This window comes from Aethalodelphis obliquidens, unplaced genomic scaffold, assembly GCF_003676395.1.
Source record: "Aethalodelphis obliquidens isolate GAN/ISIS:26980383/991018 unplaced genomic scaffold, ASM367639v1 scaffold8, whole genome shotgun sequence".
Taxonomy (NCBI): Eukaryota; Metazoa; Chordata; class Mammalia; order Artiodactyla; family Delphinidae; genus Aethalodelphis; species Aethalodelphis obliquidens.
Genome location: NW_020837952.1, coordinates 39610445 through 39682533, shown reverse-complemented (window position 1 = coordinate 39682533; position 72089 = coordinate 39610445). Strand labels below are relative to the sequence as shown.

At 37.6% G+C, this 72089-nt stretch overlaps 2 protein-coding genes across 3 annotated transcripts; one reads left to right on the top strand and one right to left on the bottom strand.

Annotated features, from left to right (window-relative positions):
• The first annotated feature begins 19710 nt into the window (after window positions 1–19710).
• On the top strand, window positions 19711–32963 carry USP44 (ubiquitin specific peptidase 44). Its single transcript, XM_027107235.1, has 5 exons — window positions 19711–21197; window positions 24397–24592; window positions 27046–27154; window positions 31269–31474; window positions 32315–32963. Exons 1-5 carry the CDS (start codon window positions 19776–19778, stop codon window positions 32512–32514), a joined length of 2133 nt encoding a protein of 710 aa, XP_026963036.1. The 5' UTR covers window positions 19711–19775; the 3' UTR covers window positions 32515–32963.
• Window positions 32964–35958: 2995 nt separating this feature from the next.
• Window positions 35959–64170, bottom strand: METAP2 (methionyl aminopeptidase 2). 2 transcript variants are annotated; one of them, XM_027107236.1, is made up of 11 exons: window positions 63892–64170; window positions 62020–62127; window positions 58122–58187; window positions 54261–54363; window positions 44510–44671; window positions 43571–43752; window positions 42392–42486; window positions 42055–42151; window positions 40648–40751; window positions 40028–40143; window positions 35959–36639 (listed from the first exon to the last, which is right to left on the bottom strand). In XM_027107236.1, exons 1-11 carry the CDS (start codon window positions 64040–64042, stop codon window positions 36387–36389), a joined length of 1437 nt encoding a protein of 478 aa, XP_026963037.1. In that variant the 5' UTR covers window positions 64043–64170; the 3' UTR covers window positions 35959–36386. The 2 variants fall into 2 exon arrangements, with proteins under 2 accessions (XP_026963037.1, XP_026963038.1); XM_027107237.1 differs by having other exon boundaries at window positions 62020–62124; window positions 63892–64123.
• Window positions 64171–72089: the final 7919 nt, after the last annotated feature.

The window sequence follows — 72089 nt, the reverse complement described above, 5'->3', positions numbered from 1 at the left end:
AACTAGATTATCTCTATGCCATTGAGATCTACTGATACAAGCTTCTCATTGATGACATAAAGAAGAAGAGAAATAAAGTGGTTGAGACAAGAAGTAATACGTCAAGCAATTACTTCCAAGTTGTAGAAAACTGCATGTTTTAAAGCAGATGGTAAGGGGCCAGCAAAAGGGAAGAGAACGAAGATACAGAACAAGGGGAAAAGCTTAGCAACAAAGTGCCTCACATATTAGGATAAGATTCAGTAATATTTGCACCTAGCATTTGTTGGGAACTATTATCATTTAAAAACTTTGTTAGATCTCTGGGGTTTTTTTGTTTGTTTGTTTGTTTTTTGCTGCACTGCGCAGCATGTGGGATCTTAGTTCCCCCCCCAACATGGATCAAACCTATGGAGTCTTAAGCACTGGACCACCAGGGAAGTCCCAGATCTCTGTCTTATACATAATAACAGCTAACAGTTATACTACAATTTAAATCTGATTTTTATTGGTGTCAATATAAATTACAAATTAGGTAGAAACATCATTTATCCACCTTTTAGACTTAAAATTTACCTTGAATTAATGTAGCTTCATAGTTTACAAAAGCTTTCATATAATCCTCACAAAAACAAAGTGAATCTGCAGTCAGTTTTGTAATTCTCATTTTCAGATAGAGTAATTGAAGGCATGAAGGTTAAATGACTTGCAAACAAGGTTTTTTAAAATTTTCTTAAGTACAGAGTTGATTATGAAGAGTTATTCTTCTCAGATTTTGGTAGATATTTAAAGTGTTGGACTTACTGACTAGCACTTGGTCTTCCATAAAATGTTTTGCATGCATTCAGATTCCTCTTTCTGTTTCCCCAAAGACCTGTGTCCTGATGCTGCTCCACTCTTGATCAAGCCTCCCAGAGGCAACATAATATCCATGCACAATTCTCATTTTCCCTCCTTATTCCCTAAATTTAACAACTTCTTTCCCATTATTTTCAGAGCACTGTTAACTTACCTAATTCATTAACTTGCACTAAGATATAAGAACTAATAACAGTTTAACAAATTACCTCCTCCCAGATTTGAATTTTAACCTGGACCTCTTAAACTTTTTAATAATATGGGCATTTCTGACCCTCAGAACGGGGTCAAAGAAGCTTTGTCTCTCCTGGCATCCCATCACACCACCACAGCAAAAGCATACTTTATAGGCCTTTTTGTAGGAATAACCCTAATATTCATTACATGATCATATTAAACAAAATAGTAAGGGGGAAAATATTCACAATAAGACTAGTTAAAATTATAATTCTTTTGTACAGTTTAATTTTGTGATTGGCTAATGATAATGGTAAAACCAGATTTAATCTTAATTCAATAAAATGTTATGGGCATAAGCAAGTAAATTAAATGTTTAAGCCATCCTTTAATACTATCATTGATTTTTATGAAGAGATAATTTCATAAGTGTTTAATGGTGAATTTATACAAATTTCCTATGATCATTCCTGAGGCATTTTAGAGTTTTCATACAAACAGACAAAAGAAAGAAAACTTTATACTTGTTTAAAAAAACCTCCTTCATGTCACATTTTTTTTTCTGACTCATCCTTCATTATTTTTCTAAAGATCAGGAGCCATATATTTAGTTTTGAAAATTAAGAAATCTATGTCAAGTGTCTTTTCTGCTTAGTTCTGTAAGTACTAGTTCCAGGATCATAGATAAAACGAAATAGATGGAGCTATCTCCTTTGCATACAATCGCTTTGCCCCTTAAGAATCTCCTGTGGAAATGTGGTTTTCTAGGACCTCATTAATCTCTGGTTAGCTGAGGAAAGGGAGGCTTACAGACACTACTTAACAGACGGCTGAACCAATGATTATTATCGAGAGGGCCTTTGACCTTAAAGGAAGCAATCTTAAGATGGCAGAGAAAAGCAGGGTGATCATCCTAGTTCTTGCACATGAAGAATTGTTAGTTCTTTTTATCACATGCATACATCCTGCATCTACAGTACATGGTTTCCTTTATATGATGCGGTACCTACTGCATTGACTGCTGTTCTCTATTCAGCTTTCTTTCTAACAACCCAGGAGCAACACTGCAGGATTTTAATTTCCAAACGGCTTGGGAAGATGTAAATAATTATACAAACAACTACGGTTAACCACCTATGCTTTTCTTATTCGACTTTTTTTTTTTTTTTTAAGAAGTGGGCTTGCGGCTTCCCTGAAGACACAGTGGTTAAGAATCCACCTGGGCTTCCCTGGTGGCGCAGTGGTTGAGAGTCCGCCTGCCGATGCAAGGTACACGGGTTCGTACCCGGGTCTGGGAAGATCCCACATGCCGCGGAGTGGCTAGGCCCATGAGCCATGGCCGCTGAGCCTGCGCGTCCAGAGCCTGTGCTCCGCAACGGGAGAGGCCACAACAATGAGAGGCCCGCGTACAGCAAAAAAAAAAAAAAAAATCCACCTGCCAATGCAGGGGACACGGGTTCGATCTCTGGTCCAGGAAGATCCCACATGCCGCGGAGCAGCTAAGCCCGTGCGCCACAACTACTGAGCCTGCGCTCTACAGCCCGCGAGCCACAGCTACTGAGCCCACATGCCACAACTCCTGAAGCCTGCATGCCTAGAGCCCGTGCTCTGCAACAAGAGAAGCCACCGCAATGAGAAGCCCGTGCACCGCAGAGAAGAGTATCCCCCACTGGCCACAACTAGAGAAAGCCCGTGCGCAGCAACGAAGACCCAACGCAGCCAAAAATAAATTAATTAATTAAATAATTAAAAAAAAAAGAAGTGGGCTTAAAGAAATGTACAGGATATAAAACAAAATTTAGGTACCTCAATTATCTTCCCTCATGAACGATTACTAGTATCTTTGGGGCATGGTTTATTAAAACTTTAAAAGTTAAAATTTCCTCCCCTAATGTTTTTCCTTTCCCTTCTCTCTCTCTGCTTTTCCAGATCCTTTTCCCCCTGCTGTAAGAAAGGGAGACTAAAACTTTGTTCTGCATGTTTCTCAGAGTACTGTAATTAATCTGAAACTTAACAGCATTTATCCTCCAACTATTACTTTAGTACAGAAGTAAAACTCAATTCAAAGGATTATAAACATGAACAAAACTCAGTTCTTGACCTCAAAGAACTTTACAGAGTGGTAATAATCCTAAGAGAAATAATAATGATAAATACATTTACTTTACTCTTTACACAGAAGGAAGGGTTTACACATGCAAAACTTCATTTGATATTTAATACATCCTTGTAAGAAAGACAGGACAGATACTATTTTCCCAACATTACAGAGGAGATAGAGATAAAACATGCAACATATGTAAAGAAGTAAAAATAACTAAATTCATACACTGTGATTATAAATAAATATGTTATATCGTTATCTACGTAAATATATGTGTTGACTTTTAACAACACGAGTTTGACTTACACAGGTCCACCTACACATGGATTTTTTTCAATAAGTAAGTACTACTGTACTACAGGGCCCATGGTCGGTTGCATCTGTGGATGTGGAGAAACTGTAGGATATGGAGCACTGACTGTAAAGTTACACTTGGATTTTTGACTGCAGGGAGGGGTAGCCGCTCCTAACCCTCACCGTTTTCAAGGGTCAACTGTACACACACGTACACACACACACACACACACACACACACACACACACATCATAGCTTATCCTTGGAAAGGTGTCTTGGCTTAAGAAAATATTTATCCCATTAATCTGCTACAATGCTTAAAATTTCATTTTAGAAACTCCATATTCTGGTATCTATAAGAAGTCCATTAGAACACAGACTTAAATAGAGAGAAATGCAAAAACATTGCTAGATGCTAATAATTTACAAGTGAGTCAATTTACTACATGATAATTGGGCTCCTTAGAAAAATGGAAGGTTGCGATAACAGTCCTAGAACAAAATGGGGACAGTTTTGATGGGAGGAAAGAGAGAAAGGCCTTGATAGATTGAGGTAAAGCCCTGGGCACAAGCAGCCTGACGATCCCTGAAAAACTGAGTATGGTGGAGGTGGTGAGGATGGTAAAAGGACAGAGACATTCACTAGCTTCACAATTTTTCTTCCATTAATGCCAAAACCCTGGGCTGTTTCAGTTTCCAGTAGGCCTACATTGGTAATTCACCTCCAAGGTACAAGTTTCCCTCACAGACCTCTAAATAAACACTTAATGGTCTTTAAAATTAAATCACGTTTGGTACCACCTACTTCTCAACTTGCACTTACCTCCCCTATCTGCCACCATCCTCATTCTTTCCTTTTTTTAAAAAAAAGGCTAGTTCTAAAGCCATTTTTTCTGTTCTCTATTCACTTACTGAAGCCAAATCTTGCCATCAGCGGTCATCGGCGGTTCTGTTTTCAACACTACTCTCAACTTCTTTCTTACGTATCTGCCACAGATTTAAGGTTCTTCGGGTCGTTCATTTTAAAAAAATTCAACTGCACTGTGTTGCTGCATGTTAATCGAACTTTAGGTCTGAACTCTTCAGTATTATTTTTACCTACTTCTCCATTCATCTCCTTGTAACATTTAACATGTAACATTTAAATGAAGGCTGTGGATTTTTCAGTGCCTAGCATCGTGCCAGGCTGTACATAGGTACTCAAAAAATTTGTCATAACTTTATATAACTTTAAAGTTGGATAGGAACATTCAGTATGTAAAACTCTGAAAATCCTTGAAAGTGGCTTCCTCAAAGCTAACAAGCTCATAAATTCTTCATCTGTCTACAATTAGGATTCCTGTTATTTCTCAGATTCATGAAAGACTGGACTAGAAAATTCTAAAAATCAAACATAAAAAGCAGCTCTAAAGTTTAAAAAATTTGCAGTGTGTTTTGTCTTCCTTTAATTCATTCACACCTTCCTCTCAGAATATAGAAACAAAACCAGTTTGTGTTGCATCCACTTCAGAAGAAGCTGGATATGGCCTCAGAATTGAGTATTCGAGTCATTAAATCTTAATCTTGTTTAGGAAACTGTCTGCTTACCTTGGGAAAGGGGCAAATTGCCATTTCTTCCCATATGGAGACTGTGGAAACAAGGGAAACCCCTACACGTCTTTTCCACAATCCCGTATTATTCTAGGGAACTTCTAATTTTGTTAATTCATTAAACATTTTAAGAGCATTTTCGGCCAGCACTGCACTGAGTAAGGTATACGAATGGCGCAAGTGCATAGTCCTTGCCCCTGAAGTTACAATGCAAAGAGAGAGAACCCGGCGGGGAACTCAGAACAAAAGCTGTGACTGCATAATAATGTACTAGTGGGGGTAGGGGATGGGGAATCTGGAAGCCCAGTTGTTACTAGGAAAGTGGTTTCCAGAAGGTGAGAGCTTTTAGGCCAGCTCCAAAAGAGGCTGATTGTAATGATTTGCAGGAGTGAAAGTTGGAGGGCCTTCTACTTAGGAGATAAACATCTGCCCTGATTTAAAGGTGGGAAGTGCCTGAAGTGAGGGAGAAGGTAAGGAGACTGACTTCCTAGCAGTCAAAAGGCTGATTTGGGGAAAGACTGATTTTGAGGATGTAATAAGCAAGTTTGGGGCAGTCAGTTGATGAAGGTGGGAAGGGACTGAGATTTTTTCGTCGTTGTTAAATAAAAAACTTAGATGTGACATGGTGGTAAAAAAAAAAATAGGAAAATTACATGAGAAGAATGATTTTATGACAGCTATGTAAAAATGAGATTACAATAGAGAGGTTCGGGAGCTCAGGAAACAAGCTAGATATGTCATAATTTAGGCCTAGGTTGTTAAGACCTGGAATAAAATGGTAGCTGAGGAAATTTTCAAAGTTGAATAAATGGTAGTAATAATAAAGAAAAGGCTATGCTACAAACTATCCAGTTACTACTCTTTAATTATCAACCCAATTAACAATGATCTCCAGATAATTTATCTCCAGTTCCCCCTTCCTACCCAGCACCTCTCCCTAGCTTACACCTTTGTATCAAAGACATTTTATTCAGGACATCCTCTTCAGTACCCTCCGCCTCTGCCTGTTCAGCTTGCCCTTGCTTCATCTTCTTCTCATTTCACCTCCCCCTCTTCATTTAGTCAAATCATTTCAGTCCTTAAAAGACCCAGCCACCCTTCCCTTGAAGCCATTTATGATCTCAGAAAATTCTGTCTGCTAGTCACTTTGACCACTTGCACCTTATTTTCTGATTAGAATTTTTGACTACTGATGGTCTTCATTCTAATTAATTCTAAGGTTTTTAAAAAAATTATGATCATTGTAGAAAATAAAAATCACTTGTAGTCTCACCACCATTATTAAAATGTTGATGTATTCCTTCCAAATGTTGTTGAATGTGAATAATTTATACATATTTTAAAATACAGTATATACATCTTTGCATCTTGCTTTTAGTGTTTACTTTCAGTTATTTTAGAGGCTCCTAGAATCCAAGCAGTTCTACTCAGAATCTTGTAAAGACCCATGTTACTGCTGCTTCTCTGTAACTCAGCTGCTACTCCCTGTATCCTCTGATTATTTGTGATTTCTGCCTCCTTGTGGTTCTTGCTGCCTGGTGTACACCACTTGCCTACCCAATGCACCTTTAAACCATTATTCAATCCACTTCAACCCCTCTTTCTCCTTGAACAGTGTTTGAGTAGAGCTTTAACAAGCTTTCTACAGATCTATTGCCCTTGGGTCTGTTGTCCATGCCAGTCCACAAACTGCTGCAAAGAGGGAGAAGGGGTCATGTAGTGCCATAAGATAATTTTTGAAGAAGGAACCTTTTAGAGGAATGGGAATGGCAGATACAGTTGTCTTGACCTATATTCCTTCATTTCTTACTTTTTGAAAATAAGATTTTTGATGACTATATAATATTCTGTGCTGTGACTATTCCAGATGTACCTATCCATTCCAATAGTAATGAACAGCGCATTTCTGATTTTCACTATTCTAAATAACAGTGAAATGAACAGCCTTCTAAGCTGCCTGAGTCTCAGGTAAAAACCCTTTGGATTTCTAAAAGTTGAATTACTACATCAGAGGTGGCACTCTTGATAGAGTTTGCCAAACAAACTTCCAGAAGGGTTTTATGACATTAAAGTACAAGCAAGGATTTTGACTTTTGTTATATTTTGCTTTCTAGGAACCACAGGGAAATCTATACTGTATGCTAGAAATACTTAATTGGAAGAAGTATTTGCTCTCATGTAATGAAGTTAGTGCATTTTAGAAATGAAGGTGGTAAGGAAGATTACAAGACAGCAGTTTGTGTTTTGAGTGGGAGGAATGCACTGGGGACAGACTTGAATTGGAAAGAATTATTATGCACTTAAGTACATAGAAAAAAAGAATGAAAGGCATATTAAACTATACAAATTCATTCTTTATCTTTAACCTTTATGTGCATAACTACATTTTATGCAGTTGAACCTTCATGTACATATTTGGTATTTTTTCAAGTATTAATTGGTAAGGCTATTGCCATTTTGTGATCTGCGTAAGAATTCCTGAGGCCAATATGCCAGAAGCTAATTAGCCATTTCCTTTTGGTTAGATTTGGGTTTTTTTCCCTTCAAATTTTTGTTGTTTGAATAATATGCTATGAATAGCTTTGTGCACTCATTTTTTTTTAAGGTCATATCATTGAAAGATATTCCCCAAAGTGGAACTGATGATTAAAAGAAATGAACAATTTTGTAGCTTGCCTTATATATTGCAAGATATTGTACTCCATTGACATGTTAACTTCGCACGTTTGTCTCGCTGATTCTTCAAGTTCCCCCCTTAGGAAGACAGTGTCTTTTCATTTTCCACACTCCCCACAGGGTAGCGGCGCAGAACTGGCTCAGAGCCGAGCGCAAAGTAAAAGCTCAATAAACAGTAACGGATTAATCTTCCCGTACCTATGGGCTTGACTTTACTCTTCTCCAGATTTTTATCCCTCAGTCTCTTCCCTTCGTTTCTTTTCGGAATCTACTTCATTACCTTAAATTGGCAATTTCAGGTAAAGTAACGCTGGACGGAGGTGACTTTCGTGTACCTTACCTCTGATTTCTCAGGGAGTTTCCCATTCTGGAACCTTCCTTGCCCGACTGCCGTCTGAAGAAGCCAAATTCAAAGCAGTCGCCGCCACTTGAGCTCACACCTGAGTGCATCCTCGAGAAGGAAACGTTTTCTTGAAAACTTTCTACGCCAATTTGGGCAGATTCTGACGACAACGAGATTGGCGCGCGTTTCTGTCAACCAATTCGGCGCTGAGTGGCAGAAATTCTATGAAGGAGTAAGGACGCCCAGGGGATATTGTGCATCTCACTGGCTGGGAGGAAACACTGGATGCCCCCTCCCAGGCCCCGACGGCTACGACAGGTGCGAAGCCCGCCCCGGAGGAGCTTCTACTGCCCGCGCAGAGCCACAAGCGGCTCCGGGGGACGTCCATCCCCGGACGCCCAGTCGGAGCCCGGGCGCGGGTTTCCCCCTCAGGCCGGCAACCCACGGGTCCGCAGTCGCCACGCAGCGCGGCCCGCCCCCTTGGGCCCTCCGAAGGCTTGTGAGGGGAGGGAGGCGGGGTCAGCCGCGGCGTCACCGCTGACGTAGCCGCCCGACCGGGCCGCCGCCGCCGCCGCTGCTGCTGTAGCCGCGGCACCGGGGAGCGGGGAAGGGGGGCGCGGGAGACGAGCGCTAAGATGGCCGCTCCGGCTCGGGCTGGTGAGTGTGCGTGAGAGGCGCGCGCGGCTGCGGCGGTTGGCGGAGCGAGGCTCCCTGCTGGAGCAGAGATGCGACGGGAGCCCCCAGGGCCGGGAGGCACTTAGCGGCGTTTTCCCGCCGCGCAGGGCGCAGGGGTCCTGAGGGAGGGAGAGGGGGCTGCCGACGGACTGAGGGGAGCGAGCCTAGGGGCGCGTGGAGGAGGAGGTGGCGGCAGCGGCGGCGGGTCCGGCGAATTTAGAATTGGCGCCTCTGGGAAGTTAAGATGGGTCGAGCGATGCCCTGGCCGGTGCCGGCACCTCATGAGTCCCCAGAGATGCTGCCAGGAGCGGCGTCCCCTGTGGCCAGGGGCACCGCGTAACCACCCTGCGCTCGGCTGGGGGCGGGGGACGAGTTGGGAGAAGGGGCAAAATTGGGGGACTTGAGGGGATGCAGAGGGGGAGTTGTGCCCCGACCCGCGTGCCGGAGCGTGGAGGAGGTGTAATCGCGAATCTGATCGCGTATCTGATGCGGGCTGGGGCGCTCTGTAGAGCTGACACTGTCGAGATAAAACCGCATCCTCCTCCTGGCTCTGAATGCCAACAAGTGATGCTCGAAGCGCCCCTGGGATGCTTTGGAAGGGCGGTTCTAGTCCTCCATTTAGAAGGAATGTCTTGCCTTCCCTCCATTGATCGGGTCCCGGCACTGCCAGCACCTGCTGCCACTTAGAGACACTTGGGATTTTTGAATACCAGCTTTCTAAACCATTCCCGCTGGCCTTCGGGGAAGGAATGCTAATAGGCTAAACTTATTTGGGGGGCATAAAGAAATGTGTCAGCATAGGGAGAAGAAAATGACTGCTCAAGTTTACGAAATAGTAGGACTCGTCCTCTCCCCCATCCCCGCAATAAAAAAGAAAGTGAAACGTGGTAATTGTTTCGACTTCAAGTTTGAGCTGTTGTAAATTCTACTGGTAACTGGATAATTTATTGCAGTTTTAATTTTGTAAGTTAAAAAATAAGCAAGCCTTGAGAGAGCCGCTTTATCCTCAAACCCCCGCTCCCCATTTTTAAGCCTTGTCAGATCCTGCGAGTAACGGGGTTGTGAAATTAGCATAGAAATACGACTTTCAGGCCCTGCACTTGAATTCCTTATTATCTGTTAAGTAGCTGCCTGTGGGGTAAAAGTAGGGGGGTGGTAATGTTGGGCCTGGAATTCCATTTTGAGTTGTCTTTAAAACCAGCTTTAGGTATAAACAAGGAAAAAGAATTGGCTGTTCACTGTGATCAAATTAGGAAAGCCAAGCATAAGTTAAGCACATGTTTATAGAATATTTCATAATCACAGTGAGATTCAGTACTTAGTTGTCTTGAAAGACATGAACACTTTGTATTCTTGGAACCCTAATCTTTTTAACCTTAATTTAGTGTCTCAGGCCGTTTGAAAGAGATTTAATACATTTTGTCTCATTTAGCCTCTCTCCCCCGAACTGCCATTTCTCTAGCTTTTTGTGTCCTAGCCATTAATTTTGCAATGGGTAGCAGATTTTTCATTCCAGTATTTATCATTGTAGACTATTCATATTGAAATTTAGACACATTCTGATATTGAACAGAGAGTTCAATACATATACATGGTAGAAAGTTGAAGTGTTTTGACTGGTTTGATTGTGCATAAGTCTTATTTTTCGTTGAAAACATTAATGTCCCACATTTTTTTTAAGCTTAAAAAAATTTAAGTGATTGGTGAATCCACGTTTAGTGTAATATGCAATGATAAACTTTTTGGAATGTTTAAAATGGGAAATCCGTTGAAGATTTGGGTTAAATGTTTGAAGTATATTGTTTCTACCCAATTGTCTTTACCCCCCTTTTTCACATATTTTTTTTCTTGCACTCCAAAAAGAAAGAAATAAGGTATCATATATACCTCTACCAAACTTTTCCTCTACACACTTGAATCTTACTGAGTGTTATAGCATTGGTAGTACATAAGAGGATTTTCTGCTTGTTGGATTGTTTGAAGGCAGAGTCTGATTGTATTTTATTTGTAACCCTAGCACCTGACTTACTGCTTAACATGGAGGAAAAACCTCTGTAAATGTTCGCTCAATTGGGTTTTTGGATCATACAGAAGTACAGGGAAAGGCAACATTTTGGCATCTTGGTAGCAGAAAAAAACATGCTTTGAAGTTTTTCTCCCTCCTGGCAATGTTAGCCAGAAGGAACATTGCCAGATTCTAATGGAGTTGTCTAGTTGAGGGAGATTAGAGAGAGGCTGAGAGCATGGGCTTAGGAGTCTAATCAAGATAGGAAATGTATGCCCAATCATTTCCTGAGTTCAGTAATGGGGACAGTTTTGCCATTAGGCCCTGCCCAAACAGGTGACAAGTAACTAAAATATAAAAGGATTCTACCAATACTGGCTTCTGACAAAGATTACTATAAGAAGTACAATTGATTTTTCATAGCACTTTCAGACATCATAAACACTTTATTATAAGAAATTCATTTTTAATGGAGTTTTACATGCCATAGAAAACTAATTTATAGTCCAAGAATATACTTGTTAGGCCAAGTCATATATGTACTAGAATAACAGTCTGGCCATTTCACACAAAGTATTTGAGCTCAATTTACTAGACCCATGGTAGAATGGTCAATCTTTTTATGAATGTTTCCCCTATTGTTATGAAGTTAGCTGCAGTGGGTTGATGTAATGATAAATATTTTGGAACAAAATTGCCTGTGAATGAAATACTTGTAAGTTGTGGTGGGTGAGGAAATCAAATAATCTGGCAGCAGAACTTGCTTTTCCTTAGATGGTCGGTACTAGATACAATCTCTGTGCCTCAGGAGAGGCATGCTAAGACTTGAAGAAGGCCCAGGGAAAGAGTATCCTTTATTGTTTAATGAGTTTCAAGCAAGATCCGGGTAATTATAGATTCTAGATCTCTAGAGGAAGAAAGAATAACCAGAGCCTTTCTAAGGATAAAGGAAAGGAAATACATCATGATTGACAAGGAGAGGTGCCAAAACACATAATAGGCATAATAGCATACCTAAGACGGAGCAGAGGGAGTTTGAGAGCCCATTGTGTTTATTCATTCAATAATTTGTTCATTCAAAAATATTGAATCCCTTTATATGTACCAGGCACTATGCTTGACCCTTGGCATTTTATAAACATCTCTTAAAAGAGAACAGGGTACTATGGTGGTTCCGTGAAATAAATGGAAAATTGAAAACTGCTTATAAGGAGTGGGTAAGGTTTGCCGTAATTACTGTGGATAGTTATTTTCATTCTTATCCAAATGCATGTAAGGATTGTGGTGGTTAGTAATTCCTAAGGCCTACTTCCTACTGAAATTGCCATTTCCTCCTATCTTTTATCATGGAAAATAACAAATCTTCCTACTTTTAATAGCTTCTAGAGGATCTGTTTAGGTTATTTGGTATTGTTAAAAGAAAAATAAGTTTTGTTACAAAAATTATCTTTGTTAAATAAAGGTTCAACATATGCCATCCCTCTTGGGAAGTCTCGGGAGAATTTTCTTTAATGAGATAAAGATGGTTACTGTGACAATTTTATTTAAATATTCTACTTTATGCCCAGTGGTACATGTTTTTTTCTTCAATAAGTATGTAATTTATGTAAGTATTTATATAAAATGTGCATACCCATTTCCTATGAAACAAGAGTTCATATCCCAGTTATGAAATGTTTAAAAATTGAACTTATTCACCATGTGGTCATTGATATATAAAAACATTTTAACAAAAGATGTGTGGGAAGTGGCTGGTCATAGATAAAAGTAGAAAAGTACATATTGTGCCACAATTTGAAAACTCTTACATGCCATGTTCAGGAGTTTGAATTTATCATGTGGTCTTATAAGAGTTTTAAACAATCCTTTGATAGTTGTAAAAACTGTGTCTATAAGACACACTAGGCATTATATAAAATGTAAATCTTATATGATGATTATTTGACTAAGTATAAACTATGAAAGAGGGAAGTTTCTTAATAGAGCATGATGATGTTATATTAGTGACTATTCAGATTTTAAAATACTCTTTCTAGAAATGTATATTAGCCATTTCCCTCATTTTATGTCACTTTTTAAAATAGTAATGTAGTTTGGCTATTTTTGTGTTTGTTTTTCATGGTAACTTCCAGACTTCCATAAAAACATTTTTAATGAGAAAAATCTGAAAACTATGCTACTAATTGCACTGATTAGAAAATCTAAATTACTTTCATATAACTGATCTCTGGTACCTAACCTCTTGTAGTTTCTATGCTTTCTTTCTAAGTGTCTTCTAAAGAAACTGAGGTGGAAAGTGAGTGGTCACCTGAGAAGGATCATTATGTTAAAGATAACTAAAAGTTTATAGTGGAATGTTCATTTTCGAAGTAAAAAATTAGTTACCCTTCTAATTTTTCAGTGATTCTTATAGCTTTTAGTAATACTTATATTTGGAGCACAAATATTTATTTAAAGGGTCACTACATGTCATACCAAAATTTAAAATACCCCAATTAGGGTTGGGGAAGTATTTCTCAGTCTGCTTTTGTGTAAGATCTATTTTGGGCGTCTGGAAGCACGTAGGATGGGACAAGACACATGGTAGGCTTCGTTTAAGAACAGAGGAAGTAGGACAATGACATCACAAACTATCAGGAAACTGCCTGAGCTGGGCAAAACGGCCACTTGGTTAAGAGGAGGGGACAGTTTTGGTCACTGGTGATCAATGACTTTCTATTCTTAACCACTGATTTAAAAGACACAAAGAAAACTGAAGTGGGCCTGCAGTTAATACTAGTTGACTGTGCCAAGAATTTGGTAGCCTGAAACAGTATGGCTATAGAACCTAGAGGATCTTCATAAAGCCCTTACCTTTTCTTACTAAGGAGATAAAAGATGCTTGAGTAGTCCCTCCCTTACCACAGGGAACCTACCCAGCAGGTAGTTGGCAGAGTAAGGATGTGCACACAGATAAACCCAAGAATTCACATTTGGCACAATTCAAGCCTTTTAGGAAGTTAGGAGAGAAGATTTTCTTAACTAGAAATACTTTATGAAGGAGTTGGGCCTTGGAGGATAGATAAAATTTTTTAAAGGTGGAAGTGAGGGAATGAGGAAGATGAGTTTAGGAAATGAACTGGAGATTATTCCTTTTGTCTGGAGTGCTCATGACAGAGGGGTAATAAGATGAGATGAAGAAGATAGGCTGGAATCTGGAGAATTTTGAAAGCACGACTGTCAAATGTAAAGTATTTTTTTATTGCAGTATTTGAAAAACTGCCGTTTAGCGATTTGTGACCAGCATTTTCTTTTTAAATGAAATAGAATAGGAAATATCAGAATACATTATTTTTATAAGGATTGTTTGTGAAACTTTTGCTCCAGGTATGTGTGTTACATGTATACACACATTTACTGGAACCTGATGTAAAGTTTCTAAAGGAGTCTTAGTCGAAGTTAGAAATCCACTGCTTTACTTGACTATGAGGAACAGAGGATTTTAAGTACAAGCATTAAAGGCTCAAAGCAAACTTGAAGATTAATTTGGCGGGATAGTACTATGAAGGAAAGCGAGAGTCCGGATGATGAGAGACCAGGTTGGAGGTTACTGCTGTGCTTCAGAATGATTTGTCCATAATGAGAATGATAGTTCTGGAAATGGAAAGGAATCAAGACTTGGGGAATGATAGCCCTGCTAGATATGACAAATTGAATGTTCGCATGGAAAAGATGGGAGGGAGGAATCAAAAAAAAAGTGTAAGATTTGTAGCCTGGGTACTTGAATGATAATACAGTATCTTTAATAAGAGAATATTGGAAAAGCTAATTCTGTGAAGGCAAGATGTATAGGTAAGCTGAGTTGAAGTGTGCCTGGCACTGGTTCAGAAGGGCTAGGTCTGAAGATAAAGACTTGGTAGATGGCTATCTACATCTGACCATTGAACCTCTGCTGGTAGAAAGGGTTCATTACAAGAAGAGGTTTGAAGAGCCATTAAAATAGATTCTACAGTCCTCACTGTGTGGTAAGTATAAGCAGTTTTATGCTGTCGAACCGTAACAAGTTAAATATTTTACCTGTAATCTTATTTGATGTTTGTGTGGATATAAACCTTTGACTATAAATACCATATCTAATAAGATCTTATGTTTTATTTCTCTTCTAGTCATTTTAGCTTTCTATTTTATAATTGCTTTAATGGTATGCTAACTCTGTAAAATAATTAGGTTTCAACAAGTCAAATACAATTATTTTGTAAACTTTAGAGATTTGCTGAAGGGAATTGTAAAAATAAAGATGCTTGCTCATTTATATGGCATGAAAAGTTTGAGTAGCTTGAATGGTTTTCTTTGAACAAATTAAATTTTTTATTGTCTTTAAGCAGTGAAGAATGACAAAGTGAAGCTTTCAGAATATTTATAAATCCATCTGTATTTAAAATAAAGATAGCATATCTGGTTTTTAAAAAAGCCATTTCGTAGCTGTTAAGTGAAATTTAAAGTGTGAAACTTTTTAAAAATATGAGAAAATGATATAGGTAATTTTAATCTTTATATATAGATTTCATTCAAAACATCTTGACTATTTGTATATTGCTATTATATATAGATACAGGTAATATTTTACCAGAATCTACATGGGGGGGGGTACAAAAATATTTTGTTAACTCTCTATAAAATGAATATACTGCCCCAAATCACTTATCCTATCTGCTGGAGCCAAACAGAGCTAATATATAGCTTCTCAGCAGTGGATTAGCAAATGAAAAGAAGTGCTCTGAACCCAGTAGAGGAAAATAGGAAGTGTCAAGAAGTACTCCCAACCCCCTTTCTTCTCTTCCAAGCTTGTAGATCTTTGTGTGACGAGGCCCCTTTGGGGTACGCTAGTAACTGTCTCCGAGCTGTGGCCAGGCTTTTAGATCTTTGTGTGACCAGGCCCCTTTGGGGTACTCTAGTAACTGTCTCTGAGCTGTGGCCAGGCTTTTAGATCTTTGTGTGACCAGGCCTCTTTGGGGTACTCTAGTAACTGTCTCTGAGCTGTGGCTCCAGGCAGCAGAGCAAACTGGAGGTCTCTGGTGGCAGCAGCCTGGCTCTCTAGCTCCTTCTTCATTCTTCCCTGCCCTTCGCTTGGTCGTCCACCCCCTACTGGTTTCTTTCATAAATAGACTGAGCAAGTGGGCCCCCTACTCTAAAATATTAATCTCATGATCTGTCATTCCACCATTCTGGTTTCACTTCTTTGGATTTTTAAAAAGATTTTATCTGAAAGATCGCCTTTTAAAATGCAAATACCCCTGGGAGAGGTCTGACCTTAGTCCTCAGCTAACATCTTAATTATCAGTTAGTACCTAAGTTTGCCTTAGTACACATTTGCCTGAGAAGAACCCCTGGCTAAAAGTGATAAAACTAGAGGGAAGCTAGCATTTATAATATTAATATTAATAGTAGTAGTAGTAATACTATTATTATTATTATTATTATTGGAAAGTAAGATGTACTAAGGGCCATATTATTAAGTGCCAGGAATTGTTGTAAGTGCTTTACAAATATAAATTTCCCTAATTCCCTCATCAACCCTATTGATGTTATTACTACTGTTATTTTACAGATAGGAAAACTGAGGTATGTGGAACATAAATAATTGTCTATGTCACGTAATAAATGCAGCCGAGTGTTAGACTCAGGCATTTGGATTCCTTAGGTCTGTTTTGCTGTGAGACCTCTTCCCTGCTATATTGCCTCTCAGAGAGATGGCATCTGATCAACATTTCACCCTTTTTACAATTTTGCATCAAATGGAATTATGCTATTTGATTATAGGCCACTTCCTGTTGAAGGTCAGGGCCTTGCCATCATCTAAATAGATTTTTTAGTAACAACTGTAACGAAATAGGAAAATTCCTTATAACTAAGGGAATGTATTTGCAGGATATAGAGAAGAAGGAAGTAAAGAGACTAGTCTATAATCTAGCACTATCTTTCCTATTTAAAACTTATTTTGGGGAATTTAAAAATATGGATTAATAAAATAATTTGTAGTCCTAGTACCCCGAGATAACACACATACACACACACGTATGTATATATGTATATATCACATGTATGTATATATACATATACACATACGTGTGTGTGTGTATTCTTTCTAGGTTTTTTTTCTTTTGAGCCTTATTTTCTGAATGTTCTGCAAGGTGTCAACTCATACCACCTCTTTAAAATTTTAGAATGAAATAATTTCCCTTGAGTATAAATAAACAGCATTTCCCACTTCATCTCTACGAGAAGTTGAATTAATAGTTATTGTCTATGACTTGCCAGAAACAAATGTTTAACTAAATTATCTCTGTGTTCTTTGTATGATCCTTTTTAAGTAAAAGTAGATAGAAGAGAACCCTAGATTCTTCACTTAATCTCCATATTGAGTCAGTTCTTTCAACCAGTGTTTGGTCAGCACTAATCTACCTCTACTCCTGTCTTTGCTACAGCTTTAATTTCCTTGTAATATCCGGAGCAGTAGAGTCTCCTTTAATTACTCATCCCTCCTCTAGATCTGCCGTTCAGGTCCCTCTGTAACCTACATATCTGATTGTGTCATTCTCCTTTATAGAATTCTTCAGTGGCTTCTTATTGCTGGTATGCCCTGGAAGCAGGATTTGAGGATGACTGGGGCAGGGAATTCTCCAGGTCCCAAGTAGCAGTTTAAAAGGGGAGTTTGGGATGTATGCTTGTTCCAGATGGCCACATCCCTTGACTCTGCTGACTCCACATAATGAGGGCCAGGCAGGGGCCCTCTAACGTGTCAGGTCTGGGACCTCATTGTCTGGGTCTAAAGGCAGAGTGTGCTGCTGCTGTGTGAACAGTAAACTTTTGGTGGCAGCAAGGATCAAAGCTGGTAGAACATTTAGGAGCCTAACTGCAGTAATCCACTTGATTGTGGCTTGGTCCAGGGTGGTAGCAGTAGAGATAATAAGTAATCAGATTCTAGATATATTTTGAAGGTAGAGCCAAACATTCTTCCTAAAGGATTGATGTGGGGAGAGAGAAAGAGAGGAGACAAGTATGATTCCAAGATTATTAACCTCAGTACCTGGAAGGATTTAGGGTAATGGAGCATATTAATCACTGATGTCTTACTTTTGCCATTGCAGCTATTGTTGAATGCTGGTTCTAATAAAATACTATATTTGACCAGATTTTGGGCCTCAGGAAATTTTGAGGGAAGAGAAGTGAAGTGTGTGCAGTTGTGAGGGCTGGGGCTGGCAGTCTTAAATCTTTATTCAGCAAACCCTGTATTTAAGAGTTAAGAAATTGGTGGTGGGCAGGAGTATCTCTGATTGCTAGGAGATTTTACAAAAAAGAGGTGGGAAAACCCAAAAATCAACCTTACCTTTGCAGTTTTCTTAGGGCCTTGGGCAGCATCTGCAAGTAACATTGAAATTCATACTGTCTTGCTGTCCTAAAAAATGGAAAGCATTGATCATGCTACACACAATGTTGTGAGTGCTCTGTATCTAGGTCCTCAGCTGCAACATAAAATTTGTGTTCAATTTATGTTAAATCAATGAAGAAAATGTTTTGTGATTCCCTACTTTTTAACTAGATTTCGTTTCACTCTTTTTAGGTTCAGGTAGCAGATGTGTTTCTTTAACTGATAAAGGAACAAGTTTCTGGGTCAGAATCACATTTGTTTTATTATGTTAAGTTTCTTTGGTGTGTGGGGTTTTTTGTTTTTGTTTTTGTTTTTTTACGGTATGCGGGCCTCTCACTGTTGTGGCCTCTCCCATTGCGGAGCACAGGCTCCGGACGCGCAGGCTCAGTGGCCATGGCTCATGGGCCCAGCCGCTCCGCGGCATGTGGGATCCTCCTGGACCGGGGCACGAACCCGTGTCCCCCGCATCGGCAGGCGGACTCTCAACCACTGCGCCACCAGGGAAGCCTTGTGGGTTTGTTTTTTGAAATAAACTTCTAATTTCAGATAATGCTTAGCCTGCCAGAATGTAGAAGTTCATTATATTGCCACTCACTTCATATTTTTCCTCTTTTTTCTTAATTTGCTTATACATCCTTGCACATTCCTGAGAGTCTATTCAAATACAAAGACAGAATGGGAGAATGCTTTTCTCTTTCCTTAAGGCAAACTGTCAAGTCTATCAAATCAGAGTCTATTGTTACAGAGCCATGAATTAAAGGTCATTATTGATTTACTAGTGGAAAGCCAAATTTTAAATGGTAGTTAATTAGACTATTTAGTATTTTTATTTAGTATCATTTAAATAAATAGAATGTAATATTGATTTGTTCACTATAGCTATGTGTAGATATTTATTGTTTACTGAGCATTTATATATCTCACAAAATATCTGAGCATACTATGTGCCAGATATTTTGTTATCTCAGTCCTTTAACAATTCTGTGAAGGTGGTATGATTTTCCCTGTTTTACAGATGAAGTTTAGAGAAGTTAGAATATTTGATCAAATCAGACATATAAACAGTATGTGGCAGAGGTAGCTTCAAACCTAAGTGCTTCTACTTCAAAACCCATGCTTTTAACTATGATTATATTTTAGTAACTCCACTTAGGGCTCTCAGAATATAGACACTAATGAGATGTATTTGGGTCTTGCCAGTCCCAATTTTTAAGAAAATGAATATTTTTGTAAACTGCCTTCAGACTATTGGATAAAAGGGGATGTGAAAAGGGATTGCTACCCATTCTTTACCAGTAGATGGTGGCATAAAATTAAAAACAAAGTTTTTAAAAGGAACCATCAGAGAAAGTTAGGTGATGTGTGTGTGCTTTCAGAGCAAGGTGGATGAAAGATTAGTGAAGTCTAGAGTAAATGAAAAGTGAGAACTGCCTATGGTATTATGACAGGCAGCCCAAGTACTGGGAGCAGAGAGAGCAATTTTATTAAATTATTCCTGGAAAAATAAAATAATTCCTGGAAAAAATACCTTGTGAAAAAGAAAAATATTGGCTTTTTGTTTTTCTTTTATTAAAAATTGACATTGTTCTGCTTAGTTTTCAGATGCTTCAAATGTTATGAACAGAGACTTGTTTGGATTATGTGTTTCTCAGCTAGACTAAATAAATGCTAACAATGGATAAGTGCAAACACATTGGGCAGTTGCGGCTTGCTCAAGACCATTCCATCCTCAACCCTCAGAAATGGCATTGTGTGGACTGCAATACAACTGAGTCTATTTGGGCTTGCCTTAGCTGTTCCCATGTGGCTTGTGGAAGATATATTGAAGAACATGCACTCAGGCACTTTCAAGAAAGCAGTCATCCTGTTGCATTGGAGGTGAATGAGATGTATGTTTTTTGTTACCTTTGTGATGATTATGTTCTTAATGATAATGCAATTGGAGACCTGAAGTTACTACGAAGTACATTAAGTGCAATCAAAAGTCAGAATTATCACTGCACCACTCGTAGTGGAAGGGTTTTACGGTCTGTGGGTACAAGTGATGATTCTTATTTCTTACATGATGGCACCCAATCTCTGCTTCAAAATGAAGATCAAATGTATACTGCTCTTTGGCACAGGAGAAGGATACTAATGGGTAAAATCTTTCGAACTTGGTTTGAACAGTCACCCACTGGAAGAAGAAGGCAAGAACAATTTCAGGAAAAAATAGCAAAAAGAGAAGTGAAGAAAAGACGGCAAGAATTAGAGTATCAAGTTAAAGCAGAATTGGAAAGTATGCCTCCAAGAAAGAGTTTACGTTTGCAAGGTCTAGCTGAGTCCACCACAGTAGAAATAGTTCCTGTTCAAGTACCACTGCAAGCCTCAGCATCACCAGCAAAAGATAAAGTAGTATCTACCTCAGAAGATGTAAGACTAAAAGAAGCCAGTGACTCCTCTGTTAAACGAAGACCAATAGTAACTCCTGGTGTAACAGGATTGAGAAATTTGGGAAATACTTGCTATATGAATTCTGTTCTTCAAGTGTTAAGTCATTTACTTATTTTTCGACAATGTTTTTTAAAACTTGATCTGAACCAATGGCTAGCTGTGACAGCTAGTGATAAAACAAGATCATCTTATAAGCATCCTCCAATCACAGATACAGTATATCAAATGAATGAATGCCAAGAAAAAGAAACATGCTCTGTTCGCTCCAGACATCCAAGTTTATCATCAGGACTAAGCGGTGGAGCATCAAAGAGTAGAAAGATGGAACTTATTCAGCCAAGGGAGCCAAGTTCACAATACATTTCTCTCTGTCATGAATTGCATACTTTGTTCCAAGTCATGTGGTCTGGAAAGTGGGCCTTGGTCTCACCATTTGCTATGCTACACTCAGTATGGAGACTAATTCCTGCTTTTCGTGGTTATGCCCAACAAGATGCTCAGGAATTTCTTTGTGAGCTTTTGGATAAAATACAACATGAACTAGAGACAACTGGTACCAGGTTACCAGCTCTTATCCCCACTTCTCAAAGGAAACTTATCAAGCAGGTTCTGAATGTTGTAAATAACATCTTTCATGGACAACTTCTTAGTCAGGTATGGATTTTTAAAAATCTTATTTTCATCTTGGGGAATTCATAAAGTGAAGCCCAAAAAATGCATATTCTCTGTATATCGAGTATGTTAGCACTAGTACTGTTGTCAGGTCAAAATTGGTCACTTTTACAATGTATGAAGAAGTCAGCTCACTCTTATAGTTGCTTCCTTCATGAATCATTGGAAGTAGTTTTACATCCATGGTATATTAAAGCTTTTTGATGGGGAGAGGGAATCAGGAAACAGAGCTTCTTAGGTTAATGATATTGCATTCGTTCTCTGAGGGATTGAGAAGAGTTTAATCCCACAAGGAACAGATTTGAAGATACTTTTTTTGCGATACGCAGGCCTCTCACTGTTGTGGCCTCTCCCGTTGCGGAGCACAGGCTCCGGACGCGCAGGCTCAGCGGCCATGGCTCACGGGCCCAGCCGCTCCACGGCACGTGGGATCTTCCCAGACCGGGGCACGAACCCGTGTCCCCTGCATCGGCAGGCGGACTCTCAACCACTGCGCCACCAGGGAAGCCCTGAAGATACTTTTGTACTGGGAATGGATTTGGTGTACACTTGAGAAATTTCAGGGACCAAGGAGTAGCCCTGGAGGATTTCCTATAGAACCAAAGGGGGCAAGGTTTGAAAACTTTTAACAAGTAGGTAGCAAAATTTTAAGGTAAATAAATGTGATTTCATCTAGAAAGATCCTAAATGGTTTTCCTTTATTTTAATTACACCCGCAAAAATTTCCCTGTGAAAGTCAGAAAACCAGAATCTTCCATCTAATTAATGATTCTCTAGAATGAGTGGACTTGTTGGTAGACTATTACTAGACATCGGCTCTCTACTTTTCCAGAGCATAGAGCTTTAAAAAAAGTTTATTCAAAATTGAGTTATTTGTAGTGAAGTGGATGGACCTGGAGTCTGTCATACAGAGTGAAGTAAGTCAATATGCATATGGCTGATACGCTTTGTTGTGCAACAGAAACTAACACAGTATTGTGAAGTAATTATACTCCAATAAAGATCTATTAAAAAGTTTATTTGCAAGAGGGATGAGATATGGGGATATATGTATATGTATAGCTGATTCACTTTGTTATAAAGCAGAAACTAACACACCATTGTATAGCAATTATATTCCAATAAAGATGTTAAAAAAAAAAGTTTATTTTTTAACTGAGGCAATTAGGCCCCTATACACATGCTTCTGTTCCTCAGTTCAACTTTCATGGTAATAATACCACCTTTTGTTTTTATAGCATACTTTTCTGGAATGTAGTTTAAATATTTCAAATGTATTTCTTAGGGAATATCTATGAAGTTTATTTCCCTTCATATTTCAGAAATGTATAGATTCTACATTGTGTCAATTAGCACATAAGAGTTGTGCTTCTTGTGTTGCATGCAATTTTATTTTTCCACCATCTTTCTCTGTCATTTTAAACTTTTTATGCAAAAGTTAAAATACACAATTATAAAGAAAATAATATATACCATATAGAAAATCTATATGGTATAGTAAATCTATGCAGAAGAAAAATCATCCCTTAGTACTATAACTCCACATAACCCACACATAAAACTATTAATATTTTGGTATATTTCCATCTAGGTTTTTTTTTTTCTTCTGAATATTTATACATATTTTTCCCGCTAATTGTATGGTCATGTTGAATTTACCTGCTTTTTTTCACTTTTTCATTTAATAATGTAAGGATTTTTCATAGTCATCAAAATATTTGATCATTCTTTTCACAACATTTCAGTGTCCATCATATGTATATACCATAATTTATTTAATCATTTCCATATTGTTGACTTGTAAACTGTTTCCAGACATCATTATAATGTCACGATCAATTAATACGGTTTTTCTAATGATTTCCTTAGGACAGAGTCCTAGAAGTAGAATTACTTTGTCAAAGATTAGGACTTTTGATACTTGGCTGCAAATTTCTTTCCAGAAAGTTGCCATTTTATATTTTGAATAGTGCGAGAGGGGTTATGTGCTTGTTTTTTCCTTTATGGATGAATTTTGAAATTAATAAAAATTGTTGTGCTAGCATTTTGCTTTCTTCGTTTCAATGTGTAATAAACACTTAGGAAACTGGTCATCTCAGGAGATTCAGAGGTTGGAATGCCCCGCCCCGCCCCACCCCCACACCAAATTCAAGAAACTGTTCTCAAAAGGTCAGACCATGGTCCTAGTGAGTCCCCAAACTAAACACCAGGAGTATTATTTTCTTTGTGTCATTGTGTTAAATCTAAAATCTACATTAAAATTGGCCTCTTTATTTTTGTTTGTTCCAGGAATATAGCTTTTATGAAAGAGTTTAGTGATATTTCGTATCATGTGTGGATTTTTAGATCTACAGAGTCTGTCTTCGGTTATGGGCAGTGTTTGTTGGCATTAAATCCTGCTGAATGCTTTACTGAAATTATTATTCTTTCCTTTTCCAGTTACTCTGTTTCCTACATAAGTTGTTAGAAAGGCCTCATATTCTATATGGTTCCTATATTTTGATGAGGATTTTAATGTAGTGATGTTTGCTTTAAGTGGGAGTATTTATATTATATGTATAATATTTATATTATATGTATATTTATGTTATATGTACTATCCTTTGAAATTATCAGTTGGTAGGGCTTCAAAATATATACTAATATACCATATATAAAAATATACTATATTTTAAAATCTGTATATAAAAATATACTAGTAGTATTTTACTTGTATCATGGTTAAGAGGTTATAGGGATTTGGGGAGAGAAAATCAATCAGTGAAAGATGAGGAAGGAAAAGGGGCAAAGAACCTCAAGTCTAATAATCTAAACACGTTAAATTAAATTTATATAAATATATATCATATATATTATATATGTATAGATGCACATACACACACACATATATATACACACAATGGGTATATAACTGAGTCCATGGTTTGGTTTTCTACTAAATTCAGACTTGACTAATGCCGTTGGAGCTTTTCGAATGCCTAGTAGTTAAAGCCCATCAATGCATGATGGGTTTACGGAAGAAAAAAATTATTCCCTGAAAATAATATAAAACAGATTATTCAGAATTCTGATAGTGCATCTTCAGAAGAAGAGCTAATTTACTGGCAGTGGCTTCTAGTGAAAGGAATAAATATTTTGACAGAAGGATTGTAATCTGAGAAACTAATATTTTTATTTGCAGGTTACATGTCTTGCATGTGACAACAAATCAAACACCATAGAACCTTTCTGGGACTTGTCACTGGAATTTCCAGAAAGATACCAATGCAGTGGAAAAGATATTGCTTCCCAGCCATGTCTGGTTACTGAAATGTTGGCCAAATTCACAGAAACCGAAGCTTTAGAAGGAAAAATCTACATATGTGACCAGTGCAATTGTAAGTAGAAGCTGTATATTCTCTTTGCTTTTCTAAGGTTAGCAAAGAGAAACACAAATGAAGGAAGCTGGAATAAATTCCTTTAGTAGCAGGTATAGAAATAAACTGTTAGTTTATCAAAAGAAACTTGGCTGGATAGTTCTACTTTTCAATTGGCATTTGTGAACTATGTGTTTGTTTTCCCTTATTGATGACATTAAAAATGTTTTGATCCTATAGTAAATTATAGAAAGAATTCGTAAAATAAGATTTAAATTTAATATGTGAGGGCAGAATAAAGTAGCAAATGGGAATAGTAAAAGGTAACCATGTTATTTAGTACTGAGTGAAATGTTTGCTTTATGAGTCTTTTTGCTACATATCAAAACATTGATATATAGATAATATGTGTGTGTGCGTGTGTGTGTGTGTGTGTGTGTGTGTGTGTGTGTCTGCGTACTTATATAATAGGAAATAAGACATATAGTTGGACTGCTGCTATGGACTTTGGCTTCATAAAAACAAAAATTTATTCAAAAACCATCTACTGACTGTCTCTTCTATATTAGTAATTGTTCTAGTTGCTGTGGATAGACGTAAGACACTTTCAAGATGTTCACATACCTAATGGAGGAAACAGACAATTAAGATCTACTATGATAAGCTCTCTGATAGAGGCGAGCATAGGAACCCAGCACTGGGGGATGAAATAGCCATTTCAATTAAAGAAGCATCATCCTCCAGGCAACGGTATACAAAACCACATCGGATCTTCTGTGTCTTTATCCAGTTTCTTTATCTCTGTCGATGTGTACATGGCATTTTAGTGTTTATACTTTATATTTGCAGATATTCTCCTTAAGCTCCATGTCTGAAAAAATGATTCTAGGGCTTTAGATACTAAACTTATAAGGTAAATATAAAAGAAACATGGCTGTTCCAGCATTGAAAAAATGGCACATCAGTTGATCGTATTCTAGGACAACTTATACTAACATTGTTTTCTGTGTGCTGCCTAATATAAAATCTGTTAATTTATAGGAGCCTAAGATTTATAAGGTTAAAAGAAAATAAACCTTTATCAGATTTGTTAGTGAAGTATTTTTTTTCTTGGACATAAATGTGAATGGTCCTAGATGCTTCCATCACCAAATCTGGGAGTAGAAAGATAGGAATAAATGCAGAATATGGCTTTATAACATGTTTGTGTGTGTCTCCTCGGTCCACCAAATAAGGGCCTAAAAGAGCTGCCTTAATTTAATACATAATGTCAAATGTTTAAAATTATAATTCAAGGAGTTAACATCGTTTGTGTAGCTACACTTGGACCATATATTTCTGGATGACAATCCAAAGGTAGGTCTTTGACATTCAGCAGCAGCCTGATACCTGGATCTCAGGGGCATAGACCTGGAGGAAAGGCTTCTGGTAGCAAGAGGAGATGGGTTAGAGGACAGCCTCATGGTGGACTGATTCTACTTCCTACATGAGAAGCAGCTGCTGCTACGGCTGGAGTCGCAGTTGTTGTACAAGTTGAAGAATAGCTCCTGGACATCAAGAGCAAATTTTGGTAGCCAATGGCCCAGCCAGGACAAGGTCCATAGGTGGACCTCTAGAGAAGCAGGGGGGTAAACAAAAAGAATCCTCAGTTCCACTTGTTTAAGATTTGATACTAAAATAGCAAGATACTGAGGGAGACCTCAGATGCTGAGCTAGTAAAGGCTTGCTTTCTTGGGCAGTGCTGGGGTGGATCCCCAGGAAGCAGGGATGGGTGTTCTTGGAAGGAAGGTCCCATGCCCCGGGGATCCTGATTAGCCTCAAGAAATGAACTGACCATGAAACTTTTTAATTAGACTCAGAGTATATTAAAGTATGTTTAGGGAGAGTTTTAACTTTTCCTGTTAGTTGGCATGGCCAAATCCATTTAAAAATATTATAGCACAGTATCATTCTGTTGCCTTATTTTCAGGATTATATTAAATCATGTACAGTATATATGGGGGATTGGTTCCAGGAGCGCCCACTTTTATACCAAAATCTACCGATGCTCAAATTCCATAGTAGGTCATCTGTATCTGCAGATTTCACATCAGCGGATTCAACCAACCGCGGATGTAAATTTCGATCCATGGTTGAATCTGTGCATGCGAAACCTGCAGAGGGCCGACTGTACATGTATTGAAAAAAATAATAATCTGCATGTAAGTGGACCCGTGTAATCCAAGCCTTTATTGTTCAAGAGTCAATGTGCTTATTTGTTTACATGTCTGTATACCTTGACTAGCTCATAAGTTTTGTGTGTTTACATGATTCTAAGTGTCTTGAGGGCAAGGCCATGCCTTTATCTCTAACACAGTAAAATGCCTGTAATGCAGTAGATGTTTAATTGATAATGCATGTCGAATTATTTTGAGTTTACTCAGCTTTTCCTTGTATCCTTAAATTTGCATCTCATTCTGTCTTTAATATCACAGCAAAGCGTAGAAGGTTTTCCTCAAAACCAGTTGTACTCACAGAAGCCCAGAAACAGCTTATGATTTGCCACCTACCTCAGGTTCTCAGACTACATCTCAAACGATTCAGGTTAGTAGTAGAATAAATTTTAATACATGGCTAGATGACTTATCTACTTGTTTTTTTTTTTTTTAAGGGAAAAAAATTCTGTCATTGTCTCTAGCCCTAATCATAGACACCATGTTCAGTAACTCTCCTTGATTATCTTCCCTTGCAGAATGTATTGCTGACCCCTCGCATTTCGGTCTGCTAGTATCATTCTCCTTGTAAGTCTCTGCTTATAGTGTTTAATATTCAGCATATTTTAGGTATAAAATTTTTAAGATTTAAAAAAAAAATTTTAAGATTTAAATCTATAACTTGAGAGTATTTGATTTGAGAGTATACAGCATATTTTAGGTATAAAATTTTTAAAATTTAAATCTATAACTTGAGAGTATTTGAGAGTATTCAGCATATTTTAGGCATAAAATTTTTAAAATTTAAATCTATAACTTGAGAGTATTTGACCCAATTGCTTCATGCTTGGAAAATATTTGAACAATGGTATAGCAGTTCAGTTCCAAGCAGTTAAAAAGAAAAACAAAAAGCTTCAGTTTTCAGAAATATATTTAGATAAATTAGTTGGCAAATCTGTTGGTTAATCAAAGCATATGGATTCATACCTTGTAATAACCATGTTAACTTGAGAGTTTATTTTTCTCTTAAGAAATGAGAAGTTACTTTATGTGCTATGATTTGGAAACTATTGAGATCATGTTTCTTGTACATATTAGTTGTTGCCAGTTTCTTTCTTTTTTAAATTAAAGGAATACATGTTAAAAAAAAATTCAAACATTACAGAAGGTAATGTAAAAGCCCAAACTAAAAGTACCTCTTTCTCTCAGTCCCACTTCCCAGAGATAATCACTGTTAATGGAAATAATTGACTAAAGTTATTTATTTAAGCTGTTAAAAGTACAGTCAGCAGATACCACGTGAGTGCTTTTTAATGCCAGATGTTGTTTCATATTCTTTGGGGAATATAAGGTTGGATTCTTTTCTCAACAAGATTATAATCAGGCATGCACAGAAATAATAGTGAAGTAGAAATACCAAGTATCACAAACTATATACAAAATGATTTATCAGCGCCTTGGAGGAGGGAGTTAGGCAAAATCTAAACATTCCCAAAGCCTCTCTAATGGCATAGAGGACTTTGTATAATTTAAATCTCAGTTCATATTTCATCTCTTTAGAGGACTTCCCTGACCATCCTATTTAAAAGTAGCACCACCCAACCTTCAGTGTCACGTTACCTACCCTATTTTTGCTTCATGGCAAAAACCACTATCTGCAATAGTTTATTATTTCTCTCCCCACGAACAGAAACTCAGTAATGACATGGATCTTGTCTTTTTCATTCCTATATTCCAAAGCCTAGAACTGAGTACATAGTAGATGCCCCAAAATATTAAGTGAATGAATGGGGTGTATACAGGAGGAGGACTTTAGCCTGAGAGCAACCTGAACAAAGGTATGAAGGAAGGAAAGGGTATATAACAAAAGTTTAGTGAAAAGTCTGGTGAGACCTGCCATGGTGTGTAAAATCAAGTGGAATGAAAACAGGAAGATTGTTAGGAGGTGAATATTGTTCAGGGCCAGGTAGCATGGAGAGGTGAGAACATATAAGATTCCATAAAGACAGCATTGAAAGGACTTAAATTTATGGTACTTAAATTGGTACTTAATTGGCTACTATAAATTGTTGAAGAACCTCCTGTTCTTCATAATTGACTCTTTAATCTGCCATTTAAAGCTCACCTTAATTTAAACCTATTTGACCCCCTTCCATCTTCTGCCCAAAACATTTTTGACGCTTCATGCCATATTTCTGATTCAGAGACCATTTTTATGCAGCCACTACCACCACATTTATCTCTTTCCTTTCTCTTCATCTATTCAAAAAGTACTATTTTATTTGCCAGTGTATACAATACATAGGGTATGTAAGATAAAAGGGAGAATGGGATTGGGGAGGGGCGCCCAAGCGCTTTTAAGAAGCATAAGAAACAACATTTCTAATACCTTAGAAGTTCCGATGTGTGTGCCTCCTAGTCCTATTCCTGCACCCTCTCAGAAGTAAACCATTATGAATTTTGGATATAGTGTTATCTTTTTCTTTATCATTTTACTGTATTTTTATCAGCAGAAAATAATGGGTACCCACCTATTGATAGAAATGAATATTTTTTTCTTTAATTTTTATTTTATATTGGAGTATAGTTGATTTACAATGTTGTGCTAGTTTTAGGTGTACAGCAAAGTGATTCAGTTATACATATACATATATCTATTGTTTTTCAGATTCTTTTCCCACATAGGTTATTACAGAGTATTGAGTAGAGTTCCCTGTGCTATATAGTAGGTCCTTGTTGATTATCTATTTTATATATAGTGGTGTGTATAGGTTAATCCCAACCTCCTAATTTCTCCCTCCCCCGTATCTTTCCCCTTTGGTAACAATAAATTTGTTTTCAAAGTCTGTGAGTCTGTTTCTCTTTTGTAAATAAGTTCATTTGTATCATTTTAGATTCCACATGTAAGTGATGTCATATGATATTTGTCTTTCTCTGACTTCACTTAGTATGATGATCTCTAGGTCCATCCATGTTGCTGCAAATGGCAGAAATGAATATTTTCTAATTAGATAACTTTTTAGCATAATTAAGTAATTTAAGGTTTGAATTTTATGGTAAAATAAAAGGGAGATAAAGTGAGAATGACAGGAACTTAGGTTAAGCAAGTCCCATTATTTTCCATGCTTGGTCTTCCATCTTTACTAAGATTAAAGGTACACTGGATACAGGATTTTTTTTATACATTTAATAGGGAAAGATTGGGATATGACTTCTAGTCCAGCAGATGACATAATTTGCAAGTCTCACGTGACTTTAGTTCCATACCACATTTTACATCATACTAATAAGCATTTTCACATTTTTTTCCTTCATAAAACCTGTCTATATGCCCCTCTCCCTTCTCTACCTCCTGCTGTCTTAACCTCATGTTTTAATACTTTTTTAAAAAATTTATTTATTTTTGGCTGCATTGGGTCTTTGTTGCTGCGCACAGGCTTTCTCTAGTTGTGGCGAGAGGGGACTACTCTTCGTTGCGGTGCACGGGCTTCTCATTGTGGTGGCTTCTCTTGTTGCAGAGCACGGGCTCTAGGTGCGCGGGCTTCAGTAGTTGTGGCACGTGGGCTCAGTAGTTGTGGTTTGCGGGCTCTAGAGCGCAGGCTCAGTAGTTGTGGCACATGGGCTTAGTTGCTCTGCAGCATGTGGGATCTGCCCTGATCAGGGCTCAAACCCGTGTCCCCTGCATTGGCAGGCAGATTCTTAACCCCTGTGCCACCAGGGAAGCCCCAATACTTTAATACTATATTTTCATCTGTCTCTCTTTTGTCTCTGCACCATAACACCCCAAGTTGGATTATAATCTCTTGAAAGAACTAACATATATTACATTATTTTTCTCCTGTAGCACCAATTCATACTATGCATAAGATGAAAACATTGCTTTACATGCATAGACCCCGTACTGGGAAGCATGACCAACAGATTGAGAAACTGACAGTATAGGGACATTATTTGAGTTTTGTCACTAACAGGTGTTATACTGATTTACACACAGGGAAGGGTCACAGTTTCTATTTTTTTAGTATGAAGAGCTCTGAAATGTTCTGAGGAATTAGAGGTGCCCTGTTTTGTTTTTTCTCCACCCCTGGCCAAGAAAGGTCCAGGTTATGTCTCCCAGGAACAAACTCTAGGTTCTGGAACATCCTCCTCCAAGTATGGACAAGACAGTAAGAATTAAAAACCCTTTGGTGTGTTGAATTTCTCTCTTCAAAGGGGGAAAATGCCATAGTGCCATATTTTTCTGAAAGTTAATTTTCTTCCTATACTGTCATCTAATTACAGAAGCCAAATAATTTATTTTACAACCTGACTGTACCTGTTTGGTAAATAAGCCTACATTCCTCTATTTATAGCCAACTTTAGCATTGAAAGGATTTTCTGTTTACACTATTTATTATATATGGTTGTACTCTACGCTGAGGCCTTCTATTATTATGAGTTTGGACCTAGTACGTGGTTATTTTCCCTTGATTTTTGTTGATAATTTTACCCTGATTTGTTCGTAGGTGGTCAGGACATAATAACCGAGAGAAGATTGGTGTTCATGTTGGCTTTGAAGAAATCTTAAACATGGAGCCCTATTGCTGCAGGGAATCCCTGAAATCCCTCAGACCAGAATGTTTTATCTATGATTTATCTGCTGTAGTAATGCACCACGGGAAAGGATTTGGCTCAGGACACTACACTGCCTACTGTTATAATTCCGAAGGAGGTAGAGACGAGAAAAAGTGTTTTATCTTGGGTTAGACTTTTGGAAGCCAGAGTTCAGGCTTTCAGGGTTTCTAAACTGACCACTAAGTAATCTTAAGCAAAGCCACTTGACCTGTTTTCTTTCAAGAAGAATGCTTCTGCAGTATTGTTCATAAAAAACAGGGGGTTTTGTGCAGAAAATGGGATATTTTATGCAGGATTGTGGTAGTTTTGACTTATAAGAGCTGAAGGGATAAAATAGTAAGGATGGTCTCAGTAATTAAAGGTCAGAGAGTGCTAAAGGCACACTTCCAAAAGTAGATCCTCTGTTTTAACTGGTTTAATTCAGTTACTTTCGTTAAAGAACAAAGCATCTAACAAACTGGCAGATCACAGATATTTGGAACAAACTTTGAGTTCAAGTTCTAACATATAAAACTTTTACTTAATGCCTCCATGAACCTTAGAAAAAAGAGGTATGGACAAAAGGCCCCAAATAACCCATGAAGGCAATTAATTTAACACTACCATGAGTTGTACACTATTTGCTTTACAGTATAATTACCAGCAAAGCATGAACTGGTAAGATTATACCAGGAATTAAAGCTAGTGTCAAGTGAACCAATCGGTCAGATTCTGTAACTTCAAATTACTTCTAGGATAAAGGTAGATAATTCCAGAGTAACATACTGCCCAAGCTGTATTTCTAATTAAAAGAAATAAATTGGCTAGACTATTATTTTCCCTTTGAAAAAAGCTTAGCTCTCACTGAAACTGTCTTTAAATCCATGTTTTCATTTATGCTAGAAACTTCTAAAGTTCCTTTGTAAACATTAAGATGTATTTCTGTGCTTCACTCTAGGGTTCTGGGTACACTGCAATGATTCCAAGCTAAGCATGTGCACTATGGATGAAGTATGCAAGGCCCAAGCTTATATCTTGTTTTATACCCAGCGAGTTACTGAGAATGGACATTCTAAACTCTTGCCTCCAGAACTCCTGTCTGGTAGCCAACATCCCAGTGAAGAAGCTGATGCCTCTTCTAATGAAATCCTTAGCTGATCCAAAGACAGTGGGGCTTTCTTCTTGTGATTTGTATATATACTTTTTAAAGGGCTGACTTAATTTTGAGCTTCATTGTTTTTATTTTTACTTACTAATCAGTGCACACTATGTTTACATATTTTGTACCTAACTACAACAAATCTCTTTTTTACAGAGGAAGTTAGCGTAAGTATATGTGTATCAATGTCAGCAGGTAACTAAATGTTTTTCAAGTACTTGGGAGTTTTAAACTTTTAGTGTTTACCTCAGACTGGTGTTACCTCTTTTATATTTCGATGTCTTAATTGGCTCAGATCATGAATTTGTGCAATCTTCTACTGAAGAAGTTCAGGTGGCATCATTTTATACATTTCTTATTTATCTTTTATAGCTATTTTCTATACAAATTCTTATCAGACAGAATATTAGACTTTTTTCACTAATAGTCTTACCAAAAAAAAAAAAAAGGCATTTCTTTCAGATTTGTATACTGAAGTCACCTTTGCCCTCTAAAGGGAGTTAAACTACTACAAAGTGAAATATCAAGGTACCACTTAAATACTCACTGATCACACTCATTAATATTCCTGAGGCTTTGTGTGTTACAGGGCTCAGAACAGACATTATTTTGGTTATTGGAACTTCCTTTTTTCAAAAATTTATTAAGTTTTAATAATTGTTCTTTATTTGGCATAGTCAAACTGTATACAAATGAAGATGACAGCTTTATAAATAGCATGTTTAAATGACTTCAGTACTATGGACATGAAAACAATGCTGGCCAAGATTTATAATGATTGTCTGGCAGTAAATAGGTTTGTCCAGATTCTAATAAAGCAGTCATAAAAAAACTGAATGTAGCAAACAGTATATTATGATATAATACAAGTACAGTTCAACTTGGATATGAGTTCATTTTATATATTTAACATTAGATCTCTTAAAGCTTTGTACTATATTGTATCTTGAAATTTTTAGTTTAAAGGGATAAAAATAAGTCGAGGAGAAAAAATTGCATAGGACACACAAGATATTGGCATCTGGGCAAAATATTCAGTATCTCATTTTTCTAAATAACTAAAGCCTGGATTAAGTTACTCTTGCTAGGATTATGTGAATACTAAGAGCCTCTTAGATATTCAAACACTGGGCCCTTTTTTAAAATTAAAAAAAATTACACTTGCATTTTATTAAAAATATAGTATGTAATACTCTTTGCTCTTCCCTAACAACCTTATTAGATCTCTTTAAAGTCCTACAGCTGCTAATTTAATTTTATTCAGAAAGATGAGAATCCATTAACCTCTATAGAAGAGCTATGTAATATCTTAGCTAAGTGTTAACCACTGGAAGATGATTTATCTTTTTTCTCAAGTGGGTTTTGCTTGCAGGTTGAAATCATTTCAGGCAGCTGATCGTGAAGTGCAATGAGAATTTATCACTGAACAAATCATTCATGCCAAAACTACAGCTCGAGTATTAAATGGCTAAGGTTTAAAATCATTCATCTATTAAATACCTATGCAAGTTGTTACCTCAACTGTTAACATTATTATACCTCATTAAAGATTTACTGTGGTCAAGATACCTGAGTCTAACGTTTCTTAATGTCAAGGATTACTTTATACTTAAACTGCTACACCTTTTAGTACCTAATTTTAGTGGAACAGTTAAAAACAACTCTGGAAGCTATGTTGTTTACAATGGTATAGTTGCTTGTTTCAGTACTTACTTCAATGTAAATACATACGAGAAAGTAGTAAGTGACTTAGCCCTTTACTTTTTAAATCCTTAAAACTAAAACCTATGGGGAGGCTCTGTGTTTCTGAAGTCGAGGAAGGGGGTACATGGGAACTCTGTACTTTATGCTCAGTTTTGCTACAAACCTAAAACTGATCTAAAAAAATGAAGGCTATTAAAATAACAAAACTAAAACCTAGTCAATGAACAGAAACTTAGATTTCTTACAGTACATCTCCTTGTGGACTTACACATTCTGCTAAGTTGATCTAACAAAAAACAACGTGTTTTGGTTGTAAAATAATTTACTAAAGGCACTATTGTTAAACATCAAGCTAATAATTTGTTACCAATAAGGTACATCATTGTAAACATGACAAAATGATTTCAAGAGATACATGGCTAGTAGGTGAACAATACAATTTTTAAGTAACAGCTTTCCTATTTACAAGATCATATCCCTTGCCATTCCGGGGCATGCAGTGATGCCACTGCTCCCAACTTGGGAAGGGAGCTTCAAGCTTATAATTGGTTTGAGATCACTACTGCTGAAGAGGTTTTACAAAGCTACAAATTCTTGACTCAATTCGAAAGTTCTTGGGTTTAGAAATCAAGATACTTTATACCTCCCACCAAAGCACATCAGAAAGGTATGGACTCAAAGCCCCAAAAGAGCTAGCTGGAGGGCGCAAGCCCTGTAACACGTCCAGGCGTGAACTGGTGAGCTCTGCTACTTGCACATCATCAGAGGAAATGGAGAGATTATTCAAAGGTAGCTATTGAACATTAGCACCATAATAAACATGGCTCATATAGCTAAAAACTACACTGTTTATCCCACAAGATAACATTTATAGCTCTAATATGAAAGAGCAACTTTTTAATGTATAATAAATGATTTAGTACAGAAGCCAGGTTTCTTAGGAGAAAAATGTTAAACAAAATACAAACTAAACAGCATCCCAGAGGCAATCTTATTGTGCTAAAGCATATACAAATTAAGGCTTTACCCTGGTACATAACAATTTTGAAATTACGTGGGAACATTCCCAACGAATCATTTACACAAAATTCAAGCAATCTGCTCAAGAACTGTGGGGCTCAGTTCAAACAAGTATTAGGCATCTCACATGTAACGTCTGCACTTAGCTGCTATGAGCATCATTGTAACCTCACTTCCTGAAATACCGCCCATGTTGTTATGAATTCAAGCCAGTACAGGGACAGGGTGTTAAGAGAATTTGGTTCACTAATGAAAAAGCCTAAAAATTAACTAGAACAAGATCCAAACATGGGAAGTTCTCCTGTTTTTATTTGTGTGGTTTTAAGCACCCTTTTCACTTACTAAGCTGAATACATTTCTCAATAAATAACTACCACTGGACAAAGGATCTAAAGGTTGAGATTTTAGTAAATCAAGGTTTTAAGTTGGTACAATGTTCCTACTAATATGTTTTAATTAGATCTTTCCAATGTCAGGAGAAAAATGAGACGAGGACTAATATGGTCCTAAAAAGAAAATAAAGGTAAAATATGCCTAAAGCTGTATATTAATTTATGAAGATTCTCCTCCCACTTTATGCATGTATAGATCTTGTTTTAGCCACTACGTCAGAAGAAAAGTTTCAGTGTGGAGGTCTACAATCCAGATAAAAGGCTCTACGTTTTCCTACATTAAGCTAAACTATTTCCTGTACAGAATTATAACCACAGACATTGAAATATAGCTCTCAGATCTGAAAATGTCTTTATTTTTTAGAAAATGGATTCCAGGAAGGGTTAAAAAGCAATACCAGAGGGTATAGGTGCAGAACTGGATGTAGTCATTCAAAGCATTCAATTAAGAATATGGCAATATAAATATCTGAAAAGCATCTCTTAGGTGTTTGAAACAAAATGTATTAGGTCATTCCTAATTAATTGGAGCTTTATAGCATTTCCTAGACAGAAGGAAAACAGTTAACAGTTCAAAGTCCTTGGTTAATTACATTAAATGGTTTGCCTTTGATCAAATTCCTTCCTTTTTAAACATGGATAAAAGTATTACATAGGTCCACTGTTAAAGACAACAGGTTGCAAATTAATTCTGGTATAATGTATTCCAACAAAGCTTAGAAAATAAAAGGTGTTGCGGTGGCTCTGGACTAAGTTTAATAGTCATCTCCTCTGCTGACAACTTCTTTACATGTTGGACGCAAAAGTATGGTATGTTCAAACTGCGCTGTATATGATCCTTTAATGTCACATAATGGTGGATATGGATCTACAATACCCAAGTCACACAGATTCTTCAGAGCCATCAAGTATTTACTTTCTCCCAAACGATCCAGCCATCTGCGGCAGAAGGCAAGGGTGCCAAAGTTTTCATTGATGACATTTAACAAGTGTTTTGTTCTTGGAAGCCTAAGACAAGAAAATCCAAGATTAATAGTTGGCTAAAAAGTTAGCAACTCATTTCCCTCATTAAGGAAAACTCAAACCAAAGCTATGACTTCACTTAGTAATTAAAGTTCAAAAAACTTTTTGCTGCCTCTTTCAACATTCAAAAACCAGAATGTATAACACCCAATTATAGATGGCAGATGAATAGGAGACCAGATGAAGGCTACCTTATATTTATGTGTCTATGCGTGTGTGTGTTAAATTCCAAGTACAGACTCATCAATAGTATGAAGGTGGGAATTTCCCTTTTGGGGGAAATTTCGGCAGTAAACTGAAAGACCTGAACAAAAAGTAGACACTTCAACCATCTCCAAAAAGTAAAAAAAAAAAAAGTAAATAAAAATATAATATAGCAGAGGGAGGAACACTCCCAAATTCCTTCTACGAGGCCACCATCACCTTGATACCAAAACCAGACAAGGATGGCACAAAGAAAGAAAAATACAGGCCAATATCACTGATGAACATAGATGCAAAAATCCTCAACAAAATACTAGCAAACAGAATCCAACAGCACATTAAAAGGATCATACACCATGATCAAGTGGGGTTTATTCCAGCAATGCAAGGATACTTCAATATACGCAAATCTATCAATGTGATAAACCATACTAACAAATTGAAGGAGAAAAACCATATGATCATCTCAATAGATGCAGAGAAAGCTTTTGACAAAATTCAACACCCATTTATGATAAAAACCCTGCAGAAAGTAGGCATAGAGGGAACTTTCCTCAACATAATAAAGGCCATATATGACAAGCCCACAGCCAACATCATCCTCAATGGTGAAAAACTGAAAGCATTTCCACTAAGATCAGGAACAAGACAAGGTTGCCCACTCTCACCACTATTATTCAACATAATTTTGGAAGTTTTAGCCACAGCAATCAGAGAAGAAAAGGAAATCCAAATCAGAAAAGAAGAAGTAAAGCTGTCACCCTTTGCAGATGACATGATACTATACATAGAGAATCCTAAAGATGCTACCAGAAAACTACTAGAGCTAATCAATGAATTTGGTAAAGTAGCAGGATACAAAATTAATGCACAGAAATCTCTGGCGTTCCTATATACTAATGATGAAAAATTTGAAAGTGAAATCAAGAAAACACTCCCATTTACCATTGCAACAAAAAGAATAAAATATCTAGGAATAAACCTACCTAAGGAGACAAAAGACCTGTATGCAGAAAATTATAAGACACTGATGAAAGAAATTAAAGATGATACAAATAGATGGAGAGATATACCATGTTCGTGGATTGGAAGAATGAACATTGTGAAAATGACTCTACTACCCAAAGCAATCTATAGATTCAATGCAATCCCTATCAAACTACCACTGGCATTTTTCACAGAACTAGAACAAAAAATTTCACAATTTGTATGGAAACACAAAAGACCCCAAATAGCCAAAGCAATCTTGAGAACGAAAAACAGAGCTGGAGGAATCAGGCTCCCTGACTTCAGACTATACTACAAAGCTACAGTAATCAACACAGTATGGTACTGGCACAAAAACAGAAATATAGATCAATGGAACAGTATAGAAAGCCCAGAGATAAACCCACGCACATATGGACACCTTATCTTTGATAAAGGTGGCAGGAATGTACAGTGGAGAAAGGACAGCCTCTTCAATAAGTGGTGCTGGGAAAACTGGACAGGTACATGTAAAAGTATGAGATTAGATCACTCCCTAACACCATACACAAAAATAAGTTCAAAATTGATTAAAGACCTAAATGTAAGGCCAGAAACTATCAAACTCTTAGAGGAAAACATAGGCAGAACACTATGACATAAATCACAGCAAGATCCTTTCTGACCCACCTCCTAGAGAAATGGAAATAAAAACAAAAATAAACAAATGGGACCTAATGAAACTTCAAAGCTTTTGCACAGCAAAGGAAACCATAAACAAGACCAAAAGACAACCCTCACAATGGGAGAAAATATTTGCAAATGAAGCAACTGACAAAGGATTAATCTCCAAAATATATAAGCAGCACATGCAGCTCAATAACAAAAAGCAAACAACCCAATCCAAAAATGGGCAGAAGACCTAAATAGACATTTCTCCAAAGAAGATATACAGACTGCCAACAAACACATGAAAGAATGCTCAACATCATTAATCATTAGAGAAATGCAAATCAAAACTAGAATGAGATATCATCTCACACCAGTCAGAATGGCCATCATCAAAAAATCTAGAAACAATAAATGCTGGAGAGAGTGTGGAGAAAAGGGAACACTCTTGCACTGCTGGTGGGAATGTGAATTGGTTCAACCACTATGGAGAACAGTATGGAGGTTCCTTAAAAAAGTATAAATAGAACTACCATACGACCCAGCAATCCCACTACTGGGCATATACCCTGAGAAAACCAAAATTCAAAAAGAGTCATGTACCAAAATGTTCATTGCAGCTCTATTTACAATAGCCCGGAGATGGAAACAACCTAAGTGCCCATCATCGGATGAATGGATAAAGAAGATGTGGCACATATATACAATGGAATATTACTCAGCCATAAAAAGAAACGAAATTGAGCTATTTGTAATGAGGTGGATAGACCTAGAGTCTGTCATACAGAGTGAAGTAAGTCAGAAAGAAAAAGACAAATACCGTATGCTAACACATATATATGGAATTTAAGAAAAAAAAAGTCATGAAGAACCTAGGGGTAAGATAGGAATAAAGACACAGACCTACTGGAGAACGGACTTGAGGATAAGGGGAGGGGGAAGGGTGAGCTGTGACAGGGCGAAAGAGAGGCATGGACATATACACACCAGCAAACGTAAGGTAGATAGCTAGTGGGAAGCAGCTGCATGGCACAGGGATATCGGCTCGGTGCTTTGTGACCGCCTGGAGAGGTGGGATACGGAGGGAGACGCAAGAGGGAAGAGATATGGGAACATATGTATATGTATAACTGATTCACTTTGTTATAAAGCAGAAACTAATACACCGTTGCAAAGCAATTATACCCCAATAAAGATGTTAAAAAAAAATAAAAATAAATAAAAAAATATAAAGTTTACCAATGGGAAAATACTAAGAACAAAAACCTAGGAATGCCAGCAAAATGATAATCTCTGAAATTATTACGCTTGTTGGAAACTGGATATGAAGTGAATACTTACATCATTCTCATCTCAGTTAAAATTTTTAACAGGACAATTTTTCTGCTGAATTATAGAAATCCACAGAACTTATTTTTAGGCCATAGAACTGTGCATTTATGAATGTGCCACTGTGGATGTCCGTCACACTTTTTAAAATGCTATTAACTGGGAAGAGAAACTCATCAGTCATATAAAAACTATAGTCTCTCACCTTATTGGCACATGTCCAACATCAAAATTTTTCATGTAATGTGAACATTCCATATCATCATGAACCACGCCTTTTCCTGTGCTACCAAAGGTTTCAATGGCATATACTTCTCCTTCCTAAAAATATATATAAGGGTCAAGGGTAGAGAAGAAAAATTCAGAAATTCAGAACTAATTAAAATTCCCATCTCAACTTCAGGCTGAAGTAGTCCCATACCTGGCAGTCCTTATCTACCTTTTCCTGCTTTATCTCCTTAGCACTTTTGGTCTTTGTGTCATCTATTAAAATGTTAAGTTTTACATGAGCAGGGAATTTTGTTTGCTACTACTGAATACATTCCAGTGCCTACTAAAGAGACGGGCACCTACGAGATGCTCAGTAAATATTCACAAAGTGTTGAATGAACCTTTGACATGCCTCACTTCCACAGCTGACTGAGCCCCAGTCTGACCAGACACAATCTGCACACTCACACAGCCCAATTCCTGTCGGGGTGAGAATGGATGGCAAGTTAATTTTGCTCAACATACTATATACTCAACTACTACTAGCTTCATAGTTTGGTAGGAAAAAAAAAGTCAAAATGCTTCACAAAAGAACAGTGTTAATGGCATACATACCTCCATTCTTGTTGCCTCTCCTCCTTTCACAATGGGCACGGTTTTCCCAGCATGTATTCTATATGGTCCAATTGAATGGCCATTTAGATTACGGATTGGTTTCACTGGCATAACAGGAAAAAAAAAAGTTATTCAGGGTCTCTAAAAGCACAAACAGGTATGGCTCTATTAAATAACCCCACATTAAGATAATTAAATACAAACTGGAAAACTACTGGGATACTGCAATGTTATTGATTAAAAACTAGAAAGAGTAGGGAAAATGATGGGAAAAGAATAAACTATGTGATGAGGACATGATGGGTGGGGGTCCATCTAGGGAGTTATTGTTAATAAAAATAGTCATAAAATATCATGTATATAAGCATTACAAACATGAAAAATATGTATTTTCATGGTTATGGACCAAAAGGTAATTTGAAAATGAGGATTCTGTGTCAAAATAATAGAAATAAAAAACCTTAAATTTTATTATTACATCAACATTTCAAATGTTAAAAAAGAAAATCTAAACAATCCCAAGGTCCTGGGATCACTGACAGAATAAACAAATTGTTGAATACATTCACACAATGGAACACTTACTCAACAATAAAAATGAAAAGCTACAGATACACTGACCTGAAATAAACCAAATGAGCAAAAGAAGGCACAATTATATACATACGGTGCAATTCCATACACATACACACACACACACACACACACACACACACACACAGAGTTCAAAATTAAGCATAATTAAACTAATGTTTAGGGATGCATAACAGATGGTAAAGACAAAGAAAAGGAAATGCCAATCCTTAGTACTGAAGATAGTGGCTTATTAGAAGAAGGCTTCTGTAATGTAACTGAGAAGGGATATATAGAATAGGGGGGGCTTCTGTAATGCTGGCAGTATTCTATCTGTCAAGAGGTAACGTTAGGGCTTCCCTGGTGGCGCAGTGGTTGAGAGTCCGCCTGCCGAGGCAGGGGACGTGGGTTCGTGCCCCGGCCCGGGAAGATCCCACATGCCGCGGAGCGGCTGGGCCCATGAGCCATGGCCGCTGAGCCTGCGCGTCCGGAGCCTGTGCTCCACAACTGGAGAGGCCACAACAGTGAGACGCCCACGTACCGCAAAAAAAAAAAAAAAAAAATCTAGCCTACATTTCAGCCATCCTGAAATAAATCCCCAGGTGTCTTCTTATCAGCTACCAGGGTAAATGACAACAATTCCCACCAGCTAGCTACCACAGAATTCCTACCATGAACAGGTCATTTCCCTTGTTTTTCCTCTTTATGTTCCCAATTCCCAAGAGATAAAGATGAAGCAGCTGATCTAAAGAAAGAACTCAACACTATCTTGCAAAATTATTTCTGCCAAGGTCACAGACATTTCAAAATAAGATGCATTTTTAGAGAACATACCTTGATATGTCTTCCCATCTATTTCAACTTCGTAGGATTCCATAACTTCTTGGATGGCCTCACCAACATCACATAGACGGACATCGATTCCAGCACACTAAAAACAGAATCATGTATACTCTGTTATTCAAAGTGCAGAATTTTACAGCAACTTAACTTCCTAATATCTTAAAATAAGGGACAAGCAGAAATAACTTCCTCTATAAAAGCCTTCCATACACTGTATTACAATAACCCACTTAAAACCCTAAGAGTGGTGGACCAGTCTTACATAACCCAAACAGGCTATAAAGTGCTCAAAATATGTTGAATGAAATGGCGCTTACAGTTCACATACCTTTATTCCAGTGTTAGTGGCATCTTTTACAGCTTTTAATAATGTATCATATTTGGGATTAAAAGTGACAGTAAAAGCGCAGTCAATAATCCTACCTAAAAGAGAAAATTTGTCTTTAAGTTTACTTATCAGCTAGTCAAATGATCTACTTTATAGTATCTACTCTATTAATTAACCTTGCTAGTTAACAGCAACATAAAATGATGGGCTCAGGGGCTTTCCTGGTGGCGCAGTGGTTGAGAGTCCGCCTGCCGATGCAGGGGACACAGGTTCGTGCCCCAGTCCGGGAAGATCCCACATGCCGCGGAGCAGCTAGGCCCGTGAGCCATGGCCGCTGGGCCTGCGCATCCAGAGCCTGTGCTCCGTAACGGGAGAGGCCACAACAGTGAGAGGCCCGCGTACCACAAAAAAAAAAAGAAAAAAAAAAAAAAAGATGGGCTCAAATGAAGGCAGCACATCAAGTACCCAGACAGCAATCGTACTCAAAGGGGAAAAAAGTGTAAATAAGTTATACAAAGGTTTTGAAATGAAAAAATTAATTCCAGGGTTGGTATATACTACTTCAAGACAGCACCAATTCAATATTCACCCAGGCAGTTATAAAAAATATATAAACAGAAACAAATCAAAGTGAGAAAAGCCTGGGGAACTAAGGAACAGCACGGTGGGCAGAGAAAATGTATAGGTCCACAGGACACTAACCATCAGACTAGCTTCTCCAATTTAGTAAAACCTCAGGTAAGTATTTAAATCTAAGCTTTGCTTTCTCACCTGTTAAGTGAAAGTAAAAGGTACTTACCTAACAGGGTTTGGGAGAGAATATAGAAAAGTTAACCATTATATATAAAGGTTGGTAAACTCAAAGGTTCTAAGTAAATGCTTTTTGTTGTTATATGAATAAAAAATGTCTACAACAATGAACTGAATGAGATGTAAGATTCTATTTTTCATGCCTTGATACAATAGGTAATAAACCTCAATTACCCAACAGTTTTCACTGTACTCCACTAAGTAGGATGCTTTAAAGTAAATCTCAAAATCTACCTCAACATAGCTCTACTGAAAAGTGAGGCATCAAGAAGAAAACGTGAGAGTTCAGTATCTACAGCCCCACCCAACAGGGACAAGACTAGAGTTTTCAGGAGGAGGGTGGAGTGGGAATTATTTCTAACAACTCACCACTTATATGTGTTCCAAAGTCTATCTTACAGATGTCATCATACTGTAATACTGTTGTGTCACCAGCATTGGGAGTATAATGGGCAGCACAGTTATTCAGAGAACACCCAGTAGGAAATGCCAGGCCTGCATTTAATCCATTCTCTTTTATTAACTTCCGTGAACAGTCTTCCAACTTTTCACTTAAAAAAAAAAAGGAATTTGTTTACTTTTATGTTCCTACCCGTATATACCTTACAGTTCATCAACTCCAAAAAGTTTACTAAAACTCTTAAATTACTTTCTGGGAGTGATCTGAGTACTTTCTGCATGTGACTAAATAACAGTCCTTTGACGTTATGAACACAGTAGGTTCATCTCTAAAAAATAAAGAGAATTTAATTCCACTAGAAATCTGGAGAAACAGAAAAACTCGATCCACTTTCAACCTGATTTACCAGGAAATAAGACTCTTGACTTAGACTAATTTAAATGCTGATTACGTTTTATTTTCTCAATGCTGCATGTTTTGAATATTCTTGGGATCAGAGTATTAAGTTGCCCTATAGCTTATTATTTCTCAAGGGGAAAGCTGGAGAAATAATTACTTTTATTGATTTCTTCATTGCATTATAAATGTTTTGTGTCCCAGAATTTTAATTTAATACGATTTACTGGATAGCAAAGTAACAGATTTCCAAACAGAAAATAAGAATCAGTAATGTGTACATTTGTACACATGAGAGTACATGAGTACAAAATAGGGTGAATGAAGTTGCAAATGTCCTCTTATGGTTTCCTCATTACATCGACACTACAAGAATTTAGAAGGTATTTCTAGAACCTTCACTTAAAGTTTTTTGGCAAAGCATTATATAATGAAAGCCATACATTACAATTGGAGAGTTAGCTCTAAACAATTTCTTTTATCATGTTCTTACAAAAACATATCCCTTTTACCAGATTTCTATCATTGTCATCCCAGGCTTGATCCAGCTCATGACATATTTTCTAACTTGTCGATGTGCTTCTGCAGCTTCTCGAAAATCGTTCCAAATCTCTTCACTAGCTTGATCTAATGCTTTCTTTTCTTCACTTGTAGTTCTCCAAGCAGCTGTTCGCCTTTATAGTATGCATAGTATAGCATTAGTCATTTAATAAACAGCAAAATAAGCATAACAGCTGAGAGATAAAAATACACTATTTTGGACAAAAAAATTACATACTCAGTTTCTTTTATTAAAAGTCGGCAAAGTTTCTGAAATACAAGTACCCACACAGGTACAACCAAACCTAATCAAGTTAAACCTTTTGTAAGACTCTTAGGAAAAAAACAATCCTCAAGTGAGATTTTATTCACAGTCAGAGGGACTAATAGCCTACACCACCTAAAATAACACAAAAGTAGAGAACCAGAAAAATCAGAAAAGAGTCCTAGAAACAAAGCAGAGGGGAGGAAAAAAAGTCATCCTTCTCCTTGAGGTAATATAAATTTTAAGGATGCACCAAATATTAACATTTAACTTCACCAACAGGGCAAGTACTAATCCAAAGACTTGACCTGGCAACCTGCATATACCTTTCTCAAAACATAAAATATTATGTGCTTTCACAGGATTTTTCTAATTGTATATATATTAGAGGTAATCTTCCTTGAAGGAGATGGCTCATATTTTAAAACTGCCAAGGATAACAAAGATTTTTGTATTCAGTATTTGCAAATGAGAAGATCTACTAAGTCCCTTTTTAAGCAGTATATTTCAAAAATAATAACTGCTTCAAGTGAAAATCTTTTTTGAAGTTATAGCTTTCACAGATTCTTAAGCAATACTGAATACAGAATTCACAAGTCAGTGATCACGGAAGTATAAATTACACTTAGTATAAAAGTGATGCCTTCAAGAAATAACTCTCATTTGCCTCAAAGACAGTGGTCAGCAAACTACAGCCTGCAGGCAAATCCAGCCTGGCACTTGTTTTGTAAATAAAATTTTTTTGCAACAGGACTTCCCTGGTGGCACAGTGGTTAAGAATCCACCTGCCAGGCTTCCCTGATGGCGCAGTGGTTAAGAATCCACCTGCCAATGCAGGGGACTCGGGCTCGAGCCCTGGTCCGGGAAGATCCCACATGCTGCAGAGCAACTTTAGCCTGTGCGCCACAACTACTGAGCCTGCGCTCTAGAGCCCACGAGCCACAACTACTGAAGCTCGCGTGCCTACAGCCCGTGCTCTGCAACAGGAGAAGCCACCGCAATGAGAAGCCTGCACACTGCAAGGAAGAGTAACCCCTGCTCGCCACAACCAGAGAAAGCCCACATACAGCAACGAAGACCCAACACAGCCAAAAATAAATAAAATAAAATTAATTAATTAATTAAACAAAAAAAGAATCCGCCTGCCAATGCAGGGGACAGGGGTTCAATCCCTGGTCCAGGAAGATCCCACATGCCGTGCAGCAGCTAAGCCCGTGAGCCACATCTACTGAGCCCACGCGCCACAACTACTGAAGCCCGCACACCTAGAGCCCATGCTCCGCAACAAGAGAAACCACCGCAATAAGAAGCCCGTGCACCGCAACAAAAACTAGCCCCCACTCGTTGCAACCAGATAAAGCCTGTGCGCAGCAACGAAAACCCAATGCAACCAAAAATAAATAAACAAAAATAAAACTAAAATATAAAAAGTCAAAAACAATTTTTTTTGCAACATAGCTATGCTCATTCATTTATATACCACCTATACCTACTTTCATGCTACAACAGCAGAAGTGAATTAATATTCAAGACCTGAAATATTTACAATATGACCCTCTATAAAAAAGAGTTTACCCAACTGCTTTAAACTACAGCCCCCTAAGTTAATGCCCCAAAATGCTTTCAGAGTTTCTCTGCGTGTCAGCATCAAGTTCATCATTATTACTTCTTATTGCAGCAGCTACCTGTGCCAACATCTACTTCCTCTGATTTTCTACAAAGGCCCAAAGGAGCTGTCCTATGTGAAATTGAGGGTATTTAAGAGTCACAGAGGCTTCTATAGCTTATTTACTGTTTAGAAATATATTTTGGATCTATCTACTGCTGTTATTAGAAAACTGAAATATTATCAGTTTAAGGTCAATTTTAAACCCCTTACATACTTAAATGTGTTATCAATTACTTTTATAGGAATAGTAAAAACTAAGAGGCAACTTGTAATCAAAGTATTCAAACAAACACCCTCAGAGCAGAAAATAACAGGATAAGATCCTTTAAAAAGTATATTCCAGGGCTTCCCTGGTGGTGCAGTGGTTGAGAGTCCGCCTGCCGATGCAGGGGACACGGGTTCGTGCCCCGGTCCAGGAAGATCCCACATGCCGTGGAGCGGCTGGGCCCGTGAGCCATAGCCGCTGAGCCTGCGCGTCCGGAGCCTGTGCTCCGCAACGGGAGAGGCCACAACAGTGAGAGGCCCACATACAGAAAAAAAAAAGAAAGAAAGAAAAAAAAAAAAGTATATTCTAAAGATGTGACTCAACCTTTTTCAGCTGCAGTACACTTATAGTTGCTCGCTCCATGCTCGAACAGACAAGCCATAATCTCCTGACCTCTAGTTGTAACTCTAGCCCTGTCTCTCCCAAAAGTCCAAAAATCTTTCCTGAAAACCAGGAATCCAAACATTCTAAGAATAAATCATCTTAGGCACAAGAGTACTAGCTTTATTCTCAGATCAACCTTTAAGCAAAATAAATCACAATTCTTCATCTTTTACATGGTCCATAATCCTGGCACATATACCTACAGCCACACTGACAGTAAAGTCTGAAAGCACCTTCTGCTTCAAAAGCCAAAGATTTCTGTGGAAAGTAAAAATACCAGCTAATATTTACTCTAGGGTAGTAAGATAAAAGACTATGTCCACAGGGAACTGATGGATATTATGCATGTAGGGATGTGAAAAGGGAATTGGTCATTATCAATTCCCATTTCTTCTCCTCAGTCTAAACCTTAAGATTCTTCAAATCGACTTCTTATAGGTTAAAACATAAATGTAGGGCTTCCCTGGTGGTGCAGTGGTTGGGAGTCCGCCTGCCAATGCAGGGTACACGGGTTCGTGCCCCGGTCCGGGAAGATCCCACATGCCGCGGAGCGGCTAGACCCATGAGCCATGGCTGCTGAGCCTGCGCGTCCAGAGCCTCTGCTCCGCACCGGGAGAGGCCACAACAGTGAAAGGCCCGCGAACCCAAAAAAAAAAAAAAAAAAAAAAAAAAAAACCATAAGTGTAATTAAATTTCAAATGCTATTTGACATTTTAGAATCAGAACATAATAAAGATCCCCAATACTAAAATCAATAGATCTCATGACTATCTTACACTCCTGAAGGCTGAATGGCTCTTTTTTTTTTTTGGCCTCAGGGTGGCATGTGGGATCTTAGTTCCCTGACCAGGGATCGAATCCACACCCCTTGCAGTGGAAGCAGGGAGTCTTAACCATTGGACTGCCAGGAAAGTCCCTGGCTAACTCTTAGAAGCAGTGGATTCTTCAAAAGATTATGGAATGTTCTGCATTGTTAGTAAAGAACTATCAATCAACTGAATTAAATAAATTATTTTGCTAAGTCTTGAGTTCAAGTTGAAAATCATTAGTGATATTCGAGAGCTTACTGTCAGGGTCTTTAATTATAATTACAGGCCCAAATGAAAGATTTTGAAGGAGTCTTCCCTTTACCTAAATTTGAATTTTTGACAGTCTATTTAACAAAAATTTATAAATAAGATGAAAAAAATCATTCTAAGTCATACCAATTATTCCAAAAGGCAGTTAAACTGAGAGTCAGGTGAGGCATGCTTTAAAAAAAAATTATGTCTGCAAAACAAAACTATCAAAACAACTGCTTGAAAAAGAATCTTTATAGGAAGTGTTTATAGAATATATAGGGACTTCCTTGGTGGTCCAGTGGTGAAGAATCCACCTTCCAACGCAAGGGACATGGGTTCGATCCCTAGTCAGGGAACTAAGATCCCACATGCTGTGGGGCAACTAAGCGCACACGCTATACTAGAGTGCCCACGCGCCGCAATGAAGAGCCTGCACGCCACAATGAAAGATCCCATGTGCCACAACTAAGACCCAATGCAGCCAAAAGTAAATAATTAAATATTTTAAAATAATAATAATATAGAGTATGTAAATTCTTTGCACCTCTTTGATATTTCTGAGTCTTTTTAATATTTCGTCTTTACTGGTGGATGTATTAAAAGCAGGAAAATATAAGTAAAATCAAAAGATACAAAGGTATCTATTAATTTCTAATAGTCATAAATGTTTCTGAACTCATTGCACAGATAACTTAAAAGTGATTATAAGTGCATTCCTAAAGCACTATATGACACATTTACAAAAACCATTTAAAATGCATACCTATAAAAAAAATACATATCTTTAGCCCAGAAATAATTAAGAATGAGGCAGATATGACACCAATTCCTTCCTCTGGAAACTGGTATTTAAAGAGAAAAAAAAGGGAACTCCCTGGCGGTCCAGGGGTTAGGACTCTGGGCTCTCACTGCCAAAGGCCTGGGTCCAATCCCTGATTGGGGAACTAAGATCCCACAAGCCACGAAGCACGGCCCAAAAAAGAAAAAAAGAGAGAGAGAGAGAAAGCATGTTTAACTGCCTATAAGAAAAAATTATAGTTGATCCCCAGCTGGTAAAGGAAAATTCTTCTTATAGAATAATGTCAGCAAATAAATGTAGAAGGCATGACAGAATTAGAAATTCACCATTATTAAGTCCTCACAAAATAACTGATAAAGCAAGGATCATCAATGGATATTAAAATAATTAAGTGAAAGGTTGTTAAAAAAAGGATTTTCCAACAGTACCAAAGTATCCCACAAATTACCTGGAAACTGCAAAAAGAACAAAGTACCTTTAAAAAAGAAACAGCTGGCTGTCACCACATTAACCAAGTGATCAAATACAGTAAAATAGTAGACAGTAAACAGTGGTTTTAAATCACAGGCAGAATTAAGGAAATTTTTACTTTCTTCTTTTTGCTTATCTGTGTTTCCTAACTGTCCTATAATGAACATGTATTGCTTGTAAAATTAACAAGTATCTCAAAAAATTGCCTACTGAATTTAGAAATATATATCAAGAATTTCAAAATAATTCTTTGTTCTATTTCTAGAGATCTAGAAAAAAGGAAAAATCAGATTCAATTAACATACCAAGATGTTCATCACAGAAATTTTTCTAGTGGCAAAAAATTGAAAACAGTACTAATGTTCAAAAATAGGGTAATAGCTAATAAAGTTATGCTAGATACAGAACAGCATTATAGCTATTAAAATTGGTTTCAAAAAATTTTAATGACACAGGAAATGCACACAGAATGTTAAATTTTTTTAAAGAGCAACAACCATCCTAGTAAAAACTGATTAAAAAAATCATGGATTTCCACACGTAAGGAAGATGTTCCTAAGGAATGAGATATTTACATTCTCAAAATAATTTCCCACAAATTACTAATTACAAGAGGAAAGACAATAACGATATAATAGAGAAACTGGTTAATACCTTATCCAAGTGAAAGAAATTGACATCATGTGCCTTAATATTTGACAACCCTGAAAAGGACACAATATCTACTTATCTAGTAACCCACCCCAAAATGCACAAACTACTCTCAAATACTTCAGAAAAACAGTATGTGTACAGATTCACCAATATAACATTTTTCCACATTTGCCTTCTATCTTTCTATCTCCCAAGGAGAAAATGGAGTGTTATTTGTATATTATACATAATATAAGTGTCATATTCCATTGAGATTAAGAACGATAAAGCAAATGTGACAAAATGTTAAAGATACTCTGAGAAAGGTATGCAGGAGTTCTGTGTACTAGTCTCACAGAATGGAATTACTTCTGTTAAGTATGAAATTACTTCAAAATAAAAAGTTAATAAAAAGTTAACATAATGTACTCAACCTGGGTGGCAGTTACACAGGTAAGTTCTATGTAATAATTCATGTAATTTTCAATCAAGGAAGGCAAGATACAAAACTATATTTAATACTTTACCAAATCCATAAGAATATTGATTGTAATCTATTTGCAAGTAGTCAAAACTGATTATATGAATCTCAAAAAAATTGAGATTTATTAAAGAACAAACATAACAACAGTATCTTAATTTCTTTTGTATTTCTCCAGGACAGCACACAACATTGCTTTCAATATTTAAGAAAAGTATTATCCCAAGAGATATTATAATATATAATTAATATCTTCCTGTATTGTTTCAAAAATGGAACTTATTCCACCTATACAATGTTCAGTTTGCATTAGAAAATGATAGCAAAAAGGAAAACGTAGTTTCTAAGATTTACAAAATCTCAATTATTTTTTCTTGTATTAAACATTACTTCAAGTGTTCCACCATATTCATGTTGTTAAAAATATTAACAATGGGGCTTCCCTGGTGGCACAGTGGTTGAGAGTCCGCCTGCCGATGCAGGGGACACGGGTTCGTGTCCCGGTCCGGGAGGATCCCACATGCCGCGGCTGGGCCCGTGGGCCATGGCTGCTGGGCCTGCACGTCCGGAGCCTGTGCTCCACAACGGGAGGCCACAACAGTGAGAGGCCCACGTACGGCAAAAAAAAAAAAAAAAAAAGTTAAAAAAATATATATATTAACAATGTGTTAACAAGTATAGGAAATCTATGGCTTTCTTCCCCTTTAGCAATAAGAAAACAGAAATGGAAATGGGAATAAAAATACCTCGTTCACATCAGTAACAAAACAATAGAACACTTAAGAACAAACTTAACAAAAAAGGGACAGGACCTACATTTAAAAAAAAAATCAGAATAAGGTGGAAAATATACGACGACAATGGAGAAGTCAATGTGATACAACTGTCAGTTTTCTGAAACATACATAAATATGATGTGACTCCAATAAGAAAGGCATTTTTCTGTGGATATGTGTATTAAAACTAAAAATATGACCAAAAGTATCTGAGAAAAATAAAAAAAGAACTGTTTGGTTGGGTTGTGTGGCAGAGAAGAAACAACTGATTTATCAAACTATCAAAATAAACAGTATTAGTATAGAAATAGACAAATAGATGAGTGGAACAGAATAATTAATACAGAAATTGGTTCCATTATATAAGGTAACAGAGTTCCATTATATAAGAATAGTATATGGCAAAAGTGGTCATTCAATTAAATAAAATGAACTACTTAAGAAACAATTCTAGCACAACTAGCTATCCATTTGAAAGAAAGTAAAATTAGCACCCCCAACCTTAGACAAAAAATTCTAGACCAATTAAAGATGTAATAAAACAAAAAATAAGAGTTTGAGAAAACAGAAGAGATTGCTAGGAACCCAGAAGTACAAAATATGAATATATACTGTTATATAAAATCTTTAAATGTCCATCAACAGAAAAATGGATAAAGAATATGTGGTACATATATACAACGGAACATTACTCAGCCATAGAAAGGAACGAAATTCGCTCATTGGTAGAGACATGAATGGACCTAGAGACTGTCATACAGAGTGAAGTAAGTCAGAAAAACAAATATTGTATATTAACACATATATGTGGAATCTAGAAAAATGGTACAGATGAACCAGTTTGCAGGGCCGAAACAGAGACACAGATGTAGAGAACAAATGTATGGACACCAAGGAGGGAAAGTGGCGGGTGGGGGTGGGATGAATTGGGATATTGGGATTGACATGTATACACTAATATGTATAAACAGATAACTAATAAGAACCTGCTATATATAGCACAGGGAACTCTACTTCACTTCGCTGTACAGCAGAAACTAACACAACATTGTAAAACAACTATACCCCAATAAAAAATAAAATAAAAGTATAATCTTTAAACTTCTGCAAGAGCAAAAGAATAAAGCCAATAATCAAAAGATGCTCAAAAATCACTAGCAATCTGGGAATCATAAAGTATTAATATATTCTTTGATTCAGCAATCCCACTCCTGGAGAACTATCACATAATAAAACTGCCAGCACATAAGGAGATATATATGTGTATTCCCAGACACATATATGTATTTATACATATATATGTATATACTTAAGAGAGACCTTTATTGCAAATGCTTTATAACAGCAAAAAAAACAACTGGAGGCAAAGTGAATGCTCATCAATTACAAAATGGTGGAATAAAGTACGGTATATTCATGCCACAGATTATGAAGCCATTCAAAAGAATAACAGAGCTATTCTGATTAACTTAGAAGGACTTCCAAGATGCAGCCCTGATGAGAAAGGCATGGAGGAGGAAAGTGCGCCTATGATTCTGTTTTTGTAAACAAATAATGACCAAAACACTCTCCTTACACAAACAGAGATAGATGTACACATACATGAGCATAAAACATATGGAAGGCTACCTGCTAGGTGGTTACATGGGTCGGGAAGGAAGAGCAAACAAGCAAAAAAAAAAAAAAAGATTATATTAAAAAATAAGTGTCATCACATCATATGTACTATGAAAATGTATGTAATTAATATAAAACTGCATGTTTGTAACACTTTAAAAATAAATGTTTTAAGACAGGGGTAGTGACTGATGTATTCAAATTCAAACAAAAGATGCCCATGCCATAAAATATAACATCATGTTCCTTTCTAAGTTTAAAGAAAAACAACGATGTCTTTACAGGTCAAAGAAATAGTGCTACAGTAGAAGCTTTCTTAACCAACTATTGCAACCACTGGATTAACCAATGCTCCTGATCCCTCTGTAAACCATACAGACCAATGCCCACTGTAGTCTGAATACTAGTGGCTAGGTTCCTGTTTTGAATAATAATAATAATAGTAGCTAACACTTACCTAATGCTTACTATGTGTCTATCACTCTTCTAAATGCTTTACATATATTATTCCTCACAACAACCCTATGAAGAGCTCATTTTATGGATGAGGAAATGAAAGCACAGACATGATAAATTACTTGCCCAAGTCACAAAGCTAATAAGTGTTAGAACTGGGATTCAAATGCGGAGAGTTAGGTCCCAGCTTCCAGGCTCTTAACTAGTCTACATAATGCCACTTCAAGTGTCTGCTAACCAAATAAAATGCATTCTTTCAGAACACTTCCAAGAATCAGGTTATCTGTGCCCAAACCTGTGTAAGTCATCTGTACTTGTTATTGTAATTATGTAGTTTAATTATACATTACATAAAAAGAATTGTTTCTATGAAAACTAAATTGACTACTCAGAGGAGTTTCAATAAAGGCAAGTCGTCAAAAAATACTTCTGTCAAATGGAACTGTAAATGATTTCAGGAAAAAAAACAATGTAGGTATAGGCATCAGCCGCAGATTACTTAGTTCTTACTGTTCACAGAAACTCAAAATGGAACAGACCAGACAATGCATTATGGATTCAGCCCATGGAAAAAAAAAAAAGTGGAGTTCAATGCAATCCATGCTCAAAGATCAAGAATGATGAAAAACAAATGTTTGTTTTAAGTTAACTTTTATCAATAAAGATTAACCAACTACTGGTCCCAATCATTTTGGATAAGAGGGCTTCTACTGTATCTTCTCTGCAACAAATTCATAAGCTTTTTTATTAAGGTAGTGGAGCAAAGTCCTAAGAAAAATCAAATCTGCTTTATTGCTAAACTACAACTTTCAAAAGTCAAACTGGAAGTTATTTTATGATCCTTACCCATCTTGTGTGGGTGGGTACTCGCATTCTTGTCCTTTGGGAAATACACCATTAGGATACAGGTCACATATTGGAACTGAGGGAGGGTCTGTTTGAACTTTTGCTGTGAGATACAAATAAAGCATTAACTTCTGTAGTTAAAAACAAAATTAAGCAGTTAGCATTAGTTTTTCTCAGTTCCTAATTGTTATTATATGTCCTGACTTTAAGGAACCTCCCTGGTATCAATTTACAGTTCAAAACAGAAGATACTTCACCACAATAGCCACCTCCTGATTTATAATTAATTACTTGGGAATAAAAATATTCAACTCCTCAGACCTCCATTATGTATTTAAACAGTATATGCCTTGGCACAAAGAACACTTCTAATGTTTTTGTCTTCATTTACTATACTGGAAATGGAATAGCATACAGAGGCTGGCTTTCGCAAATAAAAATCAAAGAAGCAACAAGAAAATAAAAAAGAAATCCTATAGCGATAAAGTAAAAATATAAAGCTATTATGTTTAATAAAATAGGTAAAAAACTTATTCCAAGGGTATATTATGTATAAAAGTTAGTATACATAGTATGTATATTATGTATACATACATACTTAGTATGTTAGTATGTATACATACCCCAGGGCTAAAAGACTTTAGGTAGCCATATACAAATTTCCAGATACTTGAAAAAAGTTACAGTACTTAGCATATGTTTGTTTTTTTTTTTTAGCATATGTTTTAAGGACACATTATTTCCCAAACTACATTCTAAGACACCAGTGTTCCAAAATGCTTTTTAAAAATATTTAGAGATGTGTCTTCTAAAAATCCGTTTAAATGCGTAAGAGCTAGTTCTTATATAGTTCTTATTCTACAAAGAACTTTCTTTTAGTAACAAGTGCTGTATCCAAGGAATGTCAGGAGGTTACATAAGACTTAATTTATGCAATAATATATGACTTTCAATGTATACCTGCAGCATGTAACAACTACTGAGTTGAAGTGTGTGGTTTTCTTTTGATTTTAACCAGTCTTATGGGTTTTTATCTGAAATTTTAACACATATTTTAGATTTTTTTGTTCTGCAATGGGAAATAAAAGGATGCATATAAAGAAAAATTTGACAATTTACTGAGCCAAATCATTTATCTACAGAACCATTTTTTGGTTCCCTCTTTTAATCTGAATATTCAATATTTCACAAACACCCACCGTTTTCCTCTTTTTTATGTAATGCTTAGAAGTGTTCTACGGACAAATAAACTTGGGGAATGCTGTTTTAGGTTCCTCCGAAGAGGGAACGTTTAGAATTTGGAATCAAAAATGACCTTAGAGGTCATCTAATTTAGTTTCACACTCAAATCCAGGAATCCTCTAACACCCCTGACGGATGGCACTAAGTGCCTTACAGCGGAGGCAATCACTATTCCCAAGCTAAAATACATTCACTTGGGGAGAACTGTAACTGTTAGAAAGCTCTTCCAACACTAATTCCCTGTTACTTTCATCTGTTAGTTCTACTTAACTCTTTGCAGTTAAAAAAAATTTACTTTTCATTTCTACTGCTTCCTTCCTCTCTATGATGAGAAACCACTTTAAGGGATGCGGTTCTTAACACTTTCACTCATATTCATCAACCTTGTCAGTGATCCTTTTAAGTTGGTACTAGAATTGACTTCTATTAATAGTTCAAATAAGGTACAATTAGTATAATACACTGTTGATTCTAAAAATCCTACTGCTACTGAAAGGTTAAGATTCCTAGCTTTTTGGTTCTCACTGTATAAGCACTCAAAATCCTTAGGATTCTATCACCTTATACTAACTTTATATATGCTTATTTAAATTTCAGCTTGTTAATATTAGCCTATTGTCTCAGTTTTCTTTTGAAATCTTGATTTCTGTCAACCAAAGTATTATCATCCTCAGCTTTATATTTCATCTACAAATCTAATAAAGATGCCTTTTATATTGTCCACAAATTATTAAGACAAAATAGTTAAAGGACTCAAGAAGTTCATTAGAGAAAAAATAAAGAATTTGTCATTGAAATAAGTTGAAGCCTAGCCTTTACCACTTATTAGCTGTGACTTGGACAAATGCCTAAATGTGCCAAGCCTCAGTTTCCTCATCTACAAAATGAGGAACTAGATGAAATCTTGGATAACCTTTGAAACTTATAACGTACTATGTCCAAGTTATTATCTAAAACTATGAATAATTATAAATATCTGTATTGCAGTTATTGTTAACTATCACTTACAATTCTCTCACTTTATAGATGAGGAAAATGAGGGCAGTAAACTGCCCCTGATTACAGTATTTGGTTTATTTCATAAGTAATTTATGACAGCCTACACAAATAAGAGACATTCAAAGCAAATCAGAGAGCAAAAATCAAAACACAGAAAGAACCTAAAATAGAACCTGAAATAAGGCCAATACAAAACCAGATTTGGCTCTAAATCCTCTAGTAGCCAATATCCAAAAAAAAGGCTAGGTTATTTGCATAGTTCATGGTGCTTCTGCAATAAAACACATTAACTACTCAGGAAAAGCACAATTATTCTTGATACTAAGACCAGAAAAAAAAGGGTCTCTCAAGACTGCTCATAAAGAAATATAATGAACAGTAAGTTCAACAACATCCTCAGAGGAGGCACAACAAAGGCTGATGGCATCATAATAAAACATCTGTCAGTGGAAGAATTCTACCAAGGGCAAATACAAAGCAGCCTCTTAATGCTCCTCCCTGCTTATCTACCTTCATTAGGAAGCAATTTTTAGAGTATTTGGAGAAATAGATCTTTCTCAAGCCAATCTCAGGTAATACGTCTCACAAGCACACTATGAACAATTTTTGAATGGAAGGAACATGACATCATAATACCTGGAGATTCCTGGAATGCAAGTAATCTGTGCTCATTAAATACAGATTATGCTAGGGGCAGAATTGACATCCTGAGTAGAAGGATCTAACCAGGATAGATGCCTGACTAGAAAGGTGGCTATTCCATCTCCACCTAGAGACATATCAGGGGAATGGCTGGCAGAGCCAATAGCTTTCTTAAAAAATAATTTAAGTATTTCAACCCAGAGATAAAAATGAAAGTCAAACCCTCAATATTCTCATTCATAAAATTTCAGCCTAAAGATTTTAAAGGAAGGTTTAGCCAGACACTCAATGGACCCCAATAACCAAAGGGCATCCAAGATTAGAACTTGTTCTGATTCTCAACCCAAACTTTATTCCCCTTAGTCTATATACAGTCTCCTTAGTCTATGCTATACAGTCTCCCCTTAGTCTCCCTAAGAGCTTCAGGTCTATGAAGATGTTTGGTTATATCGTTTATAGAAATAAAATACAAGCAGGATCATATATTAAGTGAATCTGAAATACTACAATACATGTTATTAATAAAAATTCACCATACACACAAATTTTAAATAATGGGACTCCTCATTAAATATTCGCCAAGAATCTCGTAATATCAAAACTGGCAGGTGAACTGCAAACTATGTTTATCCTATTACCACTTGGTGGCATTACTTTAGTCATCACTGACAAAACTATTTGAATTATTCAAATTTTAAATTATAAAGTTTTTAGGAACTCATCCCTAACATGCAGTAAAATACAACAAATTTATTATTAACATCCCCTGGCTGAATACAGCTAAAGAAAATAACAAGACTGTTAAACCAAAGTACTTGCCAAATAGCTGTGAGTTTCACTAAATTCTACCTCCATTAAGCCTATATTTATTTCCCTAACATATACCAGGATCTTAAGCAACTTCAAATCTACTCTTCAAACCTGCTGGTTAATAAACCACTTCTAATTTGGCAAGTAGGATTAACTAAAGACACTAACGTCCTCTCTTCTTCTTCTTCTTTTTCTTCTTCTTTCCAGTTGCTGCATCTCCATCACCATCTCCATCTAAGAAAAGACATGTCAAGTTCACTTAAGCCTTATAAGCAGAGGGACGAAACAAGCACAAGCAGACAAGTACACAAACACACAGTGCATCTTAAATAGCATACGACAAAGCTGACCCAATACTCTTAGAATTTTGTATACTGTTAGCTTTAAGTATCAGAATTTGACTTGTGCAATCAAAAGCACTAGTAAACTTTACTTTGACTTACTCTACTAAAAGAATTGAGATATTTTTAAGAATAAAACATGTATTAAATAACATCTTTTTTTAAAGCAAAGAAAAATAACTAGTGTTACTGAAATACCTGTAATAATGATTATATGACTTCATCTGAAATAATAATAGTTTATATATGCTTTGCAGTTAAACACCTGTATTTCATGACCTCATGTGATCCTAAAGCAACCCTATGAGGTAACAAGGAATGTTTAAGGACATGCCCAAGATAATCCTAACAGATAAATAGCAAAATTGAACCAAGAATATCACCTGATTCCTAATCCAGTGAGAGGTTAATGGGGTCTCATATTTTAAAATATCTTTTCCTGGGACTTCCCTGGTGGGCCAGTGGTAAAGAATCCACCTTCCAGTGCAGGGGATGCAGGTTCGATCCCTGGTTGGGGAACTAAGATCCCACATGCCGCGGGGCAACTAAACCCGTGCGCCACAACTAGAGAGAAGCCCACACGCCCACACGCTGCAACGAAGGGCCCATGCGCCACAATGAAAGATCCTGCATGCCTCAAAGAAAGAAGATCCCGTGTGCCGCAACTAAGACCAGTCGCAGCCAATATAAATAAATAAATAAAATATCTTTTCCTGCATAGTTGTTATTAGAGAAAAAGAGTTCTCCTTCTTTCTGGATCAAATTGTATACAAAAAAATTTCTACTTCTCCTAGGTTCATAGTTTTCAGATTTTCAAAAGAACCTGATGACCAAAAATAAGAACTATTTTAAAAAAACAGCTGGCAAAAGAATATACAAAATAGCCATGATCTGCCTGTCGGTTTTCATAACAACTCTGCTTGAAGCTTAATGACCATACACTTAAACTTTGAGAAAAAATAAAGAATACGATTATGACCAAGATTAAACAGTGAGTTAAAATATTTTAAATAAAGGTATCAAAAATAGACATAAGTGTCTGAATTTCTAAAAATGTTGCTCAATAAATTTCAACAATCATTTCTGAAGTATGCTAATCTACCCACAAATAACTAAAATAACTAAGAGCAAATAACTAGGATATTCACTAAGCTTATTTTGGTAATCATTTTATGATGTATCTAAGTCAAATCATTATGCTGTATACGTTAAACTCACACAGAACTGTATACCAGTTATATCTCAATAAAAACGGAAGGAAACGAATGAATAAACAAACCAAAGACGGGAAAAAAACTGCTCAAAAGCTCCCTCAATGAATCGTCTTATAATGAGGCCAGTTTGCACTGTTCACTTCACTTTGTCCTGCCCCAAAATGGTCTCTTTTGTTTGGTTTTAAGTCCCATTCCTTCCAATGAGCTTTCCATCAGCATTCAGCCCACAATTCCACCTCCAAACTTCAATAAATTTTATTGCAGATACCAGTATATCTTTCCAACTCTATATTTTGTCTCTCCACAATAATCAGTTTTCCTTTAGAAAAAAGATATTGAAATATTAGCTTTCCATCCTCTCAAAGACTTCTCACAACAGTTTATTTTATTTTTTTTGCGGTATGCAGGCCTCTCACTGTTGTGGCCTCTTCCGTTACGGAGCACAGGCTCCAGATGCACAGGCTCAGCGGCCATGGCTCACTGGCCCAGCCGCTCTGCGGCATGTGGGATCTTCCCGGATTGGGGCACAAACCCGTGTCCCCTGCATCGGCAGGTGGACTCTCAACCACCGCACCACCAGGGAAGCCCACAACAGTTTAATAGTACTGGTTGATCCTGATTATCAAAATGAATTAGGAAAACAATGAACCCAAACTGGAGAAAACTAAATTCCTAAATATTTGATATTCCTAAAATCTTCTTTAGTACACTGAAGATTCCCATTCTGACAAGCAAAATTTCCTCCTTCAATGTCAAGAGATTCATATAACTTTGCAGAGGTGTAATGAAACAAGGCAGGCACTGTCTTCAAATTAGCACTGTGATTGATATTCTACACACAGTGGGTCAACAGCAACCTATTATATTACCTTGAATTTACAAATACCTTTCTTGTTAAGAGTTCAAAATATGTTTATAATCTGAAGCATAAACCAAGGCAGAATGGACAAGAGATTTGCTTAAGGAAAAGGAAAAGCTAACTATTCCCTTGAATCTGAAACCAAGCAGGACCCTGTAGGACCTTCTCAGGGACAGACCCCAAGTCTCCCACCTCTTTTGTAAAAAAGCTTTAGACTCTTAGGCTTTCCCTGAGTTCCAAAGAGCAAATTTAATCAGAGACATGAGAAAAATGCAAAAACAAAGGAAAACAATCAAACAAAACTAAATAATAATAGTTTGTCCATTAAAAACAAAGGACCTTTGGTTTTTCCTCAAGGGCTACAGATAATATCTTGAACCATATCCTTGAGTTGGTTTGCAGATACTAACCCCCCCAAACCAGGTGGAAAAAGTTAGCTGTATGCTGACCACCAGCACACAGACTCCAGATCAGTTGAAACCAGAAAACTATAACTGAGATTCCCAAAAAGTCACCCTGTTACTGCACAGCCAACCAATCAGAAGAATGTCCACAAGCTGATCAGGCACCTGGCAACCCTCACCTCTAATGTTGCCTTTAAAAACCCTTCTCTAAAAGCCTTCAGGTGTCTTGGGCATGAGCTGCCTATTCTCCTTGCTTGGTATTTTGCAATAAATGCTGTACTTTCCTTTGCCGCAACCTGGTGTCCGGGTTTGGTAACAATTCTTGGCATTTTTTTCCACTAAATTTGACTGTAAGCTCCTTGAAGGCAGGGAATTTATCCTTCTAAAGGAAAAACAACTGCTCTGCATTATCGTAACATGATAAAGTACGTATTTGTTGCTAAGGACTGGAAGGCATAAGCCCAAGCTGGCAGTTCTTGAGGCAGAACAGTAGATCATAGCAATAGATAATTAAGAATGGGGAAGCCCTATCTCCTCTTCTGCCAAAAGAGGCTGTAGAATAAAAATAGTTCTAACTAATCACTCCCTCCACTGTCTTACTGATAGCATCAATTCCTACAATTCCAAGAGTTGTCTTTAAAGAAATCTTTGGCAAAAGCTCCAAAATACCACAAGGATCTGGGGTCAGGAAATTCATAATAGATTTGATAAGCACTCCAACATGCTCCTTTGACAAAAAGGGAAGTACCTTTGATAGAGTAAAAGGAATAGACTTGGAATCAGGTGCTAGGTTTGAAACTCTGGCTCTGTTATTCTACACAAACTAGCTGTGTCACATTGGGCAAATCACATAACTATCATTTCCTGTTTGCTTGGTTTTTGTGAGGGTACAATAAGAATGGATAAAAGTATCCTAAGATAGTGCCTAGTACATATTAGCTGTTCAATAAAAGTTAGTTAAATAAACAGGCATTCAATTTTATCTTATTAATACCCACTACTAGGCCTTTTGTTAAGTACATTTTTAAAGTTGAGATCTGTGTTATTTGAGCATTCAACATATCCAACTTTTAAAAGAGTTGCTAATAACTAAATACATTTTCCTTTTCATCTGTGACATTGAGGCTTTAACATCAGTTAAGTAAAACATCAGAGAATATTGGACTATAAGGACAAATAAGCAACTTTGGTTAAAGAATGTCATATTTTCTTGCTTTCCTAACCACAAAAATCAAATTAACCATTTACCTTCATCGTCATCAACTCTTTCTTTCTCTTCCAATGCTTGTCTTTCCAACTGTCTTGCTACCTCATCAACCGAGGCTCCTGATTCTTTATCAGGTTCCTGTTGCTCTGCTGATCAAATATAATAACATAAATCAAATCTAATAAAGATCTTCCCACTAAAATATGTTCTAAGGATTCTAAAAAGCATGTTAAGTCTTCCTGATAAATGTTCATAAAACAAAAGCAGAACATTACTTGAAGCAGAATAAAATTTATTTAACGAAAAAAATATTCCATATCTAAGTGGTACTGCCCATTCAACAAAATACTCATTACACATTCTCTGTGCTAGGAGTTAAACTGTAAGTTGTTCTCTACCCTTAAGTAGTTTTAACTTTTTTAAAGTATTTAACAATTAGACTACAACAAATAATTTATTAACCAAGCAAGGACTTAAGATGGGCCATAAATGCTGAAGGCCTTAGTAAGAGGATTTCTGTGGGGTCCTGGGGGCTTCAGGGGTTCAGGAAGAAAGAAATTGTCAAGCCGGGCTGGGTAAAATAAAAATAAGTAGGAAAAGACATTCCATTACTAAAAAAACAAACTTCTCCAACAGCTAAGCACAAGAGCAGGCCCTGCTGTAGAAGTAATAAGAATGTAGCTATATGAGTAATATGTATGCGTAAAAAGAGGTAGTATTACCATGTAGCACATAATGAAGTGACATGCTGGCTATGCAGAGAATTCATCCTGAGAGATAGAACTGTTAAAGATATATTAGGGTCAGTCTGCTAAACACCTTAAAAGGACAAACTGAAGAGTCTGGATTTCATCTGAAAGCCAGGAACTGCCACCAGACTATATCCTGGGATTCAATTTTGCTCTGGAAGCATCCTAGCCCCTACAGCTCTCCCTCTTCAACTCCCATCTAATCAAAACTTCAAAAGGATACAGGTTAACCCTCTCTAACCTCTCTCAACTCCACTTTATCACTTCTGGCTTCTCCACTGTCCTCTCACTCTTTCTGTGGCTGATTTTAACAGTACAAATAACTCTTCCTAAAACCAAGGCCTTGATGCAACAAAAACACTGACTTCTCACAATCAAACAATTAAGTTTCTAACTCATAATATAATCCAACTGAAAACTTTCAGCTGTTTTCCTTGCCTTACCAGTAGATTTAGAAAAGCTCCATTCGGACCCACAGAATATCCTACCCAGACTGCCTACAAGTGGCATCATAATCCAGGCCTAAAAGCCCAAAAGCTTGACTATACTGTGGGATTAGGCAGGTGAAGAGTCGCACCACCACACATCCTGCTATTACTACTCAGTAACAAGAGCGCGTGGGCATTCACACACATACACACACACCCCAAAAGGGCTGCGCGCCACACAAATCTCTCCGTAAACTGGGATGGTGGGGGGAGGTGCTGCTGAGGCGCTAAGACTCGGTTACTCCACCCCCAACCCTCGACGAAAATATGTCCCACGTTGCTCCAGCAAGGAGGCGGCAGTATGGGTCAGAACCAGATTTTTGAGGAGGAGGCCAATCCGCGAGGAAGGTGAGAAGGCTGGGCCCTGGGCACGGCTTCAGGTCCGTCGCACCGTCTGCGTGGGAGCTAAGCGCCGGCAATGCAGGGGCTCCGGCCCAACGACCCCACAGAAGCTGAGGCACCCTCTTCTCCACCCCTCCCCCACCAGGTCCCTAATACCACGCGAGGAGCCGCCTCTCCCCGGGGCTGGAAATCTGCAGCTCGGCCCGGACACACGTTCAGTCCTGGGAATCAGTCCAGGATTCTAAGTCCCTAGTCTCTGTCAGCCCCGCCGGGCCTGAGTCGAGCCGTTCGGCCATCCCGGCGGGGACTGGGAAGACATAAAAACTCCCTTTACCTGTGGCAGCTCCTTTACTCTTCTTCTTCTTCCGTCTTTTTTTCTTGGCCGCCTCCTCAGCCGTAAAGGCAGCTCCCTCCTCCCTGTCGTCTGGATCCAGGTCGCCATTCAGGTGGCTCCCGCAGGACGCTGCCTCCTCCACACCCGCCATGTTGCCCAAGAGAGCGCGAGGAACTAAGACAGGGCGGCGAGGGCCCGCTCCTTCTTCACCCACCTACACCAGCGACGCCGGAAGCTGCTCTCGATGGTAGGGGCGCGGGGAATGCTGGGACGGTGGAGGACTCGACTGTGAGGATTTCGCGTGGAGCTGGGCCGGGCTCGTCTCAGGCGGGCGTGGCCGAGGAGGTCGGGAAAACCGCGCGAAATCTGACCACACCCTCGTCCCGCGCCTCGGGTAAACCTGCCTGCTAGGGTCAAGTTGAATTCCCGTGCCTGCCCTATGGACAGGCGCTGCCCGCGTGCGGGAGAGGGGCCTCTCGACTGGAACCGGAAAGTTTTATATTCGTGGTTTTATACAGCGCACCGGAAGCGAGGAGAGGGGCGAAAAAATGCCTTCACGTGTACACACTTCTTTTTTATGACTCAAAAGGACTGCGTTTTTATTCACAATTACAGCTCACGGTGAGGCTATCCAAACACTTAAGGAGATGTACCTACAAAGGGGCCTGACTGAAGAGGCAGTCAGAGGTTAAGAGATCAGGAGGCGTCTATTATTAGAGAAGCCAAGGAAAGACAGCGTCTCAAGGAGAAGGGAGTGATCAACTGCGTTGAGTGCTAAGAGGTCAAGTAAGAGGATGAAAAATGCCGGATGTATATATTATAGTGACATGGAAACCACTGGTGACCTTAGAAAGAGCTATTTAGGTAGAGAGATGGAAGCCAGATTAGAGAGTTGAGGAACGAGAGGAAATAGAGAATCTCTTCATCTTTCAAGTTTCAGCTTAAATGCCACTCCCTCAGAGAATCCTTCCTCAACAATCTATATCAGGCCCTGCTCATACAACCACGCATTGAATTCTTAACTTTTTTTCATGGCAATTTGTAATTTATTTGTGTGATTATTTGTTTTATGTGTGTCTCTCCAACTACCTTGAGCTCCATGAAGACAGGAACCTCGCCTGTTTTGTACTCTTATTCCCAGCACCTACCTCTAACCTAAAGCATTGTAGGAGCCCAGTAAATACTCATTGTATAAATAGCACTTAAGAAGTGCCAAGTACTTTACATTCATTATCTCATTTAATCCACTTTTGAGTTGGGGAAATTAGAGCTAGAGAGTTTTGGTCACTTGCACCAGGTCATACAGGAAGTAAATAGCAGAGTTAGAATCCAAACCCAAGTAATCAGGTGCCAGAAATTTAGTAATTCTGTATTGTGCCTTCCCAGTTGAAATTCCTAATCAGTTCAATAAATATGTATTGATTGTAAACTAGAAGTAATTTTTCTTGGTGGAAGATACAAAAGTGAAAAAAAAGTATCCTCAAGAAAGTTTGGCATTCAATGAGACATATAAATAAATAAGAATAAAATAAAATGCTAATACTTTCCTTACAACATTTATTATTTTCTATTCCAAGTTAGTCTGTCATAAAGATGAAGATTTTTTTTTTTTTTTTTTGATACACGGGCCTCTCACTGTTGTGGCCTCTCCCGTTGCGGAGCACAGGCTCCGGACACGCAGGCTCAGCGGCCATGGCTCACGGGCCCAGCCGCTCCGCGGCACGTGGGACCTTCCCGGACCGGGGCACGAACCCGTGTCCTCTGCATCGGCAGGCGGACTCTCAACCACTGCGCCACCAGGGAAGCCCAAGATGAAGATTTTTAAAAGGGTCTAAAAGGTCTTAAGATTGGGGGCAAGGATGTGGCTGTCAACCTCAGGAGGAATCAAAGCTCACCCTGGTTGTGGTGCAAAGCTACTGCCAAAAGCATCCTTATAACTAAGATCTGCTGTATGAAAAATGCCTTCATGCTTTGTTGTCAATCTTCCCAGTTCCACTATAAGTTCTGGGAACACTTGGGCCATGGCTACTACCTCAGACCCAGTCCAGTAGACACAGGATCCTAGAGGGTCAGTAGATAAATTTTGACAAAGGGTGTTTGAGGTATAAGTTGATCTACAGAATTATCAATGTCAAAATTTGTTCAATGAAAAAAGTAATGCTAAAGTGCACTGATAACACAAAATGCTGTTTCTTTGCTGCAAAGGGATTGTACTCTACTTTTCCCCCTTTCTTTCCGAAAAGAGGCAAGAAAATGAAACTTTCAAGGTAATAGTAAAAAAAAAAAAAACATATCTTGACAGTACGGTAGTGAATATTTGCTGGATGATAATTTTCCAGGACACTGCAGAGTCTGAGATAACTGAATAATTATACTTAACAGCCCATCACTCCTTATTTTCACATTTTTCTTCATTTGGTTTTCTCTATAAGAGGAAGTTGAATGGGGTAAAGGAATAAGAAATGTTGAAAACTTAAGTAAGAATCTAAAAGAACCTGTATTAAATATAACTCCATACCAGCATAGACGAGAATATTTTTTCTAGCTAATCACATGAAGTCATTTTGTCTTAGATGGTTAACTAGATAAGCAGACAAAAATAAGTTTTTTTTCCTTGGAGAGAGACTTTTCCTATTGTAAAATCAATGTAATAAGATATATTTATTATTTTGTCCCAAAAATGTATTTTTGGTGAGAAAATATTAATTCCAAACTGAGCAACATAATTAGCCTCCGCCTTATTTTCTTTGAAGTCCTTGGTTAGTGGTGTGGCTTAGGACAAATCACTTAATCGCTCCAAATTTCAGTTTCCTTATTTGTAAAATGAGGATAATAATAGTACCACATCATAGGATATGGAAATTAAATTTCAAAATGGAGAAAAAGCACCTGTGACAGCACAGCACTTGACACAACAGTGATATGTGTTAGCCAACATTGCTGTTAATAAGCCATGCTCTTGAAATTTTTCCATTTGTGTGTATTATATGATGGCCTAAATATCCTAAGGCACACATGTATTTTGTGACCTTTGGCAATGGGTTAACAAGAAATATATTAAGAAAAATATGGGAAAGCTTGTTTGCTTGACATTAAGGGAAATACTGAGGATTTTTTTCCATATCTTTATGGTTTAAAAAGTGCTATATAACTATTTTAAAATGTATAGACGATATGGCATAGATACAGATATATAAATACAGTCACACTGGGGGTTAGGGCTTCAAAATATGAATTGGAGGGAGGGAACACAATTCAGACCATAACACAGACCTTGACGAATGTCCCCTTGGAGAAGGGGCAGGGAATTGCTCCTGACTGAGAGACCCGGATAGCTGAGGTGCATATCAAAGGAATGATTTCAGTGAGCCCAGACTCTTGCATCTTCCCATACGTAGAAAAACACTAAATTCCTTAACTTGGGATATCTCGTTTTCTTTCATTAACAGTAGCCCTTTGTTCCGACTAGTGGTGGTGGTGCAAAAACTCCCATATATCCTGGCTGCCCGCTTTTGATCTTTGGAACAGTTTTCTCAGCGTTTATCTGAAAGGCTGTCTCCTGGGCTTGAAGTCCTAAGAATGTCTGCCGAATAAAACATAACTCTCAACTTTTAGGTTGTGCATTATTTTTCATTTGACAGTGGCATGTTTAGGGGAAGTTCTTGCTGAGGAGTAGGTGAAGTGAGACCAGATTGTAAATAGCCTTCTATGCTACCCTGAAGAGTGGCTTTTATTGTAAGGTCTCGAGGTGATATGTGATAAGGGATATTTAAATTTTAATATTTTAAAAAATGCTTAAAATATACCACGACAGACATGTCCCCAGCATGACAATACAATGAATAGTACTGTGTAGCCATTAAAAGCCAGTAAAATGATATTGATGTAGATTCTGTGGATAAATGTATATGGTTATATAATACATACAGATGTCTGCAAGCTAGGGAAACGTGGTCATTTTTGCTTTGTGAAAGATCACTCTGATGGCAGTCTAGATTCTAGGGCAGTGGTTTCCATCCAGTAAATCCATGTGTTTTATTTTAAAAGCCAAATATATTTAAAGAACTGTATTCTATTCTGAGAGTATGGTACTTGCTAGTTTTTGAAGTTGAACAGTCTTTTAATAAGTCTAAAATTATTAGTATGAAATAACAGAGTAGAGGATGGTTTCTTGTGCCCTGAAAATTTTTTGAAAAAGGGGGGCCCACACCATCTCTGTTCTCAAAACCATTTTTTAAACTTTTATCAGCAGTGATATCCCTAAGTCTGATGGCTTGTATTCTAAAGAAAGAAAAATTGGAAATGGCAGAGCCTGCTAGTAGGGGAAACTTGCTAATATGTTATTGTTGATAACAATATTGATGAGAACTTATGTGAAGGCTGTTGGGGGCTAGAGAGGAGAGACTGGATTGCAGAAACATGTCTAATTTAGAATTAAGAGAACTTAATGGTCCATTGAATATGGAGAGGGAGGAGTTGAAGATGACACACCAAGCCAGGTTTCTGGCTTGGGTTCCCGGATGGATAGCGGTACCACTCCCTGAGATAGGGAATAAAGGAGGAGGAGGAGGTCTTGGAGGAGACGGAAGGGAAGATAAGCTTTGGGCATTTTAAGTTTGAAATGCCTGCATGGCATCCAGGCAGAGATATCTGGTAGTAAGTTAGAAATATGGATGTGGAGATATAGACATGAGAGTCATCAGGGCTTGGGTGTGGTAGAAGGCTTAAGAATGAAGTACTTCAGGGAAAAGGATAAAAAAAACGAACACAACCCAGAGGGACACTAATGTTTGGGGGTTTTGTTTGTTTATAAGAAACAATGGTGGGAAATTCTGTAAAGGAAACCACAAAAGAATGTTAGGACAAGAAGGAGAAAATACTTCAGAGAATAATCACGTGGAAGTAAGGAGAGAAAAAAGTTTTACAAAACAAAAAGTTTGGTCAGCTATATGAACTGCTGAATAAAGATCAAGTAGTACAAAGTCTTAACTAGACCATTGATTTTAGATATTATAAGGCCACTGGTGGGACTTCCCTGGGGGTCCAGTGGTTAAGAATCCACCTTCCAATGCAGGGGACACGGCTTTGATCCCTGGTCGGGGAACTAAGATCCCATATGCTGCGGGGCAACTAAGCATGCACACCACAACTAGAGAGCCCGCATACTGCAACTACAGAGCCCACGCACTGCAACTACTGAGCCCACGCTCTCTGGAGCCCACACGCCACAACTAGAGAGAAGCCCATGCGCTGCTACTAAGACCCGATGCAGCCAAAAATAAATAAATAAATAAATAAATTTTTTTTAAAAAAGAAGGCCCTGGTGACTTTAGAGAGGTCAATATCATGAAAGGGCACAAAAAAAGGATTCTCACAAGAGATTGGGATGCACTATCCTAGACACTAGCTTATAGAGCAAAGGATCCTTTTATCTCAAAACTACTTCATCAATGACTCTTGCAATGCTCTCCTCTTTTGTTCTCCTGGAGAGTGCCTTTCTTGAAATTAAATGTGACTCCCTTGCCACTTTCTCTTCTGTAATTCTTTACCTATTTTAGTTCTGTCCAAAAACATCCTATAACTTTTTATCTTACAATATATTATTATCTCCTTTTGTAACTGGAGAATAGTTAGATCCTTAATGATAGAACTTCTTTATCTTCCCCATAGTATCCAAATATTTAGGCTGGACTTTGGGAAACACATATATGGCTCCAGGCAATATTCCTATAGCCAAGATATCAGGAGTACTATTGCCCACATGGAACTTACAAGTTTTCATTGACCAGGGCTACATGGGAATCAGTGTCCAGGGTTTACAAAAGAAGATAAGAGCCACATGAAATACTGGAGGACAAATGACAGTACCATTCACAGGCTCTCTCTATCCATCACTCCAGTTAATGATTCCCACTACTTATTAAAGAATGAGGGTTATTTTAGTGTTGAAGGCAGAGGTAATTAGAGTTGAACTAGGAATATACTATGACTGAGGTTGTAATATGGAAAAGGGTTAGACAGAGGTTCTCAAACTTTTGGACACAGGACCCTTTTTATACTTGAAAAATTACAGAGGACCCCACAGATTTTTTGTTTATATTATACCATAGACTGAACATTTGTTTTCCAAATTTATATGTTGAAACCCATGTGATGGTGTTTGGAGGTGGGACTTCTGGGAGTTGATTAGATCATGAGTGCTGTGCCCTCATGAATGGGATTAGTACTCTTATGAGAGATCCCAGAGAGCTCCCTCACCCCTTTCTACCATGGGAGGACACAGTGAGAAGACAGCCGTCTACAAACCAGGGAGCTGGACCTCAGCAGACATTGAATCAACTTGACATTGTCTCCCAGTCACTGAGGTTTGGTTGATTTTGGGCAGACACCTGCCAGGACTCCCAGGAGCAGAGAATCCCTAGAGCTCTCAATCCTAATATTGCTTCACATTTGGTGAAGACAATGAATTTTAAGAAAAGTGGTAAATGCCGCGAGGGAAATGTTTCCGGTACCTGAAGCACTGTCAGCAGACTTTGCTAATGCCGCTAAACAAGCAGTGCTACCAGACACCTGACCATGGAATGACTTCATTCAACCAATAATTGTCATCTTCCACCCACAGGTGTACAGTCACAGCCAGCAGTACAGACTTGGTCCCTGCCCTCCAAGGCTTCAAGTCTGTACAGAGAGATTAAGAATGTATGCCATTAATCAGTGGAAAATAAGGAATAAAGTGCTGTCGGAGCGGTATAGATAGATAGAACACTGAGGAAGTTTTGAGGAGGGAGAAATTTTTTTAAAGGACTTTTTAGGAAGCCTTTGAGTAGGGTCTCGAGTGATGAGGAGAATTTGGATACTGGGTCAGGGACCGTAAATATTTACTGAACACTTACTATACACTAGGTACCATGCTAAACAGTGTTCTTGCAAGATTTCATTTAATATCCAGGACACACCTAAGGGGTAACAATATTTAATCCCACCATGCCCTTCTCACCCCTAAAGACCCAGCGAGTAAGCAGCAGAACAGGGGCATGAAGGAGGGATGGTGCAGACAAATCAGAAGAATGCTAAGCAGTTTGGTTTCACTGATGCTTAGAATGTGGAAGATAGAATAGGCAGGGTTGGGACCAGATCATGGAGGGCCTTGACCCTAGGCTAGAATTGGGAGCAAATAATGAAGTCCAAATCCTTTAAAATCTACAATGATAAAGCAAGCAGGCACTGTGTGAGGCAGCTCTAAAATGGCTTTCAAGTTTGTTGTAAGAAATCAAAGCCCAATCATCTCATATTTAAATGTAGAATTATTTTTATGGCTCAGCTATACAAGTTGCAGTGACATTTGAAGAGATGAATATCAATTCAATAATGGCCTATTTCTGCAAACCCTAACTGAAACTTTTAAATCTACAGTTGGACTCTAAATCTTGAATTAAAAAACCATAAAGTCTTCACCTAACCCAGCATTCACCTAATCCAGTATTCACCTAGCCCATGAATTAAAAATAAGCTCCATGCACAAGAAAGCCCATCTGATGTGCAATCGTTGTTTCATGTGGTTTGCATGCTCTGGTTCAATTTCCAGCCCAATCCTGTGCACAGAGGACACCTGGTAGAGGGACAACAGTATACGATCCTGATAACACACTAGCAGAGCATACTAGCTATGAGATCTTCAGCAATCATGTACCTCTCTTAGCACACTAGCTGGCACATTGGAAATTACTCAGGGATGCTCAGAAGGCGTCTCCAGAGGCCCTGATGTTGATACACTCTGTGTTCCCCTGTGAAGGCAAACGTGGGGATAGAGGAGTAAGTGGTCATGGGAAAACAAGAGAGTATCACTGAGACTGGAGCTCCTAGCAGCCTGTTCTTTACAGGGTGGGAGATCAAAGCCTTAACTCCAAACACACCTGATGTCTTTGATGATAACTCCCTGCTTCCTTCTCTGAGCTCTCGGCTACTGTCCAGCCACTGGCAAAGGTGGTATTGTTGCTCTTTGTAGCTCATGTTGCATACAAACCATACATGAAAATGTTCTCTTTTTTTTATCATTTTGCTCTTTGGGGTGTAAGATAGCTAATTCTAGAAATAACATTAATACACTTGAAGAAAAACAAAGGGAGGTTTTGCTGACCTTTTTTGAAGTGTTAGTAACTAAGATATCGTGGTATTGACACCAGGCTAGTTAGACCAAT

Coding starts and splice junctions, on each gene's coding strand:
- METAP2 (XM_027107236.1), bottom strand. CDS start 64,042: ATGGCGGGTGTGGAGGAGGCAGCGTCCTGCGGGAGCCACCTGAATGGC. Junction 42,152..42,391: donor CCACTAACACTGGAATAAAG/GTATGTGAACTG, acceptor TTCTGTTTTTAG/TGTGCTGGAATCGATGTCCG. Junction 40,144..40,647: donor GAGAGGCAACAAGAATGGAG/GTATGTATGCCA, acceptor ATATATTTTTAG/GAAGGAGAAGTATATGCCAT.
- USP44 (XM_027107235.1), top strand. CDS start 19,776: ATGCTAACAATGGATAAGTGCAAACACATTGGGCAGTTGCGGCTTGCT. Junction 24,593..27,045: donor CATATGTGACCAGTGCAATT/GTAAGTAGAAGC, acceptor TTAATATCACAG/CAAAGCGTAGAAGGTTTTCC. Junction 27,155..31,268: donor CTACATCTCAAACGATTCAG/GTTAGTAGTAGA, acceptor ATTTGTTCGTAG/GTGGTCAGGACATAATAACC.